This window comes from Pseudophryne corroboree, chromosome 7 (assembly GCF_028390025.1).
Source record: "Pseudophryne corroboree isolate aPseCor3 chromosome 7, aPseCor3.hap2, whole genome shotgun sequence".
Taxonomy (NCBI): Eukaryota; Metazoa; Chordata; class Amphibia; order Anura; family Myobatrachidae; genus Pseudophryne; species Pseudophryne corroboree.
The window spans coordinates 45,754,922-45,812,663 of record NC_086450.1 but is presented as its reverse complement, the minus strand read 5'-3'; the positions used below and the strand labels follow the sequence as shown (position 1 = coordinate 45,812,663).

Genomic DNA, 57,742 nt, shown 5'->3' with positions numbered 1-57,742 from the left:
TTGTAGTAGCTTCATATAGTTAGAATTAGAGATGAGCGGGTTCAGTTTTACTCGGTGTTACTCGGATCTCAAAACGACATCTTACTGGCTCACGGATTATATATGGGGGGCGGGGGCACCAATATTTTTCTTGCCTCCGGGCAACTGGAATACACTTACGCCACTGGCAAGGACTGACTTGCCTGCACAGTCTATCTTTTCTTGCGATGCCGACCTGGCGGGACCGCGCATCGGGATCGAATCAGGATCGCAAGGTGACTTTCACCTTGCGATCTGCACTAACATTTTCTTGCGATTTTGACTATATAGTCAAAATCGCAAGAAAATATCTCACCGTGTGTACACACCCATAGTATAAGACATAAATGCAAAGACAATGTATTGCTTACCGTTATTTTCTCAGTCTCCTACCAGCGCTGGTTTCCTGTGGGGTGTGAGGCAGAGACAGGCACATACTGTTTGGTTAAGATGTGAGCAGGAAGTGATAATTAGCAGGATGCTTAACCCTTTCACTGCTGATGGGGTTGGTATTTCTATTCCCACCCCTATGCACAGGTTATTTTGGCTCTTTATAATATGTTTTGTGTGCAGGACCCTCACGCAATGCCGTTTTTCAAGAAGACTTTGCATTTTTTTATTTTTTACATTTGACATAACTAATAAGTGGGTTTGTTTGTATTAATATTGCAAGAACGCTAATTGTAAATGCACACGTTTTTCCCCTTCCTAACGCCACCAAGAAACACATTTTGACTATAAGTTTGAATGTATTCACCTCTCCCAAACAGCAAAGCCACGATTGTGTCAACAGATGCCGATATGCTGCTCATTGATTGGCTGTCTACTGTTCCACCATAGTCCAAATCTAACAGGGCTTACAGATGTTGTATCTGATAGGCATGCATTCAGTATATTGGGGTACATACAGTGGTGGATTTCCCACTAGGCACGTGAGACATGTGTCTAGGGGTGACAATACAGCAAGATACTTTGCATGAGAGGGCAAGATGAGGCCCGGTGATTCTTTTTTTGTTTTTATCATTATGACTTTTTTTTTGTAACTGGTGAGTGAGGAGGCCACAATAGTCAGTAAATTGTGGTGATCGGGGGTGGGGTGGAGGTTGTGGTGAGGTTGGTGCGGCTTTTGGCAGTTGGGAGGCCCCTGTTGGCAGAGTATTGCGGTGCCTGATGTAGTTATGTTAGTCCACACACTTAACAAGAGTTAACAGCAAGCAGGTTTATTTGAGGTACACACAGGTGACTTATGGGCCCTACACATTTAAAGATCCGCCGCGAGCTGCCCGGCGGCGGATACGGCCGACGGGCGACCCGGGAGTGACGGGGGCAGTGAAGTTACTTCACTCCCCCCGTCACACAGCTCCATAGAACTGCAAGCAAATATGGACGAGATCGTCCATATTGGCCTGCATGCACAGCCGATGGGGCACCAGCGATGATCGAGCACGGGGCCGCGCAACGTTCATCACTGGTGCCTCCACACTGCACGATATGAACGTTATCTCGTTCATTAATGAACGAGATCGTTCATATCTTGCAGTCAAATCGCCCAGTGTGTAGGGCCTATTAGATATGCTGTAAAGCCCAGTACCCACGGGCCGATGCAGGAGAGATGTGTGCTGAGCGAACCGCTCAGCACACATCTCTCCTGCCGCTCAGCACAGCGCGATCTGTGCTGAGCGTGCGGGGGGAGATGGGGGGGCGCTCATTTCACCCAGCGGGTAAAGTGAGTGACCCGCTAGATTGGCCTGCATTCAGGCCAATCTAGCAGCAGCAATAGCGATGTGCGGGGCCGCGCATCGCTATCGCTGAGGGGGCTACACACGGAGCGATCATGCTGATATTCCAAGCAATCTAGTCAGATTGCTTAGAATATCGCTCCGTGAGTACCTCCCTTAATAGTAGGTAATTGGTTCCTTATAGCAGACAGTGAAACACAGTGTATTAATGGTACTTATCAGTATAGCATATGTGGCTGCGGTATGACTGCGGGGTATGGCTCCGGTGGTAAGGGATGGAGGACTGCACGTCCGTGCAGTCTGACTCCCACTGTGAAGAAGGAATGCACCGCCCGGCTCTGTCTTTAGCTCCAGTAGCGCGGTACATGTAGCACACGGAGGAACGCTGTAGTCTCTCTCTCACACAGCTCTCAGCTCTCTAAGATGGAGGAGATCAGTGTTGGGCTCTGCCTCCCTGAGACACATATTGGTCACCTATGAACTAGTGATGTGCACCGGACATTTTTCGGGTTTTGTGTTTTGGTTTTGGATTCGGTTCCGCGGCCGTGTTTTGGATTCGGACGCGTTTTGGCAAAACCTCACCGAAATTTTTTTGTCGGATTCGGGTGTGTTTTGGATTTGGGTGTTTTTTTCAAAAAACCCTAAACAACAGCTTAAATCATAGAATTTGGGGGTCATTTTGATCCCATAGTATTATTAACCTCAATAACCATAATTTCCACTCATTTCCAGTCTATTCTGAACACCTCACACCTCACAATATTATTTTTAGTCCTAAAATTTGCACCGAAGTCGCTGGATGGCTAAGCTAAGCGACACAAGTGGCCGACACAAACACCTGGCCCATCTAGGAGTGGCACTGCAGTGTCAGGCAGGATGGCACTTCAAAAAATAGTCCCCAAACAGCACATGATGCAAAGAAAAAAAGAGGCGCACCAAGGTCGCTGTGTGACTAAGCTAAGCGACACAAGTGGCCGACACAAACACCTGGCCCATCTAGGAGTGGCACTGCAGTGTCAGACAGGATGGCACTTCAAAAAAATTGTCCCCAAACAGCACATGATGCAAAGAAAAAAAGAGGCGCACAAAGGGCGCTGTGTGACTAAGCTAAGCGACACAAGTGGCCGACACAAACACCTGGCCCATCTAGTAGTGGCACTGCAGTGTCAGACAGGATGGCACTTCAAAAAAATAGTCCCCAAACAGCACATGATGCAAAGAAAAAAAGAGGCGCACCAAGGTCGCTGTGTGACTAAGCTAAGCGGCCTTCCGTACCGTACTGCTATATATACTGGTGGTCACTGTGTCAGCAAACTGCAAAACTAAAATGCACCACAGGTATAGAATGTAGATGGATAGTATACTTAATGACGACACAGAGGTAGGTACAGCAGTGGCCTTCCGTACCGTACTGCTATATATACTGGTGGTCACTGTGTCAGCAAACTGCAAAACTAAAATGCACCACAGGTATAGAATGTAGATGGATAGTATACTTAATGACGACACAGAGGTAGGTACAGCAGTGGCCTTCCGTACCGTACTGCTATATATACTGGTGGTCACTGTGTCAGCAAACTGCAAAACTAAAATGCACCACAGGTATAGAATGTAGATGGATAGTATACTTAATGACGACACAGAGGTAGGTACAGCAGTGGCCTTCCGTACCGTACTGCTATATATACTGGTGGTCACTGTGTCAGCAAACTGCAAAACTAAAATGCACCACAGGTATAGAATGTAGATGGATAGTATACTTAATGACGACACAGAGGTAGGTACAGCAGTGGCCTTCCGTACCGTACTGCTATATATACTGGTGGTCACTGTGTCAGCAAACTGCAAAACTAAAATGCACCACAGGTATAGAATTAGAATGTAGATGGATAGTATACTTAATGACAACACAGAGGTAGGTACAGCAGTGGCCTTCCGTACCGTACTGCTATATATACTGGTGGTCACTGTGTCAGCAAAACTCAGCCACTGTACTCCTCCTATATAATATTATACTGGTAGTCCTGACTCCCCAGTCCCCACAATAAAGCAGCACACTGAGCACAGATATGGAGTGTTTTTCAGGCAGACAACGTATACTGGTGGTCACTGTCAGCAAAACTCTGCACTGTACTCCTGCTATATAATACAGCTGCTCCCCAGTCCCCACAATTAAGCAGTGTGAGCACAGATATATGCAGCACACGGAGCACAGTTATGGAGTGTTTTTTTCATGCAAAGAACGGATAAAACTGGTGGTCACTGATCAGCAAAACTCTGCACTGTACTCCTCCTATAAAAGCTGCTCCCCAGTCCCCACAATGATATAAGCAAGCACAAATATTTGCATCAACTCAACAATGAATAAACGGAGAGGACGCCAGCCACGTCCTCTCCCTAACATTTCCAATGCACGAGTGAAAATGGCGGCGACGCGCGGCTGCTTATATAGAATCCGAATCTCGCGAGAATCCGACAGCGGGATGATGACGTTCGGGCGCGCTCGGGTTAACCGAGCCATACGGGAGAATCCGAGTATGGCTCGGACCCGTGTAAAAAGGGTGAAGTTCGGGGGGGTTCGGTTTCCGAGAAACCGAACCCGCTCATCACTACTATGAACTGCGCTAAAAATCCGGCAGCCCTGCAGTACAGAGTATCCAATGGGTGGGTCTCCTAATACCACCATTCATTCTGCCTTGAAAAAGACCTTAGTAAGGGTTGAAACGTGTTTGCTGCATAAGGGGACTCCAACACAACTGCTGAAGGAGCAAGACTGCTGAACACTTACCTGAAAGAATTCCCAGAGTGTTTTTCCGGGGAGACGTCTGGTGATTATAACAAAAACAAGCTTGTTTGAGAACTGTTAAACATTAGTTCTCATTCTCTTTTGGTCATTACACTGCACTTTAACCACAGCAGGGATTGGAGGGGATTCCCTACTTTTAATCTTTATAAATTTAAATTTTTGTTGTTGTTGTATCATACTGTATGTGTTTTACTGATTACATGTACTGTACTACACATGCCACTTTCATATATTTTTTTCTTATATGCTGAGGGGTGCTGACATTCCGGCATATTGAAGAGGACGATTTCCACAAACATTTACCCAAGGGATGTATTATTCATTTTTTATAATTGGCTTTTAAATCCATTTTCTCTTACGTCCTAGAGGATGCTGGGGACTCCGTAAGGACCATGGGGTATAGACGGGCTCCGCAGGAGACATGGGCACTATAAAGAACTTTTAGTATGGGTGTGCACTGGCTCCTCCCTCTATGCCCCTCCTCCAGACCTCAGTTAGATCTTGTGCCCAGAGGAGACTGGGTGCATTACAGGGAGCTCTCCTGAGTTTTCTATGTAAAAGAATTTTGTTAGGTTTTTTATTTTCAGGGAGCACTGCTAGCAACAGGCTCCCTGCATCGTGGGACTGAGGGGAGAGAAGCAGACCTACTTCTTAAGAGTTCAAGGGCTCTGCTTCTTAGGCTACTGGACACCATTAGTTCCAGAAGGAGTCGGAACACAGGTCTCACCCTGGGGTTCGTCCCGGAGCCGCGCCGCCGTCCTCCTCACAGAGCCGGAAAAAAGAAGCCGGGTGAGTATGAGAAGAAAAGAAGACTTCAAGGCGGCAGAAGACTTCAGATCTTCCTGAGGTAAGCGCGCAGCAGTAACGCTGCGCGCCATTGCTCCCACTCAACACACACACATGGCACAGATGGGTGCAGGGCGCAGGGGGGGGGCGCCCTGGGCAGCAATAAACCGCATTACTGGCAATAAATATGTTTATTAGGCTGCGGAGACAGCAAATAAATGAGCCCCCGCCATTTTTTGATTATTGAAGCGGGACCGAAGCCTGCCGCTGGAGGGGGCGGAGCTTGATCCCTCAGCACTAACCAGCGCCATTTTCTCCACAGAAGCTGCAGAGAACACTGGCTCCCCGGACTCTCCCCTGCTGAACGAGCTCAGAGGGCTGCAAAAAAGAGGAGGGAGGCACATTACAGGCGCAGTGAGTGGAAATCAGTGTAATTTCATATAAAAGCGCTGTCTGGGTTTATTCCAGTGTCAGTTTGGCACTGGGTGTGTGCTGGCATACTCTCTCTCTGTCTCTCCAAAGGGCCTGCTTTGGGGAATTGTCCCCTTATAGCTATATCCCGGTGTGTGTAGGGTGTCGGTACGTGTGTGTTGGCATATCTGAAGCGGAAGGCTTATCCAAAGAGGAGGTGGAGCAGATGAATGGTGTGTCCCAGTCGGTGGTGCCGACTCAGGATTGGATGGATATGTGGCATATGTTAAACGCAAGTGTAGCATCATTACATAAGAGACTGGACAAAGCAGAGTCCAGGGTGTCGACAGGGGGGTTAATCTACGGATTACACCGACTCACAGGGCCCGTCAGGGTCTCAGAAACGTCCCTTGTCACAAATAGTGGATACAGATACCGACACGGACTCTGATTCCAGTGTCGACTATGATGAAGCGAGATTGCACCCTAGGGTGACAAAAAGTATTCAGTGCATGATTATTGCAATAAAAGATGTTTTGCATATTACTGATGAACCCTCAGTGCCCGACACGAGGGTGTGCATGTCTAAGGAGAAGAAACAGGTAGTAAACTTTCCTCCATCTCATGAACTTAACGAGTTATGTGAAAAAGCTTGGGAAACTCCAGATAAAAAGAAACTGCAGATTCCCAAAAAGATTCTTATGGCATACCCTTTCCCTACACAGGACAGGGTACATTGGGAATCCTCTCCCACAGTGGGCAAGGCTTTAACTCACCTGTCCAAGAAGGTGGCGCTGCCGTCCCCTGACACAGCGGCCCACAAGGACCCTGCGGACCGCAGGCAGGAGACTACATTAAATTCTATTTATACACATACTGGTACTTTACTTAGACCGGCAATTGCATCGGCATGGGTATGTAGTGCAGTAGCAGCTTGGACAGATACCCTGTCAGCTGACCTTGATACCCTTGATAGTGTTAGGATCTCCTGCTCTGTGCTGCCACGTCGCCATGGCAACCGGGAGGCAAGTGTTAGCGAAGTAACCTGAGCGCAGCTGATACTCCGGTCTGGGTTTTTACTGTGTAGTGGTTACAGGCTCTGTGCACGGCAGGGAATCCGGCGCTGGTTTTGTGCTCACAGTCTGTGAGGTCTGAGTGGGGCGTGGACAGCACCTGCTATATAAACCATCCTCTCAGGCTAGGCAAATGCTGCTGATTCTTTGTTTGTTAGTCAGTTCCAGAGAGTTAGCTAGTACTGTGTGACTTTGTATTTACTTGTTGCTTACTGCGAATAGGCCTTGGGATTCGGTACTTCATTCTGCCAATCCGGACCTAGCAGTAAGACTGTAGTCAGTTGTTTGACCTGCTGGGGTTCTTTTGCTATTCTGTGAACCCAGCAGGTTTGCGGCTGTACTCTCAGACCTGCTTGCTTAATCCTCCCTCACTGTGCAGGGCGTCCAGGTGTCAGTTTAGTGGCAGTAAGCTGAACCTGTGCCCTGCAAGTGGGGGTTAGGATTGTGGATACTCTCCTTGTGTCTATATTTCTATCTCTGACCAAGGAGTTTATTCCCACACCCGTTGGTAACCCTTTGGGGTTTTTTCTGTTGCTCTTAGCAACATCATTTCAGGTGCTCCACATGTTAAATCACTACACATCGCTTCATTGTCCGCTCTATTCCATCTGAGCATTCCTGACACTAGGGAGACACCCAATTCCTGAGCCTTTGGGCTTCTCCGTTCACTTTGTGTTTATTAGTTATTCCATCACCTCCTGTGTATGTTATGTTATACTGTCTGTGAGTTCGTTTGCTTCGCTTCCCTCTCTGTTCATACACCGGTATACTCCTGTTAGCACTGGTGTGCGTAACATATTCAGCAGCCTTACTCCTGTTGAAATTTTGTGGGAATATGGAGCATACCCCTCAAAATACTTTGCAACAGGTGGTCGATCAGGTGCAGGTCCTGACTCGACAATTTAATGAGATGTCCATTAAAATGAACACCCCGCAGGCCGCTAGCGGAGCTCCCGCAGCAGCAGCGGCAAGTTCAGGGGTTAAGGAGCCAAAAGTAAATCTCCCGGATCGTTTTTCTGGAGATCGCTCGCAGTTCTTTTGTTTCAAGGAGAGCTGTAAGCTATATTTCAGGCTTAGGCCCCAGTCTTCTGGGTCGGAGATTCAGCGGGTGGGCATGGTGATTTCCTTGCTACAAGGAGACCCACAGGTCTGGGCATATGGGTTACAGCCTGACTGTCCGTCGCTTAAAAGTGTTGATGCTTTTTTTACGGCACTGGGCATTTTGTATGATGACCCTGACAAGATGGCTTCAGCCGAGGCTCAGATTACGGTTCTTAAGCAAGGGCGACGGCCAGCTGAGGTTTATAGTACGGAGTTTCGGAGGTTGGCTCATGATACCCAGTAGAATGACCCAGCCCTGAGAAACCAGTACCGAAGGGGCCTTTCTGACCAGATAAAGGACCAACTGGTACAATATCCCTCGCCTGATAGCTTAGATCAGCTCATGCAGTTATCCATCCGGGTGGATAGACGGCTGAGAGAGCGTAGGCTTGAAAGGGAGACCGCAGTTTCCTTTTTTCCCAAGGGAACCTCAGACTCTGAGGAATATTCCGAGGAGCCTATGCAGATTGGGGCTACCCGCCTCTCCTCGCGTGAGAAGACGCAGAGGAGACAGCAGGGTTTGTGTTTGTACTGTGGGAATAAAGGTCATGTTGTAGTATCATGCCCAGAAAAAACGGAAAACTTCAGGGCCTGAGGGTGATGGGAAATATCCTGTCAGGCCAGAAGTCAGAATTTCCCAAAAAGACTTTTCTCATTCCGGTGACTTTGGAGATCCTCGGTCAAACTGTCAAGACTGAGGCCTTTGTTGACAGTGGGGCCGATGGGGTTTTCATGGACCGTCAATTCGCCCTGGAACACTCTGTTCCCTCAGTACCTTTGGCATCAGAGATTGAGATCTGTGGGTTAAACGGGGAACCATTGTCCCAGGGTAAAATTACCTCCTGCACCAGCCAAATTCCTTTGTTTATTGGAGCCACACACTCTGAAAAATTGTCTTTTTATGTGACTGTCTGTTCTTTTGCCCCATTGGTTTTGGGGTTACCCTGGTTAAGGGCCCATAACCCTCCATTTGACTGGGCCTCTGGGGAGATTCTTAGTTGGGGTAGTGATTGTTTCAGGAGTTGCTTGAGCCTTCCAGTCAGGCTCTCGCAGCTAAGTTTGCCAGGATGTTATGCAGGTTTTGCGGATGTGTTCTCCAAAAAAGTTGCGGAGGTACTACCTCCCCATCGCCCCTATGACTGTGCCATTGATTTGTTGCCGGATGCTAAGCTTCCCAAGAGCAGGTTGTACTCCCTGTCACGTCCTGAGACTCAGGCTATGGCAGAGTACATTCAGGAGAACTTGGCTAAGGGATTTATCAGACCCTCACAGTCCCCAGTTGGGTCGGGGTTCTTTTTCGTGGGTAAAAAGGACGGTTCGTTGCGACCCTGCATCGACTTCAGGGAATTGAACCGTATCACGATTAAAAACTCGTACCCACTGCCTCTCATTTCAGTTTCGTTTGACCAGCTTCGTACTGCCACCATTTTTTCTAAGATTGACCTACGCGGTGCTTACAATCTAATCCGAATAAGAGAGGGGGATGAATGGAAGACTGCCTTTAATACCCACTCAGGGCATTATGAATATTTGGTGATGCCTTTTGGGCTCTCTAATGCCCCGGCAGTCTTCCAGGAATTCATGAACGATGTGCTCAGGGAATATTTGGATAGATTCTTAGTTGTTTATCTAGATGACATCCTAATCTTGATACACAGGAAAATGGAAAGTGATAGGCGCAAAACACATATAAAAGAGTCCTTACATCTGATATAGATGAATGTAAGAAAGTCCCCTTGTAATCCCTTTATAGAGTGTTTGTAGGTGTCCTCTGTAACGTCCTCCAAAAAGTAGTCTCTTATCTCAAGACAAAGAAGCAAATCATAGGGCAGACCAATTTGGAAAGGGACGGGACAACAAAATTTATTTCACAGAACACTCACAATAGGTAAAAGAATACAAGGCATATAACCACACACGTAGGTGGGTAAACAGGGTGCTGGCAGCTGGAAAACGAATTACCCTCCCAAGAGGAAACACTGAAGAGTCCGGACTTCTACAGCGGATCAGAAGGGAAGAAGGTCATCCAAAGAAGACAGCTCCACTGCTCCACACCTGGTACCACTAGCTTGACGCGTTTCGGACGCCAACGTCCTTCATCAGAAGCATAGTGGTAGTCTCTTAGAGGGGCATATTTATACCCCTAAATATCATGTACAATTAGCCACACAAATGTCTTATTTTGCCCGCCAAAGAACGCAGCGTTTCCAGCCGCGACCGGAAGTCGTCACCCCCGGAAGCGCAAGTGCGTGTGCGTTCCAGCGGTGAAGACAGGAAGTAGTTTTTGCGTTCCATCTCCGGGAAATTAGGCGGAACTTGATGTAATCAAACAGAAGCTCTGTTATCTTGTCCTCCAATCATATCAAAGCAAAAAACGTCCATATGTTCATCATAAAAGAAAATAAAAACAAAACAAAAAAAGGATCAGGAGAATGTAGTTCCGAATAAAAACAATAGAACAATAGCAGCATGAGACTTCATATTTTACAGCAATGGTGGATTATAAACACATTTTAAAAAAATATTCCGAATAAAAACAGTAGAACAATAGCAGCATGAGACTTCAGTTCATATTTTACAGCAATGGTGGATTATGAACACATTAGGTTGCTCAACATTCGTAACACATCTCCTGTGTCCTTCAAAAAAAGCTCTCGTCTCTTTTACTAAGGGTTGGAGATATGAATCAATTAAGTCCTTCTGGGGAATACAAGCTATTCTGCCATCTTGGAAAAACAAAGATGATGATATAAGATTGGCAAAGGCAGAAATGAAGTGGATCCACACTTTAAAAACATTGACTCCAGGAGGACTCAATGGTGAATTTGAGTTGAAGTGGTTTTTATAATGTTTTTTATTAATTTTTATAAATGTGTTTTTTATAAATATTTTTTAAAAATGTGTTTATAATCCACCATTGCTGTAAAATATGAAGTCTCATGCTGCTATTGTTCTATTGACACCTACAAACACTCTATAAAGGGATTACAAGGGGACTTTCTTACATTCATCTATATCAGATGTAAGGACTCTTTTATATGTGTTTTGCGCCTATCACTTTCCATTTTCCTGTGTATCAATTATTTGTGGAATTTTTTGTGAAAGGTTCCAGTGTTAGTGGTTGGCTGCACACACAATATTGGCAGCGCATGGTGTTTAATTTATTTCCGACATCCTAATCTTCTCTCATTCCCTGGAGGAACATCGGAAGCATGTACGCTTAGTCCTCCAGAAACTCAGAGACCACCAGCTTGGGGCGAAGCTGGAGAAGTGCGAGTTTGAAGTCCAGCAAATCGCATTTCTAGGGTATATTATCTCCTCAGAAGGTTTCCAAATGGAGGGTTCTAAGGTACAGGCAGTCCTGGATTGGGTGCAGCCCACTAGTTTGAAGGCGCTTCAGCGTTTTCTGGGTTTTGCGAATTTTTATAGACGGTTTATCGCTGGATTTTCGTCTATAGTGGCCCCCTTGGTGGCACTCACTAAGAAAGGGGCGGATGTTGCTCACTGGTCTTGTGAGGCCAAAGCGGCCTTTGCCCGTCTCAAAAGGGCATTTGTCTCGGCCAAGGTGCTGCGTCACCCAGATCCAGAGCGTCCTTTTGTGGTAGAAGTGGATGCCTCTGAGATAGGTATTGGGGCAGTGCTCTCTCAGATGGGGGTGTCTGATAATCGCCTTCATCCCTGTGCTTACTTTTCCCGTAAATTTTCGTCTGCCGAGATGAATTATGATGTGGGTAACCGGGAATTGTTGGCTATAAAGGATGCACTCGGGGAGTGGAGACACTGGCTTGAGGGGGCTAAGTTTGTGGTCTCAATTCTCACCGACCATAAGAATCTGGCATATTTAGAGTCAGCGAAGCGGCTCAATGCCAGGCAGGCACGATGGGCTTTGTTTTTTGCTCGCTTTAATTTTTTTATAACATATCGCCCTGGGTCAAAAAAACATCAAGGCTGATGCGCTCTCGCGGAGTTTTGCTCCAGTTCAAGAGACCACCGAGGAGCCATTGCCCATTGTGTCCCCATCATGTATTAAAGTGGGCATTACCCAGGACCTCTTATCAGTCATTATTAGTCCTTAGAGCACAGGAGCAGGCTCCTCCAGACCTTCCGGTAGGTCTCTTGTTTGTGCCTCCTAGGTTAAGACAGCGAGTGTTCCTGGAATTCCATGCCAAGAGGTCGGCAGGGCATCCGGGTATTGCCAGAACTCGGGAGTTGCTGTCTAGGGCGGTGTGGTGGCCCTCGGTGGCTAGGGATGTGGATCAGTGGGTTCGGGCATGTGACGTTTGTGCCCGAAATAAAACTCCTAGAGGGGTTCCTGTCGGCCCATTACATCCACTCTCTATTCCGTCTAAGCCATGGACCCACATTTCCATGGATTTTGTGGTGGACTTGCCCAAATCCTCGGGGATGACAGCCATTTGGGTTGTCGTTGACAGGTTTTCGAAGATGGCGCATTTCGTTCCACTGGTTGGGTTGCCATCGGCCAGACGCCTGTCTGAGTTATTTATGCAGCATGTTGTGCGCCTCCACGGGTTGCCACTTGATGTGGTCTCTGACCGTGGATCCCAGTTTGTGGCCAAATTCTGGAGGGCATTTTGTTCTGATCTCCAGATTTCTGTGAGCTTGTCGTCAGGCTACCATCCACAGTCTAATGGGCAGACTGAGAGGGTGAACCAGTCCTTGGAGCAGTTCCTCAGGTGTTATGTCTCCAAGTGTCATACTGACTGGGTTGCTCATCTGTCCATGGCGGAGTTTGCCTATAACAACGCGGCTCACTCTGCTACAGGGATCTCTCCCTTCCTTTGTGTGTATGGGCATCATCCTAAGGCCAATTCTTTTGACCCCCTGGATTCCACGTCTAGTGGTTCCTCTGTTGTTTCGGTCCTTAGGGGTATTTGGAGGAAAGTGAAGAAAGCCCTTGTGTCTGTGTCATTAGTGACCAAAAGGGTTTTTGATAAGCGGAGAAGACCCTGCAGCTTCAAATTAGGAGACTTCGTCTGGTTGTCCACCAAGAATTTGAAGTTTAGACAGCCATCTCATAAGTTTGGCCCCCGGTTCATCGGCCCTTATAAGATCACCAGGGTTATCAATCCGGTGGCATTTCAGTTAGATCTGCCCCGTTCATTGGGTATCAATAAAACATTTAATTGTTCCCTTTTAAAACTGGCTGTTAGTAATCCTTCTTCCAGTGGAAGACCTTCTCCTCTTCTGATACGGGGTCAGAGGGAGTTTGTGGTTGAAAGGGTTCTTGACTCCCTAGATGGTTCGGGGTCGGCTGTCATTTTTGGTGCACTGGAAGGGGTATGGCCCGGAGGAGCGGTCGTAGGTGCGCAGTTGTGATCTTCATGCCCCCAGACTGATACGCTCTTTCTTCTCGCAGTTCCCCGATAAACCCGTGGTAGGGGTTCTTTGACCCCTCGTCAGAGGGGGGGTACTGTTAGGATCTCCTGCTCTGTGCTGCCACGTCGCCATGGCAACCGGGAGGCAAGTGTTAGCGAAGTAACCTGAGCGCAGCTGATACTCCGGTCCGGGTTTTTACTGTGTAGTGGTTACAGGCTCTGTGCACGGCAGGGAATCCGGCGCTGGTTTTGTGCTCACAGTCTGTGAGGTCTGAGTGGGGTGTGGACAGCACCTGCTATATAAACCATCCTCTCAGGCTAGGCAAATGCTGCTGAATCTTTGTTTGTTAGTCAGTTCCAGAGAGTTAGCTAGTACTGTGTGACTTTGTATTTACTTGTTGCTTACTGCGAATAGGCCTTGGGATTCGGTACTTCATTCTGCCAATCCGGACCTAGCAGTAAGACTGGAGTCAGTTGTTTGACCTGCTGGGGTTCTTTTGCTATTCTGTGAACCCAGCAGGTTTGCGGCTGTACTCTCAGACCTGCTTGCTTAATCCTCCCTCACTGTGCAGGGCGTCCAGGTGTCAGTTTAGTGGCAGTAAGCTGAACCTGTGCCCTGCAAGTGGGGGATAGGATTGTGGATACTCTCCTTGTGTCTATATTTCTATCTCTGACCAAGGAGTTTATTCCCACACCCGTTGGTAACCCTTTGGGGTTTTTTCTGTTGCTCTTAGCAACATCATTTCAGGTGCTCCACATGTTAAATCACTACACATCGCTTCATTGTCCACTCTATTCCATCTGAGCATTCCTGACACTAGGGAGACACCCAATTCCTGAGCCTTTGGGCTTCTCCGTTCACTTTGTGTTTATTAGTTATTCCATCACCTCCTGTGTATGTTATGTTATACTGTCTGTGAGTTCGTTTGCTTTGCTTCCTTCTCTGTTCATACACCGGTATACTCCTGTTAGCACTGGTGCGCGTAACAGATAGGGATACCATTTTGTTAACATTAGCTCATATTAAGGACGCAGTCTTATATATGAGGGACGCTCAAAGAGACATTGGATTACTGGGTTCAAAAGCCAATGCCATGGCTATTTCGGTGAGAAGATCCTTATGGATCCGCCAATGGACGGGTGATGCGGACTCAAAAAAGCATATGGAGGTCTTACCTTACAAGGGTGATGTATTGTTTGGGGACGGTCTCGCGGACCTGGTTTCCACAGCTACCGCGGGTAAATCTACCTTTTTACCTTTTGTTCCCCAACAGCAAAAGAAACCTCCACAGTATCAGATGCAGTACTTTCGGTCGCATAAGTCCAGAAGAGGTCGGGGCTCCTCTTTTTTACTCGCCAGAGGTAAGGGTAGAGGCAAGAGAACACCTGCTTTGGCTAGTTCCTAAGAGCAGAAGTCCTCCCCGGCTTCCGATAAGTCCACCGCATGAGGCTCGGGCTCCCCTACGGGAGTCCGCACCAGTGGCGGCACGCCTTCGACTCTTCAGCCAAGTCTGGGTTCAGTCAGACGTGGACCCTTGGGCGAGGGAAATTGTTTCCCAGGGCTACAAGCTGGAATTTGAGGAGGTGCCCCCACGTCGGTTTTTCAAGTCGGCCTTACCAGCTTCCTCCCCAGAGAGGGAGGTAGTATTAGCTGCAATTCAAACGCTGTGTCAACAGCAAGTGATTGTCAGGGTTCCCCTGCACCACCAGGGAAAAGGATATTATTCGACCCTGTTTGTGGTCCCGAAGCCGGATGGTTCGGTAAGACCCATTTTAAATTTAAAATCCCTAGACCTGTACTTGAAACGGTTCAAATTCAAGATGGAATCGCTCAGAGCTGTAATTTCCAGCCTGGAAGGAGGGGATTTTATGGTGTCGCTAGACTTAAAGGATGCTTACCTTCATGTCCCCATATATTCCACTCATCAGCAGTGCCTGAGATTCGCTGTACAGGATTGTCATTACCAGTTTCAGACGTTGCGGTTTGGGCTTTCCACGGCCCCGAGGATTTTCACCAAAGTAATGGCGGAAATGATGGTGATCCTGCGAAGGCAGGGTGTCACAATTATCCCATACTTGGGCGATCTCATGATAAAAGCGAGTTCAAGAGATCAATTGCTGAAGAACGTGTCGCTCTCCCTGAGGGTGCTCCAACAACACGGGTGGATTCTCAATCTGCTAAAGTCGCAATTGGTTCCAACGACTCGACTATCGTTCCTAGGAATGATACTGGACACGGAACGAAAGAAGGTTTTTCTACCGTCGGAAAAAGCCCAGGATCTCCAGAACATGGTCAGAGACCTGCTAAAGCCAAAAAGAGTGTCATTCATCAATGCACTCGAGTACTGGGAAAAATGGTGGCCTCATACGAGACCATTCCTTTCGGCAAGTTTCATGCAAGGCCTTTTCAGTAGGACCTTCTGGGCCAGTGGTCCGGGTCCCATCTACAGATACATCAGGAAATAATACTGTCCCCCAGGGCCAGGGTGTCTCTCCTATGGTGGCTGCAAAGTGCTCACCTTCTAGAGGGTCGCAGATTCGGCATTCAAGACTGGGTTCTGGTGACCACGGACGCGAGCCTCCGAGGATGTGGAGCAGTTACCCAAGGAAGAAATTTTCAGGGATTATGGTCAAACCAGGAGTCCTGTCTGCACATAAACGTGCTGGAATTAAGGGCCATATACAACGGCCTTCGACAAGCGGAGGGTCTTCTTCGCAACCTACCGGTTCTGATTCAATCAGACAATGTCACAGCAGTGGCACATTTGAACCGCCAAGGCGGGACAAGGAGCAGAGTCGCAATGGCGAAAGCCACCAGGATTCTTCGCTGGGCGGAAAATCACATAAGCGCTCTGTCAGCTGTCTTCATTCCAGGAGTAGACAACTGGGAAGCGGACTTCCTCAGCAGACACGATCTCCATCCAGGAGAGTGGGGACTTCATCAAGAAGTCTTTGCAGAGATAACAAGTCTCTGGGGAATTCCTCAAATAGACATGATGGCGTCACGCCTCAACAAAAAGCTTCCAAGGTACTGTGTCAGGTCTCGGGACCCTCAGGCAGTAGCAGTAGACGCCCTGGTGACACCATGGGTGTTTCAGTCGGTCTATGTGTTTCCTCCTCTTCCTCTCATCTCAAAGATTTTGAGGATTATAAGACAGAAAGAGTACCGTCGATACTCATTGTTCCAGACTGGCCTCGAAGGGCCTGGTACTTAGATCTTCAGGAAATGCTCACAGAAGATCCTTGGCCCCTTCCTCTCAGGGAGGACCTGTTGCAGCAGGGGCCCTGCTTATTCCAAGACTTACCGCGGTTGCGTTTGACGGCATGGCGGTTGAACGCCGAATCCTAGCTGAAAAAGGTATTCCGGAGGAGGTCATACCTACTCTGATAAAGGCTAGGAAGGAGGTGACGGCGAAACATTATCACTGTATCTGGCGGAAATATGTCTCTTGGTGTGAAACCAAGAATGCTCCTACGGAAGATTTCCATCTGGGCAGGAGTGGATATGGGCCTAAAGTTAGGCTCTGTTAAGGTACAGATTTCGGCCCTATCTATATTCTTTCAGAAGGAATTGGCTTTTTTACCAGAAGTCCAGACTTTTGTGAAAGGAGTGCTGCACATCCAGCCTCCTTTTGTGCCCCCAGTGGCACCCTGGGACCTTAATGTGGTGTTGCGGTTCCTTAAATCTCACTGGTTTGAGCCCCTTCAAACGGTTGAATTAAAATTTCTCACCTGGAAGGTGGTCATGTTGTTGGCCTTGGCATCTGCAAGGCGTGTATCAGAATTGGCGGCCTTGTCTCACAAGAGCCCCTATTTGATTTTTCATGTGGTGTCTAAGGTGGTGTCTTCATTTCATATGAACCAACCTATCGTGGTGCCGGTGGCTACGAGTGACTTGGAGGACTCCAAGTCCTTGGATGTAGTCAGGGCCTTGAAGATTTATGTAGCCAGAACGGCTAGGGTTAGGAAAACAGAGGCTCTGTTTGTCCTGTATGCAGCCAACAAGATTGGCGCACCTGCTTCGAAGCAGACTATTGCTCGCTGGATCTGTAACACGATTCAGCAGGCTTATTCTACGGCTGGATTGCCATTACCAAAATCGGTAAAGGCCCATTCCACTAGGAAGGTGGGCTCTTCTTGGGCGGCTGCCCGAGGGGTCTCGGCATTACAACTTTGCCGAGCAGCTACTTGGTCGGGTTCAAACACTTTTGCAAAATTCAACAAGTTTGATACCCTGGCTGACGAGGACCTCGCATTTGCTCAGTCGGTGCTACAGAGTCATCTGCACTATCCCGCCCGATCTGGAGCTTTGGTATAAACCCCATGGTCCTTACGGAGTCCCCAGCATCCTCTAGGATGTAAGAGAAAATAAGATTTTAAACCTACTGGTAAATCTTTTTCTCGTAGTCCGTAGAGGATGCTGGGCGCCCGTCCCAGTGCGGACTAGATCTGCAAGACTTGTATATAGTTATTGCTTACATAAGGGTTATGTTACAGTTGGAATCGGTCTTTGACTGATACTGTTATTTGTTCATACTGTTAACTGGTTATGTGTATTCCAGGTTACATGGTATGATTGGTGTGGGCTGGTATGAATCTTGCCCTTAGATTAACAAAATCCTTTCCTCGTATTGTCCATCTCCTCTGGGCACAGTTCTCTAACGGAGGTCTGGAGGAGGGGCATAGAGGGAGGAGCCAGTGCAAACCCATACTAAAAGTTCTTTAGAGTGCCCATGTCTCCTGCGGAGCCCGTCTATACCCCATGGTCCTTACGGAGTCCCCAGCATCCTCTACGGACTACGAGAAAAAGATTTACCGGTAGGTTTAAAATCTTATTTTATGATTGATTTTTTGTAAATGTGTCTACCTAACTTGTGGTGCCTGGCAGGAAACGTATCCGCCATTTGTTTTCTAAAGTACTAGAGGGACAAACACTAGAGGATGCGCCCATGAGATCCTATGCATGAAGAGACAGGCATAGAGTGCACCATTATCTAACAGCCCCAACATGAAGGGGACAGGACATGACGGGGAGGGGGGGGGCAATATAGGTATGCTGAGGGGTGGCCTCACCCCTAAATTTGCCATGGGTACATAGACCTTGTAAGCCAACCTTTACACATGTTATAATTTCAGGAAAATGAAGTTTTTTTGAACATTTTCTGAACGCAGATTATACAGTACATTCTTAAAAATTATTTTAAGCAGTTACAACATGTAGTAAACTGTAATAAAAAAAATTAATAAGCTCAATTATGCATTAAAAACATCAACATGGAGGACATCCCTTTATTATTTAAAACATTTTCTTTTTCAGACACATAGATTAAAAAACAAGGGAGTAGATTACAAACGGCATATTAAAAGGTAGTGGGAGGTATCAAGAAGCCCTACCTAGTGAGGTTACCTGGAGTCATTTTACCCTCATTAGCAGCACTGTGACAGGGCTTTACTGCGCCATGTGCTGGCCACGCCCACTAAGTGCATGTTATACTGAGGGGGCGGGGCCGCCAGGAATAATAGCACTGTGGATGCTACAGGGGGCTGTATATGCTGCAGTGCATCTCTGCAGCATACAAAAGACATTCCAGGAGGCACTGCAGTAATAATAGTGGCATTCTGATAGCCAGATGCAGGGACAGTGCCACCGCCAGAGACCTGATCCTTGCAGATCCCTCCATCCTTACCGGCAGCTGCATCCCTCATAGGTTTCTATGGGGGAAGCGATGCAGCCAAATTTACCAATATTGGGAACCCCCCCCCCCCCCAGAAGTGGCCGTTGATCGCATGCGGCAGCCGTTGCAGCACATCGCAGTCCAATATCTCCTAACCATGAATGATGACATTGGGATACTTGAAAATCACATTGGCGCAGAGCAAATTATTCTCTACACATGGGCCTATGTGTTCACTAGGTGTACACAAGGGTACACACCCTTCTGCGTTTCCACATTCATCAGTGCATTATCTGCTTACGTCATTTCACGTATGTTGGGCGATATGTAAGCGGACATGAAGAGCCCCACCTCTAAAAGTTATGGCTCAATTACATTGGCTTTTGCGATTCCGGTGCGAAAGACGAACTTGTGGAGTAAAAGACATCCCCATCCCATGTATGGTTCCAAAAGGCGCCCAATTAGAAAAGTAAATGTTTGCATTTGACTTAAAACAATGGGTTATAATCAATCGCTATGGAACGCATACAGTTTGTATCTCAGGATGCTTTGCTGCTGTAAGGCTTAACTACAAAATTCAAAATGTTATGCATTTGCTCTGTCACCATTGGAAGGGAGGCCGGTATCAGTGTATCTGTATCTGACTGGTTGACACTGAATAACGGGGGTACAGCTAGACCCGTCCTGTCTTTATTGATGAATAGTGGTCCTATAAAAAATAAACACTGTCCAAACGGAGTGTTCACCTTCCAATAGGAGCAGTGAGAATCCCAGACCACATAGTATTTTTCGTTGTTAGATGGGAATACCCACATTTGGAGGCCGTAGTCCCCTTTTTGAAGTCCCCAGTCCTTAGGAGGAGTATCTGAACTGTATGCATGGTTAATGCGTTCCCATATTATCTTCAGAGGCCAACATGCTTCCTGGTACTCCGGCATCGTTATTATATCCATGTTTCTATGGACAATTACACATTGGTTCTTCTTTCCATGGGGTCTCTGGAAGTGTAGGCTCAAATGCTGTACTGTCCTCAGCCAGATAAATCTGCAACAGAAGATAAGTATGGATGAATGATATTACATTGAACATCAGGCCTGATTACATGCTGCTTACAATGGCTATGTTTTTTTTACAACTGCGTATGTGTAAATGGGCAGCGACTGGGAGGTGGCTAGTATTGCAGACAATTATGGTCAGTACAGTGGATGTGTCAATGCAAGAGGCTACATTTCCAATCCACAGCTGCAGGCATAGGAGGCCACTGTTAGAGAAACTGCACTTGTCATAGGAAACGGAGGCCATTGCCTCCCCCAAATGGCTGCAAACTGTCAATGACCTGCAGTCTGCAGCCGCTCTGCATACATCGACGCAGTAACCCATACTGCACATGCGGAGTAAGAGAACGGAGGACATTTCATATGGCTGTAGTGACATAAAATTCTGAGTAGAAGGCTGAATGAAGCAGCAAGGACAGGTGGAGGGGTCCATGGCAACTGCTGGGCCAGTGGGGATTGAAAGTTTGGGCATCCCAGGCAAAAATTCATTTTAATGTGCAAAAAGAAGCCAAGGAAAGATGGAAAAATCTCCAAAAGGCATCAAATTACAGATTAGACATTCTTATAACATGTCAAAAAAAGTTTGATTTTATTTCCATCATTTACACTTTCAAAAGAACAGAAAACAAAAAATGACGTCTGCAAAAGTTTGGGCACCCTGCAGAGTTAATACCTTGTACTGCCCCCTTTGGCAAGTATCACAGCTTGTAAACGCTTTTTGTAGCCAGCCAAGCGTCTTTCAATTCTTGTTGGAGGTATCTTCGCCCATTCTTCCTTACAAAAGTCTTCCAGTTCTTTGAGATTCCTGGGCTGTCTGTGACGCACTGCTCTTTTAAGGTCTATCCATAGATTTTCAATTATGTTGAGGTCAGGAGATTGTGAAGGCCATGGCAAAACCTTCAGTTTACGCCTCTTGATGTAATCCACCGTGGATTTTGAGGTGTGTTTAGGATCATTATCCATTTGTAGAAGCCAGCCTCTCTTTAACTTCAGCTTTTTCACAGATGGCATCAAGTTAGCATCCAAAATTTGCTGGAATCTTATTGAATCCATTTTTCTTTCTACTCGTGAATTGTTCCCTGTGCCACTGGCTGCAATAAACCCCAAAGCATGATTGATCCACCCCCATGCTTAACAGTTGGACAGAGGTTCTTTTCATTAAATTCTGTGCCTTTCCTTCTCCAAACGTACCTTTGCTCATTCCGGCCAAAAAGTTCGATTTTAACCTCATCGGTCCACAGAACTTTATTCCAAAATGCATCAGGCTTGTCTATATGTTCATTTGCAAACTTCAAATGCTGATTTTTGTGGTGAGGAAGTAGAAGAGGTTTTCTTCTGATGCCTCTTCCATGAAGACCATATTTGTACAAGTATCTCTTTATAGTGGAATAGTGTACCACAACTCCAGTGTCTGCCAGATCTTCCTGGAGGGATCGTGCAGTCAAACGTGGATTTTGACTTGCTTTTCTCACAATCCTGCAAGCTGTTCTGTCTGATATTTTTCTTGGTCTTCCAGATCTTGCTTTAACTTCCACTGTTCCTGATGACTGCCATTTCTTAATTACATTCCGAACAGAGGATATGGGCATCTGATAACGCGTTGCTATCTTCTTATAGCCTTCTCCTGCTTTGTAAGCGTCAACTATTCTCAGTTTCAGTGTTCTACACAACTGCTTAGAGGAACCCATGGTGCCGATTGTTGGAGCAAGGTCAGATGAGTCTGGGCTTTTAAAACCTTTGAGATTGACATCACCTTGTCTTTCCAGACGATGATTGAGAACAATCCATGACACTGCCAGGCCTCAGCTGTCCAAAAGGGGCAGTACAAGGTATTAACTCTGCAGGGTGCCCAAACTTTTGCAGACGCCATTTTTTGTTTTCTGTTCTTTTGAAAGTGTAAATGATGGAAATAAAATCAAACTTTTTTTGACATGTTATAAGAATGTCTAATCTGTAATTTATATACAGAATCCGGCGCTATTGTTGTAGTGAACACGCCTGCTGCTATGTCCAAAAGGCTGGGTTCACAGTCTGAACAACAACATACAAGGACAGCGCTGGCACATTCACATTAAAATAATGCTTTTAATAACCCATATAAAACATTCAGGTATTCAATATTTCTATTAGATATAATTAAAATATACAATTCATACCATATTGCTATCTTGTGTTGCCAGAGAATATTACACACTCCCAACTATATATAATAGCATGCAGCTAAACACTTAACCTGAGCAATCTCATACAACCCTATTGTCACAATTGTAACCTTTTTTGTCAGCCTGTTACAATAGTAGCTGATGTTTATAATCTGGTGCCTGTGTAGCTGTTTAACAAGCCTCCATTTATATTTCAAGTGGCAGTTCTTTGAGTGCACAATTTATAAAGCGGTCTCTACACGGAGTTTCCCCGTATACTTAGGCTGGTATTAGATGTTATTTCCAGCTTTATAGTTATTCAAAGTCCCCGCTCATCAGAGCCATAGGAATGTTCATCTACGTGTTAATTTGCAGCTTTACACGTGCTTAAATACCTCTCCCGGCTGTCGCCTCCAAAACTAGCCTTATCCGGAGTCCACCGTATGATGGATAACAGGTAAGATGTCCAATCCTTTGCATGTAAGGTAGCTGCCTCTGGCCGGCCGGCACTTACTTGGTATATCCAACTCTCCTTGCAGTAATTATGACAAACGCGTTTCTCCGCTTAAAGTTCCGTCAGCGGCTTCATCAGTGTCTATAGTTATACTGCAGATACTCAGGGCTTTTTTATATCTTGCGCTGCTCGATTCGCGCATGCGTGTATACTGTTGCGGTTCATGACTCACTTTGATTACATTCCCGCATTCTCATTTACGGGATTCTATGCGTTCCATACCAGTGTAGCTCAACTAATTTATACAGCTATTCGAGCTGCATCCTCCCACTACAACATATATATTCTCTGGCTTCAATGACCGTTATTTATGAATAAAACAGATCTATATAAAAATATACATGTATAAACAAATATACTTATATATAAAACATAAGAAAAAGATATATATATCACTAAAAAATAAGTAATAAAAATAAAAATAGAATAAGCTGCTTCACACGTACTACTACTCTAGAACATAGTAAGAGTAAGTACACATAAATAAAAATAATAATAAGAATAAAAATAAAGATAAAAATAAGAATAAAAATAAAAACAAAAACACAAATAGATCTATATTCGCTAAGTCGCAATCCATCATTAGTTGGTTAGTTAGTTCACTCTCCTCTTACATATAGACTATATATATATATATATATATATATATATACATATATAGTATAATGTCAATGGACATCTAGTCTTAACCACACTATACTATATCTAGTTTTTGAATTTATCAGTTCCTAACTTTCTCTCACCACTATATCACAAAAGTTATATGAATTTATTTTATCCATACACACATCCATGTATATAGATCAGATCAGAGGAACACACCATTACCATCTATTAAGCTAGCTATATCATGTCATCCCTACTAACTACCTATTAGATTACAAAAGCATAATTCTACCCTTTATAAATCATTATACACCATTAAGCTCCACAGTATCATTTAATCCACCCGGCATCAGGGTATCCATCCTAAAGATCCAGTATGCTTCCCATCTACACAGCACACTGTATCTATCACCTCCTCGTTTAGTAGTTTTAATTTGTTCAACAGCCAACATTTTGATATTCTTAAAATCTGTACCCTGACAGTTTACCACATGACTCGACAATGGGTGTTTTGCTTTCCTTATAACATTTCTAACCTTCCATCCATGTCGACCTAGTGACTGTCGACCTCTAGTAGTCGACCTAAACATTGTCGACCTAGACACTGTCGATCTTCAGACCGGATCCCCATCCGGGTGTGGTTCGTTTTATCGACAGTGTCTAGGTCGACAATGTTTAGGTCGACCACTATAGGTCGACAGTCACTAGGTCGACATGGATGGAAGGTCGACAGGGTTTCTAGGTCGACATGTGCTAGGTCGACAGGTCTAAAGGTCGACATGAGGATTTTTTTATTTATTTTTTGTGTCGTTTTCTTCGTAAAGTGACCGGGATCCCAAATTAGTGCACCGCTTCGCTCGCCATGCTTCAGGCATGGTGCCTTCGCTTCGCTCGGCACACTTTACCGTTCCAATCGTAGTCCACGTGGATCGTTAAGTATGAAAAAATAAACAAATAAAAAATGTGAAAAACTCATGTCGACCTTTAGACCTGTCGACCTAGCACATGTCGACCTAGAAACCCTGTCGACCTTCCATCCATGTCGACCTAGTGACTGTCGACCTATAGTGGTCGACCTAAACATTGTCGACCTAGACACTGTCGATCTTCAGACCGGATCCCCATCCAACATCTGTCATGTGATAATGAATAGATACTCTCAGATATGTAAGACCTATACCACGTGATGAGTTAACATCCTGCACTGATGAGATCTAATTAATGTACATCAGATTTTTCAGGGAGTTTTCCCTTATGCAGTCTTTTATCGCATATGTAAACTCTACATGAACGCCATCTTTCCATCCCCCTAACATAGTAACATAGTATCTGAGGTTGAAAAAAGACAATTGTCCATCGAGTTCAACCTATTTGTGGTGTCCTATGCATGATGATTTGACTAAAATTTCTGACTGGTGCTGCTGTCAGCCATTGCATTGTATCCCTATTTATAGTAACTATAATGCATGACTATGCACCATACCCCTGGATATCCTTATCCAATAGGAATTTATCTAACCCATTCTTAAAGGTGTTGACAGATTCCGCCATTACAACTCCCTCGGGCAGGGAATTCAAAACACGTATTGTCCTTACCGTGAAAAAGCCTTTACGCCGTATTGTGCGGAATCTCCTCTCCTCTAACCTGAGCGAGTGTCCACGAGTCCTCTGTGTTGATCTAACCAAAAACAGGTCCCGCGCAAGCTCTGTGTATTGTCCCCTTATATATTTGTAGATGTTGATCATATCCCCTCTTAGTCTCCGCTTTTCCAATGTAAACATGCCTAGTCTTTCAAGCCTTTCCTTGTATTCCATCATCTCCATGCCCTTAATTAGTTTGGTCGCCCTCCTCTGTACCTTTTCAAGCTCCAGGATATCCTTTTTGTAGTACGGTGCCCAGAATTGTACACAGTATTCAAGGTGTGGCCTCACTAGTGATTTATATAACGGGAGTATAATACTCTCGTCCCTAGCATCAATACCCCGTTTTATGCATGCTAATATTTTATTAGCCTTCTTTGCTGCAGTCCTACTTTGGGTACTACTGCTTAGCTTGCTATCTATGAGGACACCTAAGTCCTTTTCCAGTACAGAATCCCCTAATTTTACCCCATTTAGTAGGTAGGTGTAATTTTTGTTCTTGTTACCACAGTGCATTACCTTACACTTGTCTGTGTTGAAGCGCATTCTCCATTCTCCAAACAGGAGTCTCAAATGTGGGTTGGAGATGTGTTCCTGCAAGTATGCTCCTTACTCATTGGCGTTTCTATAATGAGTGCAGGGGGGCCCACACCGCACCCATGTTTTACAACTTACCATTCTGGAAACCCTCGTCAGGCGCTGCAGGCAGGGCAAAAATCACAGCCAAAATGGCTGCCACGCATGCGCAGTAGTGAAACCAGTCTCTGGAACATGGCAGGTGCCATATTTCCGGAGACCTGCACATGTGCAGTAGACTCTGCACCGTGGAGAGGACAGGGCCCACCCGGAATCTGCACATGGCCCCCTCCTCTGTTAAAACACCCCTGTACTTACTGCAGAACGTAATTTTCCTATGTCATTGGCATGCTTTTTTATTCTTTTTATAAGTTTTCCTCTAGCTATACATCTGTTGGTTATTATACGCAGGTTACATACCCTCCAACATTTACAAGTAAAAAACGGTACAGGGTGCATGGCCATGGGTAGAGGGGCATAGCCACGCAGGATTTCTAGAGGGGGGCTTTCCAAATGCTATCCACAATCTCCCTCTCTGCGGAACATGGAATACAGTATTACTAAATTTAACACTATAGATGGCAGGGCCGTCTTAACAGCAGTGTAGGCCCCTGGGCACAACAATGCACTGGGGCCCCTACCTATCCTCCAGCGGTAGGGGTTGAGGGTGCTATCAGCGGCAGCTTTGATGTCCCGTGGGCGATAGGGGCTGTTCTATCTTCAGCTCAGCATGTAGGACCTGGAGCAGTAATTCCTGCTAATTAATCCCTTACTGCACAGATGCGGCGGAGTGAACACTAAACTGTATAATGGGGCATTGGGCTGAATGAAGGGGCCCTGGTACATGACTTCCAGGGTGGTAAGGGGTTTTTAATACGCAGGGGAGGGGTGGATAGTGGAGTGGGCTTAATATTCACCATTTTCCGGTGGGAGGGCAGCTTGCTTGACTGCAGTTCCTGGAAATAGACTCTTAGCTTTGAATGGGAAAAAACACTAAAGAGTCTCACCTTTCAGGAGGTACTGGGGACTTGGGGATCAGAGTTCAGGAGCCAGAGCAATCCACCAACGAAAATCTAAAACTGCATATTAGCATAGTTGCCTACCCTCCCTCATTCTGCAGGAGACTCCCTGAAATAGTAGCAATCTCCCTGACTCCTTGAATAGTCCCTCAATCTCCCTGAAAAAAAGAGAAATCAGAGATACATACATTCAAATGGGATCATCAGTGCCATTTCCTTGTATTGGTTATAAGGCACAATGATCCCTATGGCTGCATGCATTCTTGTGGCCACTTACAGTATATGGAAGCTCTTGTAAAACACAATACATAAAAAAAATCCTGCAAAATATAAGTGTCTTTTCTTCAACAAGTAGATCTTACTTACTTTGGGGCTCATTTACATTTGGATGTAAGTTATTTTCATAACAGACCTCTCCGATGTAGCAGTACACGTCCGCGCTGATAGGTGATACTTTCACAATCTCCCTGAAATGCTTTTTCAAAAGTAGGCAAGTATGCAATGCATATTAGGCATGTGGAGCTGGAGCAGGGACCAGTTGCTGGAAGGCTGATATCTCTGGTTCTGGGCACAGTAGAGACAAGCTGCCAGGGATCACCAAAAGTGGAGAGTCCCAGCTTTTGGATTTTACCTTCAGAAAAACTATAAATCAAACAAAATCCGAGATATCTGGCTGGGAATAGCAATTAGCAGGCTTGGATGGGGACCACTGGTTTGAAGTCGGATATCTCCGGTTCCCTTGGCCCGATTTTCAAAAATCTGGTACCCCTGGAAAGAGGGGACTCTCAGCTATCAGTCTAGGGCCCTTATACTCCTGGGGCCCTTGGGCAAGTGCCCATTGAGCCCATACGAAAAGACGGCCCTGATAGATGGTCTATAGCAGAGGTTCTCAAACTCGGTCCTCGGGGGCACACACAGTGCATGTTTTGCAGGTAACCCAGCAGGTGCACACAGGTGTATTAATTACTCACTGACACATTTTAAAAGGTCCACAGGTGGAGCTAATTATTTCACTTGCGATTCTGTGAGGAGACCTGCAAAACATGCACTGTGTGTGCCCCCGAGGACCGAGTTTGAGAACCTCTGGTCTATAGAATAGGCTGTATTAAACATATTTAAATAATACAGCAGCAGGTACGGCACTCCCTCTAAATGGCAAATCAAAGCATCGGTGCCTCCGTGAACAAAATGATCCACAGCATACAGACGTGGCACTCACGGTGATATAAATGAAGCTTCACCATTCACAGGTTGTTAGACAGCAACGTTTCAGTGGTCTGTGCCACTGTCGTCAAGCTTTATTAACAAAGGAGGCAAACAAAACACACCCCACCCCTGATATCAAGTGGGACCTGGTCAATCATTCTATAGCGAATGCTATTAAGGGGATGTCTACATGTCACAAAATGCCTAGCAACAGGCTGTTCACTCGTCCCTGTCTCCAACGCACTCCGGATGGCTGAACGATGCGCAGTCATGCGCTCTTTGAATTTTCTTTCCGTCTTCCCAATGTAGCAAAGACCACACGGGCAGAGGATACGATAACCTACATGGGTGGAGTTACAAGTTAATAAAAATGTGATCATAATTTTTTTGCCCATATGAGGGTGGTGAAACGAATCTCCTGCCAGTAAAAACTGGCATGTTACACAGTCAGTAGCGGATCTTGCCACGGGCACGCAGGACTTTTGCCCGGGGCGCCGCCATCCGGAGGGCGCCGCACCATGCCAGGATCTGCTGCTGCTGTGCCCCCCGCTGACCGCTCTGTCCCGCTGCCGCTGCCCCCGGCTGTGAAGGGAACTAGACGCTACGCGTCTAGTTTCCCTTCGTGGAGAGGACCTTTACTGTGCGGTGCGCGATGACGTCATCGCGCACCGCACATTTCAGTGGCGCTACTACTGTACAGGGGGCGTAAGTGACCACGCCCCCTGTATGAAGCCACGCCCCCTATTGCCTGCACGGGGCGCTTAAAGCCCTCGAACCAGCCCTGTACACAGGCACACCTGATACAGCCAACTCTTTTGTGTGAACTAAGGAAATTAGTTTCTGAAGTCAGATTTACTCCAGATCTAATTTTAGAAATGTCAGTTCTGATCAAATAATCCTTTAAGTTTCTACCACGTGAATAACAGGGCATCAATCTTAAACCTGACAGCTGCAATTGCTTGTCAGTTTCAATAATAGGCCAATGTTTTTTGGCTACCCTGGTGATTATGTCAGATTCTTTATTACATTTATTCACCCAAGGCAACCTGGTTTGATGTTCTACTACAGGAGGTTTTACGCAGCAGATCCTCCCTGTTCAACAACATCACTTTAGCTTGAGCTGCCCGAAGTAATTCTTTTGAATAACCCAGAGCCAACAATTTCGTAATCAGACTGTCAATTTGTGTGCCAGCAGTTACTGCATCACTATTCACCCTGCGTATCTGTGCGTAAGGCAAGCCCCGTTTCAAAGAGGCCGGATGACCGCTACGAGCGTGGAGTAGCTGGTTCCGGTCAGTGGGTTTAGTGAAAATAGACGTAACTAATTTGCCCTCATTGTAATCAATTTTGACATCTAAAAAACTGATTTCAGTTTGGCTTATAGTGAAGGTAAAATTTATAAGCCGCTCATAACTTTATTGTGATTACATAAACCTTTTACTTAAGCTAGCTTATCACTAAATAAAACCACACCACACACTGAAATAAAGACACGGACACAGTAGCTGGAGTTAAAGGTCAGACGATGTTTATTAATCGCTGACCAACTCTTTAAACTAATAATTGAGGCTGAATTAGAATTGAATTGAATATATATTAACTTTAGTTTGGAGGATGGCAAACAGAAAACCGCTGCCAAACACCAGCACCCGTCACCTAGATGACAAACCACCAAACCAAGGAGGGGAGTACACATACCCCGCCTCCTTCCCGCATAACCCGCATTGTGCTGGCCTTACCCCTCTTTCTCTGGCAAACGTTCGGTTCCCGCAGGGGAACGTCTAAATGTCCAACCGCAAGAAAAGGACACACCTGCCGTCCATTTAAAGAGGGAGCCCCACAATGACCACTTATGCCTGTGTGACAGCTGGTTGGCAGCGATTTCCCGCCAATCTGGCTTTCAATAGCCCACAGCAAGAACAAAAAACGTAGACGCATTCTGGGAGGGCGGGCGGGCATAAACTGAAAGGCAAGAGGGAGTCTAGCAAGATGGCCACCCCCTATATACTAACCTAAGACCCTCCTCTTCATCCTGATGCACAACCCCTTAAACCAATAGGAAAAAACCAACCGGGAAAACTGATCTGCCTAGCAACTGCTTAGTCATTTAACAACCAATCACAAAAAGTTGATCGCTTATATGGCCTCAGGCTTATGCAGCCTTCAGCTTATCTAAGCCGCTCATAACTTTATTGTGATTACATAAACCTTTTACTTAAGCTAGCTTATCACTAAATAAAACCACACCACACACTGAAATAAAGACACGGACACAGTAGCTGGAGTTAAAGGTCAGACGATGTTTATTAATCGCTGACCAACTCTTTAAACTAATAATTGAGGCTGAATTAGAATTGAATTGAATATATATTAACTTTAGTTTGGAGGATGGCAAACAGAAAACCGCTGCCAAACACCAGCACCCATCACCTAGATGACAAACCACCAAACCAAGGAGGGGAGTACACATACCCCGCCTCCTTCCCGCATAACCCGCATTGTGCTGGCCTTACCCCTCTTTCTCTGGCAAACGTTCGGTTCCCGCAGGGGAACGTCTAAATGTCCAACCGCAAGAAAAGGACACACCTGCCGTCCATTTAAAGAGGGAGCCCCACAATGACCACTTATGCCTGTGTGACAGCTGGTTGGCAGCGATTTCCCGCCACCAAGGTTTTCCAAACCGCCACCGCCATCCGCAAACAGAACCTTAACCAACCGAAACTAACTAGCTCTAACGAAAAAGACCGAAAATATCTTCCAGAAAAAACTGCACTCCTTCCGGAGAAAGGTGAACCCCATCGTCTCTATAGAACTGCCTGTTCCGCAGCACCAGCAGAGGATGCTTAATTGCCACTCCGCCTATGGCCTTGACAAACAGAGACACCGTCGAGTTCACCTTTTTGCGTGCTTTCTCCAGCGCCGAGAAACGCACCGCACCACGCCAATGGAAACGGGGCACCATTTCCGACCAGACAATGCATACCCCAGGCCAGTGACAACGTATCGCCACCACATCCGCCTTTATAGACAAAATCAAGTCTATGCCTTTAACTCGGCCCAGATCATTACCACCCAGATGAATGATAATACAACTGGGGCGACCCCAGCGGCGCTCCCTAGAAAAAAGGACGCGCAACAAATCACCCCATAACATGCCCCTAACACCTAACCATCTAAATTGCCGGGACCCAAAAATCTCAGTCGCCCTAGATGCCATGGGATGTTTCTCCGCCCAAAAAACATATGAATGACCAACCATCCATATGTGGTCTCCAAAATTGCTGACAGCTGTAAAAGAAAATATCCTAATGTCAGATTATGCACATAATCTGTAACTTAAACACAACGTAACCAATAAAACCCAAGTGAAGGAGAAAACTCAAAAAACCTCCCGTGGACCTTGGTAGAACAGCCAATTGAAATTAGGCCCCCTCGGAGGAAAAATTTTAAAAATTCGCTTCACACCCTCGATTCCTGAACGGTAAGCGTTCAAAAACCGACGAGTAAACACGTTTTTGGGTTAGCGCAACAGGCGCACTTATAACTTATCTATACGGACATAGGACTTATAGGAGGCCGACTTCCAGCGACCCAACTCCCGAATAGCCGCTGGTGATGAACCAGCGGCCGCCGCATGGGTAGCCGCCCCAATCCGAAAGGAATGAGTACCGAAGTCCGCCTCCTGCAAGCCCAACGCCGTCAAACATTTCTTGAACACCGATGAGAACTGAAACTTTGTCAGAGGGTCCAACTGCGCGTGCACCAGCAACTGGTTGCCCCCCGGAGGTCTTAACCGCACATACTCTTGCGTCAACCGCAGCGGGCAAACGCCCATACCTCCCTGAGCCTCCAAGGACAACCAGCGACCCCGACCTGTTTGATCTGTCTTGGACCGCACAATCCTACAGAGCAACAGGCCCTCCTGCAAGCGCACATTCTCGTAGAGCAGACCCGATTCCCGGGACGCCTTGCTGCTCGCCACTAGCTCGCTCACCCGAAAAGCCCCGAAAAAGGCCAGGGCATACGCGCTACTAAACAATGCCACCTCAAATTCCGAGGACGCAATCCGAGGTAGCACACGCAGCAATTCCGCTAGCAGCTGCAACGTTATAGGCCTACGTGAATCCGCAGGCGCCGGGTGCAACCTAGCCCAACCTTTCAGCGCTCTGGAAAGGACAAACGACCCCGTGGGGTCCGTTGTCCCGTGGAGTCGCGAGTGAAAGGCGATGCCCGCAAGGGCAGTAGCCATGGCCGCTTTTGACCTACCGTTTTGGTAATGCTCCCAAACAAAGGTCAACAGGGCGTCGGCCGAGGACTCACCTGCTACCCCGTACCTACTCTGAAAGGCTGACCAATCCCGCCATGCAGCATCATACGCTCGTAGCGTAGAGGGAGCCAGTGCACACCTGGCCAACGCCGTTAAACCGCTTCGACCATCTGCCAGACAGAAGGTGGGCACTGTAACCCCTCTGCCTCCGCTCCCGGAACCAACGTCCTGAATTTGTCAAACTGGAACCGGGACAATGCATCCGCAATTCCATTGTCAACTCCAGGTACGTGGCGAGCCCTAAAATTAATATTGCGCTGCAAACAAACCAACACTAAATGCCTTAGCAATCGCAGCGCCTGCGGAGATGAGGAACGCTGGTTATTAATCGCATGCACTACCCCTAAGTTGTCGCAAAGAAACAAAATGTCCCTATTTGCGAACCGTCCGGCCCATAACTCAAGCGCCACTAAGATCGGGAACAATTCCAGCAGAAGCAGGTTCTTGGTAAACCCACGCGTTACCCAAGATGCCGGCCAGGCCGCAGCGCACCATGAGCCAGCGAAGAACGCGCCGAAACCTCGACTGCCTGAAGCATCCGTGAACAACTGCAGCTGCTTACTGGAACAACAAGGAGCGGGCCACAACACTTCCCTGTTGAAGGACACCAGGAACGAGACCCAAATCCGCAAATCATCCTTGATCTCGCGGGAAAGGTACACGGAGTGATTCTGTCGAACCGTCCCCGCGGTGGCCCGCTCAAGTTTGCGACAGAAAATCCTACCCATGGGGATAATCCGACACGCAAAATTGAGAGAACCAAGCAAGGACTGCACCTGTTTAAGCCGAACCCTGCGTTTTCCTAAACAGTCTGTAATCAAACCCAATAGTTTCCGCACCTTATCCTCGGGCAAGCGACAGCACCCCCCTACCGTGTCAATCTCGATACCTAAATAGCTAAGACAAGTGCAAGGACCCTCGCACTTATCCTGCGCAACCGGTACCCCTAAAGCGCAGAATAACGACCTGGCCACCGAGAGAATGTCCCCACAGACCGAACTGTCTCCGGGGCCAACAAAAAGAAAGTCATCCAGGTAGTGAGCCACCCCCATCTGCCCGGAGGCGGTCTGGACGCACCAGTGCAAAAACGTGCTAAAGCACTCAAAGTAGGCGCAGGAGACAGAGCAACCCATGGGGAGACACCGATCGACGTAGAATTCGCCCCCTATTTTGAAACCCAGAAACCGCAGGGAATCTGGGTGTAGCGGGAGTAGCCGAAAGGCCGACTCCACGTCCAATTTTGCCAACAGACTCCCCGGACCACAATCCCGCACTAATCGCAGCGCGTCGTCAAACGACTGATATCGAACTCTGCATTGGGCTTCCGGGATAGCGTCGTTGACCGACAGCCCCGGCGGGTGCGACAAGTGCTGTATCAAACGAAACTTACCTATGGCCTTCTTGGGCACTACCCCTACTGGGGAAATGCACAAGGAGGGCAACGGGGAAAGGGCGTAGGGCCCAGCCATGCGCCCCAGCCCAATCTCCCCGTCAACCTTCCGCCGGACTTCCTGCGGGAATTCCCGAGCCGATCTCAAATTCTGGCGTGCAACCACATACACCGAATCCGGGATTGGCAAACGAAAACCGTGCTGAAAGCCCTGCAAGAGAAACGATGCCGCCGACTCATCGGGGTGCAAGGTAAGCCAGCGCTGCAACTCGGGAACTATAATCGGGGAGAAGGCCTTACTTGCCAATTCCACCGGCCTCGGTGGAAGCGGCAGGCTTACCGCCTGTCGCCGCGGTGCATTCCTTGGCCGGGTGACTGGCTCCGCACAACCTGCATGAGTGGCGAAAACGACAGCCCGTTCCTTTGCCGCATTTGCCGTCGTTGTAGGAAAAGCACTTGCCTTTTCCCGTCAATCGAGAAGCCACCGCCCCGGCCGCCCCGGGCTTCTTGGCCGTGACGTCCGGGGTGGGTTTGACCTGCTGCGTGACCTCCAACCACACCTCAACATCCTTAAAACCCGCGGGCAGGATGGGGTTGCCATCCTGATTGCGACGAAACTTCTCGTCGTAATCCCGCCACGCGGAACCCTTGGATTTTAAGTACATATCGTGTACTAAAAACAAATATTTCACCAAGTTGGCATACTCCGCGGGACGCGATTCCGTGTAGCAAGCCATGAACACCAAAAACCCACGCAGCCACTGGTGAAAATTGCGAAACGCATTTTCCCCAATACCACCCGGTTTCTTGGCCGCGTCAAAACCCTGAGCTAATTTACGCGGGCGCCGCGGAGAGCCGGATGATACGCTGCTAGAAGACGAGGAACTACAAGTTGAAACGTGTAAAGGAATATTTAGCTCACCGGAGTTTGAAGGACCCGGAACCGCGTCGTCCGCTGCACCCGCCTCCGCTGCTGGCCGTACCTCCACGTTCGCAGTCGCGCTTGTCCGTGACCTTCGCCTCGTGACGGGCGTAGCCCCTGAATTAGACGGAACCTGCAAGGGAGAAAAAGAGGGGACAACCGGCACCGGGGGAACCAGAACATCATTAACACTTGTCCGCAAATGCGGAGGCGGAGAGCCCGTCCCCCCGTTCCGTGGCGGATGGCCGCCCGGCAGCTGCAGGGAGGGGGCCCCCGCCGAGGTGTACCCGATCGACTGCGTAAAGGCTGACCCGCTCACTGCACCGAAACTCGCGGGGTAAGACGGCCGCCACGCCGTATGCGGCGGGCAGCCGCCCGCCCCCGCCCATCCGTATGACGCCGGAAGGAACTGAGGGGGCGCCGCGAGAGGGGGCCAACTCTGTGCCACCTGATACCCACCGCCCGGTGCCTGCCCTGACTGCAGGCCCGCAAAGGCCGGCAAGGGCACCGCGACTCGGGGGCCACCGACCGACCACGTGGACTGCACGCCGGCGCCCGCGCTGGCCCCGTGCGGGGAAAACTGTGTGCCGGACACCGTCATGAAGCCCATGGAAGGCATGCTGGCGGCTAAGGGGAATGCTGGAGCCGGAGGCCACGCAAAACCCCCGGGGAAGGACTGGCTCCCCGCGAAGCCTTGCTGCGCTGCTACCGAAAGCGCCCCGCCGGGCGTCATATAAGCCGCCGAGACGGATGTCTGTGTGGACCCAAACTGAAAAAGACCGGGAAGGGCGTGGAGAGGGGTTTGAAAACCGACGAGCGGGGGCGCCGTTAATGGCGTCGGGGCGTCTGACACCCAGGAGGAGCCCGAGCAGGCCACCGAGGCCGGGGGAAAACCCTGCCATGTGACTGCCGCCGGGGCGGGTGTGGCGGCCGCCGCTGCCACGTCCCCCGCCCCGGCGACACTAGGCCCAAACGGCCCAATATTATTTAAATTGAGGTGCGGTGTGCTAAACCCCCCGCTGGAGGGGGGTAGTATGGGGCCCTGTATTGTCCCGGGGACAGCGGGAGCCGCTACCCGCTGCCCTGGGCTCATATCCCCCAGCTGCATATTGACCCCCCCCTCGCCCCCCGCAGCTCTGCCGCGGCCGTCCGGCACAGCTTGTGCCCCCAGGACGCCGCCGTGAGCCGACCGCGGGGATGGAGGAGGAGGGCCGGAGGCACTTATGGAAGGAGGGAGGGAAGTCGATTCGCCCGCGGGAGGCGCCGGGGAGCGCGGCCCAGCCGGACCGCGCGCACCCGCGCCACGTGCAGAGCGGCCGCCGGCCGCCGGAGGGGAAGTGCTGCAGACGCCCGAGGCAGGAGGGAGAGGAGAGGCCCGTCCCGCTGCGAGCGCCGGGACGCGCGGCCCGGCCGAGCCGCGCGCATCGGCACCACGTGACGAGCGGCCGCTGGCCGCCCGTCTCCGTGCGGCAGGGGAGCGGGCTGTAACTGCCCGTCCCCGCCGCCTGTCTGAAACAGGGGGAAGTCCTCTCTGTGGCGCAACGCTCGGGGAGCGGGAGCGGAAGGCGCTCCCCGCATCCACGAGGCGCCGGGGGGGGGGAGCTGCACGTTTTGGACGAGGCATGGCAGAGGGGGGAGAATCTGCAAAAGTAGACAATGACACGCAGAGAGGGGGCACAGCACTGTATAATGCCCTAGAGAAGGCAAATGAAATTCAAAAAAAAAAAAAAAACAATTTACAGGCAGTGAAAATAAGCAATAGTACTTATCCTTCCTGGGGCATAAACTGAAAGGCAAGAGGGAGTCTAGCAAGATGGCCACCCCCTATATACTAACCTAAGACCCTCCTCTTCATCCTGATGCACAACCCCTTAAACCAATAGGAAAAAACCAACCGGGAAAACTGATCTGCCTAGCAACTGCTTAGTCATTTAACAACCAATCACAAAAAGTTGATCGCTTATATGGCCTCAGGCTTATGCAGCCTTCAGCTTATCATAGGTCCTGAACCTGAATTGTACTGTTCAATGAGTGACGTGAGCTCATTCACATCCCTTCCAAAGAACAAATAGGTTGTCTATATAGTGATTGAACAATACATTCAGCCTGAATGTAGGATTACTATAAAATGCTTCCTCCTCTATGGCAAACATGACGATGTTAGCATATGTCGGTGCCACCGAAGAACCCATCGCACAACCTTGGGTTTGTAGGTAGAATTGCTTGCCATAAACATCCTAGTGACATTTGGTGGACCCCTTCATTTTAAGTAAAGCATTCGTTACCTCTAATACCAAGAAATAAAGACACGGAGACTTGAATTTGGCAGAAAAATTGCTAGCTATTTATTTGACCCTAACCATAGCAAACCTGTAAATGAAAACTTTGTTAAGATGCCGAATCAGCCGGCATATGGTGGCAGAAAAAAGAACGGCTCTATTAAACTGATGCTAACCTTAAAATGCTAAAATCAAAACCATCCTAATTTAATTACAAACTATCAAAACGGTAATAGGTGCTAGCTCAACCCCCACAGTGACTTCCCACCCTGATGGGTGCCCATTCCGCTGCCTCCCGGTCGGGTGGTCGAGCGGCCAATAAGTCGATGGAGGTGAGTGCACCTAAACCAAATCAAACTGTAAATCACTACAGCTTACCATACAACTACAAAACTGCCGTTCTTTTCCGCCAACAGCAAAAGACTCCTCCCCAGAGACTTCGCACCGCCACCATAACCTCACCCTAACTCCTGCAACACTAGGAACAGATCCTCCAGGAAAAACATCATCCCCTCATTGGATAGATGCACACCATCAGGCCGAAAAAGGTGACTGTCTCGGAACCGAATCCTAGGGTGGCGAACTACTTTGCCTCCGTGGGACAGCACCCACTTCGCCACCACCCCGTTCACCTTCTTTCTGGCCTCATCCATAACGCGACCGTCCTTCACACCTCGCCAAATCAACCTTGGCACCATCAGGGAAAATACCAATACACAATTGGTCCATGCTGCGGCCACCCTTGCCAGATCCTGTATCATGGCACACCGTAGCTCCAAAGAAGTCCCCTTCCCAAGGTCGTTGCCACCTAGATGGACAACCAGTACCTTGGGGACTCCATGCTTGCTGGCCTGACTGACTAGTCTATTCCTCAGATCTTTCCACATCATTCCTCGCCAACCAAGCCATCTAATTCCCTGAGCCCTAGGAAACCGCTGAGCCCCCTCCGAGGCCAAGAACTTTGCTGCCCAAAAGACATACGAGTGACCCACCACCCAAACGGGCAAGCCATCAGCAAACCAACCTGAAGAGGAGGAAAAAGGGGTAAAATTGGTTACTCTATATCTATGCCACTGTTTGTCATTGCGTTAACCTGAAGGATCTGCCAAAAAGAAAAATTTTTTGCTGCCGAATATTGCAGCAGTCACGGCCTAGCCGATCTGCACGAGCTTCTAGCCAATTTGAAGCACTTTGAACAAGAACACACAAATGGGAAAGATTAAAACAAAATTTAAGAAAATAAACAGGGGGGGGGGGGGGGGGGGTTTAAAAAATGGGGTAAAACATTTAAGAACTCAGCTGGAGGTGAAAGCGTAAAGACCTGCTGAGGGACTCTGATTAGAACAGATCAGCCGAATTGTGGATTAGAATTCAGTCCGTCAAGTCAGGCAAAAAATCGCAAAATAACTCCAGACCCCCGCTGCCGGCTCATGCCAGCAACGGCGAGTAGTTAATCCCTGAGTAGGATAAAAAGGGGGAAGACAAACACACGCACAACACCATAACGTACTGAACTGTACAACATGACTGGACAACTGTAATTAAACAACAAACTACGCGCGAGCCAACATCTCACGCAACGGGGCGAATATACCGTCTGTAACTCGACGACTTCCATCGCCCCACCGCCTGGATCTCAGCCATGGAAAATCCCGCCGCCGCAGCCGACGTCGCAGCCCCTATGCGGAAGGAATGCGTCCCGAACGCAGCGGGTGGAAGGCCCAAGCTCGCAAGACAGCGCCCGAGCATCCAACGAAACTGATATTTCGTCACCGGCAGCCCATCATAATGTAGCAGCTACGACCCCCGACCGTCGGGCCGTACTGCCTCATATTGCACAGCCAACCTAACTGGGCAAACGCTCTCCTCAATTGCCGGAACCAAGGTGACCCATCGACCTCTCCCCACCTGGTCCGTCTTAGAGCGACGCAATCTGCATAGCAAGGACCTCTCACCCACCACCACGTCCCCGACAAGCATGCGCGAATCTGCTCGCTTAGAAGGCGCTACCAATTCCGAAACCCTAAAGGCCCGTGGTAAGCCATTGAGAACGCCAAACTGAACAACAGCGACTCAAACATGGACGACGCGACACCTCCAACCGCCCTGATGACAGCCGGCAACAAGGCCGCATCAATGGGCCGCCTCCTGTCGGGCGGCGTCGGCGCGACTCGCGCCCATCCTTTCATCGCCTTCAGCAGAATCCCACTCTTAGTCACGTCGGGGACGCCCTTTATTTTGCTGAAAACGAAATCCCAGCCAAGTACCGTGATACCACCGCTCTGGACCTACCCGAAACATACAGCTGCCAAATAAAAGAAAGCATCATCCGATGCCCGCTCTTACCTTGCTGACTTCGTCCGTGAACAAACTCCTCCCACTCGCTCCAAGCTTGTCCGTAAGCCTTAAGCGTGGTTGGCGCGACTGACCGCAACGCTAGACCCTCCAGTCCGGCCCGATCACCTGCCAAACATAACCGGGACAATGAAAACCATGTTCGTCGGCCTCGGGTGCCAACAAACAAAACCTTTCCCATTGCCCGCACGACAGAGCGTCGGCAATTCCGTTCTCCAGCCCCGGCACGTGCTGCGCGCAGAACCACACTTTCCGACGTAGGCATGTCAACAGCAACTGTCCCAGCACCCGCAGAACGACCAGCGACTTCGCCCTCTGGTTATTTATCGCATGCACCACGCCCAGATTGTCACACCTAAACAAGATGCTGCGATGAGCCAGCCGATCACCCCAGACCTCCAGCGCCACCATAATGGGGAAAAGCTCAAGAAGCAAAAGGTCCTTAGTCAAACCTTCGCGATGCCACCCCGCCGGCCACGAAGCCGCGCACCAAGATCCCTCCAGATAGCATCCGAATCCAGAGGCACCCGCAGCGTCGGTGAACAGCTGCAACCTAGCGCTGTCGGCCGTTGGGGCCTGCCATATACACACCCAGTTGAAGTCCTCCAGGAACGTGGCCCATACGTCCAGATCCCTTTTAACTTCAGCGGACAAGCGTACGAAATGGTGTGGCCTGGCGCACCCCGCAGTCGCCCTTTCTAGCTTCCGGCAGAAAACCCTGCCCATCGGGATCACCCGACAAGCAAAGTTCAACATGCCCAGCAAGGATTGCGCCTGCCGCAGTTTCACCTTGCGCAACCCCTCGAACCGGCAAATAGCGTCGCGGAGCTTGACCACTTTGTCTCTAGGCAGACGGCACGATCCCGCCACCGTGTCAATCTCAATTCCCAAAAACGACAAACAGGAGACCGGCCCCTCTGTTTTATCTTCGGCCACGGGAACTCCGAAGTGACAAAACAGAGCTCGGACGCTGAAAAGCAAGTCGCCGCATCGCGGTGAGTTCGCTGGTCCCGCACATAGGAAGTCATCGAGGTAATGGGCGACCCCGTGACCTCCCGACGAAGACTCCACGCACCAATGTAAAAATGTGCTAAATCATTCGAAGTATGAACAGGAAACAGAACATCCCATCGGCAAGCATTTGCCGATGAAGTATTCCGTTCCAATCTGGAAACCCCTAAAGCGAAATGAGTCCGGATGTAGCGGCAGCAACCGAAAAGCGGACTCAACATCAATCTTAGCCATGAGGGCCCCAGCACCGTAGCTGCGGACCAGCTCCAACGCCTCGTCAAACGATTGATACACCACCGAGCCATGAGCTGGTGGTATCGCGTCGTTGACCGGCGCCCCCGACGGGTAAGAAAGATGCTGGATAAGCCTAAAAGCGCCTGGAGTCTTCTTGGGAACCACCCCCACTGGGGAGATGACTAAGCCCCCCACCGGGGGTGATGGAAACGGCCCCTCCATCCTGACCTCTTTGTCTACCTTCTCCCGCAGTACCAAAGGCAAGGCCCGAGCAGACTGGAGGTTCCTATGGGCCCTTGCCGTAACATCGCTCGCAACAGGCAAATGAAAACCAAAGCGAAAACCTGAAAACAAAAATAGCGCGTCGACCCTATTTGGATACCAATCCAACCACTTGCCCATTGTATCCAAATTAATTGGCGTTGGTGCTCTGCGGAGCGCTCCCGCTCGCGGCCGATCTTGGGTAAGTTTGTTTACCCCGGGTACCTTGGCGACTACCTTTGAAGCCAAAAACCAGCCAGCCAGTTATCGAAGGTACAGAAGGCCTAGGCCCCTTTGCCCTTCTTCGCTGCATCCGCCTTAAAGTCCTTCTTCGCGTCTTTTGTCAAGACGAACACATAGACAAAGTCCCCCCTGCGAATCTTTCTGCGGCAGCTGTCCCTGAGCCCCCGCATAACGGCAGTATACTCGCAGCAAACCACGCCGGGCAGGTCGCGCCGCTTCTTGGCCCTGCGAGCGTCCCCGCTAAGCCGCCTTCGCCTCTTCCGCTTTGCCTGCTGCCCCGCCGCCCTCTTGGCGAATTTCGTCGCGCGTTTCTTCGCCCTAGTCGTGCTACTGACTTCGGACGCTTGCGATGACAGGGAGGAAGAAGAGGAGGAAGAGGGAGAAGAAGAGGAGCTGCGGGAACTCGATCGCGTGCAAGAGCCCGACCCCAGCTGTTCCGTCTCACCTGATGCCGTCGACTGCTCAGATCCGGAATCCTCCGGCGCGACAGAACCGACATCCTCATCTCCTGACTCCGTCATCACCGCGTCCCCCCGCTCACCTGTAGGAGAAAAAGGGGGAGAGGACCCAGACAGCAGTCGCGGTGCGTGCCTCGCACCCCGGGGGGCGGGCGTTTCCTCCAAAAACTCCCATCCGCCCCGCCTGGGCTGCTAATGGAGTTGCGACGCGGCCACACCTAGCTCGCGGCAGGCGCGAGCAACCCGCTGGGCTGCAGACATTGTCCGCGAACTAGAACCGCCCGCCGTCGGCGGCGCACCGGACCCGCTTGCCACCTCCGGGGCCGCGGCCAGCAGCCCCAGCGCCGCCACAACTAGGGCCGACGCCAGCGTACTGGGAGGGTCAGCACCACCCCAGGACGTAGCGCCAACCCCCGCGGGCTCCCGGGCCGGCGGCGGCGTGCGCTGATCCACCCGGCTCCCAGGATTTGTCCCACGGTGCCCCGCTGCCCGGCGCCCAGATGGGGAACCGCCTGCGCCCCTGAGGCTCCGCGGCCCGGTCCCCCACCCGGAACCTCCGGCACCTGCAGCCTGGCCTGTGCCGTGCAGACCGTCCCCTTGGTAGTCCCTGGGGGCACCCACCCCCCGCCGGCTGGAGCTACCTCCGCTTGCCGGGTGGGCCCCGCGTCGGGAGATATCCCTTAAACTCCCCTCCCTGTGAACACCTGGTTGATCGCTGCCCCTCCTTCTCCCCCCTGACCCTCGCCGGGTTCCGGCTGAAAGGGAGAGGGATGGGGAGACGAGGAGGCCTGCGGCGCCACTGCGCGCACTTGTGGGCGAGCGACGCCGCCTGAGGCGAGCGTGGGCGTGCGCGCACGCCGTGCGCGCGTCCCACTGCTTCCCGCCCGCGAACCACCGGCAGGGACCTCCGGCACTTCCGCCGGGCGAGGCCCCGCGACAGGCCTCGCTCGGCTCAGCGACGCATCCCGCCCGGCTCCCCCCCCCCCCCGCCTGGCACTACCACTTGGCCTCGGCAAGGGGGGAGTAGTCGTAGCTGATAGCGGCTCCACAGACGGGCGCCCGGCGCGGCGCGCCTGCACGCGCCCGCGGGCACTGGCCACCAATGAGTCCTCTGCAGCGCTCGGAGGTGAGGGCTGCTGCCCTCTCACCCCCGGGCGACCTGGAGGAGCCCCCGGCCCACCCCGCCGCCCGCGCCCAGACGGCAACGACGCCCTGGCCTCACGCGGCGAGGCAGACCTGGCCCGCCGTCCTGCCTGCCTTCCCGCCCCTGTGGAGGCCCCAGGGGACGGGGCCCCATCCCCCTGGCCAGCCACCCCGTCTTCGGGCCCAGTCCCACCGCCAGACATGCGGTAGCGGGCTGATGTCCCAGCAGACCGCCGAGGACGGGAAGACATGTTATATGCTAATGTGAAATAAATGCAGTAAAAGAAACTTTGGGGAATATTCTGCACTCCAGCACTCACCCAGCACAAGGCAATTTCACTAGCAAGAGAGAGACAAAATGGCCTATCCTTCCCTATATATACTATCCCTCCCCTTTTCCAAAGGGCTGTACTTTCCTTCCAGCTAGGTCCACCCCTCACAAGATGTTTAACTCATTCCTTTCCAATGCTGTCAATTCTCTCTCCTAGAGGAAGAAGTTGTTGGTAAGTATAAGTTCAAGCAACATGACAATCGCTTCAATCTTGCCCATTTCAAATACATTCTTCCTAATCAGGAACCGTCTGACCGCAGCCAAACCCAATTCATGTGGAATGGACGTGTAAAGGCTTACTACATCTATAGTTGCCAACCAGCCATCCACAGGAATAGTGGTAACAGACCGTAACTTATTCAAAAAGGTAGTAGTGTCTAACAAAAAGCTCTTTTCATCCATTAATAACGGCTGCAAAAGTGAATCTAAGAATATAGCCAAGGGTTGTAGCAATGAGCCCCTAGCCGACACAATAGGTCAGCCCGGCGGTCATTCCAAACCTTTTGAATTTTAGGCAGTAAATAAAATAATGGCACCAACGGAAATTTAGGTACCAAAATCTCAATTAATTCCTTAGATATTAAACCCACTGTTACTGCACATTCTAGACAATCTAAGAGTTTCTTTTTGCACATGGCCATTGGGTTAGCCTGTAATTTAAATAATATAAATAAGTGGTCAGAAAAAGGTTAAACATCCCATAATAAATAAATACGCAAACATAATAAAACCAGCACTGCACTTTCTAAGCACACATTCTCCCACCTCATGGTAAGGCTCCAGTCTCTTCTTTATGGGAGCTACACTCTGGTCCAGTGCACTGATTGAGGATTCAGAACCACACACACAGCATACAGTACTTAGTAGAGGAAGCTGCCACCACTGGGCATGTTTAGCAGCTCTGCTCTGTCCCTTAAACTGCATGATGTGGTTGCAGCTCTATTAATCATATTATATACCATTGCTATTGTCATAGTTCGAGCCACTTGCTAAGAGGAGGGGGGTTTCGAGGCAACCGGAAACCCCCTGCGTCTGCCTGTGCCATGGGTACAGTGGGTGTGAGATTAGTCAGCGCTGACTCGTCTACGGTACTGGTGGCACAGTCAGAGAAGGACGGAGGTAGCCACCTGACACTGCAGCACCTGGTACAAGTGATACAGCCTCGTTTTAGCCGGTACAGACCATAAAAAAATGGTAATGTACCGGCTATAACAGCACAGTTAGAGGGTGTGACATTATCAGTATACTGTAGCTAAAAAACCTGTTCTTAAATCCAGAGAGACTTATCTCTGTGGTGGTGGCTGACATACATTTACCACAGCTGTAATCACCGATGAGGGAGACTCACAGGACTGCAGCAGAACAAGCAGTGAGAAGGCCTTGCTATGACATCTATTCCGGCAGCTGGTGGGTGCGTCCACAGGCAGGGGTCAGTTTATTCCTTCTGCCTCTGTGCTTGGTGCCCCCTGGTGTTATATTCCCCGCAGCTGCACTAGACAGAGGAGTCACAAGACAGTCATGTACACAGAATACAGATAACAGAATAGTGTAACAGCAATGCATTCCGTGTAATTTCATCTAGTGCTTGGGTTAAAAGAATATTGTAGAGCTCAGAGCCTAGTTGGCCATATATTGGAGACAGAACATTATTTAAATGAGTCAGGGAAGATGTACATCCATTGGTATCAATAGAAAATGCTGATAGACATAAGGCGACAGCAGTGGCTGCTGGAGGATAATTTGACGCTACTCTCCACTGGCTCCAGCTCTGTAATGCTGGTACTGTATGCCAAAACGTATCAGATGCCCCCATTGGCATAAAGGAGGAGACACCCTCCCCTTTAACCACCATCTGGTGGTCGCGTCACCGCAGTGTATACCCGGCTGCTGCAGAGATGAGCAGCCGCCCGGGAAAATGCAAAGCCGCAATGCTCCAATAATCTATAGACCGGTATATCAGTTACCGATGTTCTAAAAAAAAACTATCGATATTTTAAAAGTGTAAAAATTATTATTCATTTTTTGTATATAAAATTGTGCAGGATAAGTTTTAAATAGATGTTCTTAACCTAAGTCAATCATTAAATATTATCCAGTTAAGTGGTTAAGGTAAACCATATAGGCAAATGGTCTTTATATCAAAGCCATGGATCCCATTTCAGCCAGAGCCCTGTGTGGAGTTTCTATGTTCTTCCTTTGTTTGTGTGCATTTCCTCCATGTGCTTCAGAGTCCCCTCACACTCCAAAAATACACTGGTAGATTTGAGTTTAGGAGAGAATACAGATTGTAAGCTCTACTGGTGCAGGGACTGATGTGAATGACTAGATATTGTCTGTATGGTGCTGTGGAATATGTCTAATATCTGTAATAAACAGTTATGCTGGCCATACATCAGACCAATTCTCCTCCAACCATCCAACTGACCAACTAAAATGCTACCCCACACACCTAACCAACTCTTTCATCAGACCAGGCAACCAGCCACCTTCTCTCCAACGTGTGATGTCACGGTAGTAGGCGGACAGGTTCTGCTACTTCTGCATGTTTTGAATAAATATTTGTTTTTAAAGCAATAATGCTTGTCTATTTACACATGGCTCAATGTGGATTTGTGCACACGCATGGGCAAGTGCTGTGAAAGGAGCCTGTCCCTGCTACATGCTGTGCCGGCTGCCGGGGCTTCTGCGCATGCGTGGTCAGCTAAGACTGCACAAGCACAGAGGCCACTTCCGGAGAGGGTTCCAGGAGAACCCTATGCCAGCTACAAGTTTGGTGAGTAGCCCATAGGCTCAATGGGCTACCAGCATCTTCAGATGGCGGCAACTGCGCGGGCCAATATTGGGAATGCATCGCAGGACGATAGAGGTTCCTGCGCCGGTAGTTTTGCACAAATATAACCAGAAAGTGTATTATAAAACATTATAACACTATACAGAGAAGCAACGGTATCTGGACTCCAAGTCGGCACCCATTGGTCGACAGTGAATAGGTCGACATGAGTTTTTCACATTTTTCTTCTTCTTTTTTTTTACTTTGTCATACTTTATGATCCACGTGAACTACAATTGGGAACGGTAACCTGCCCGAAGCATGGCGAGCGAAGCAAGGGGACGTGGTGCATTAATTGGTGTTCCCGGTCACTTTACAAAGAAAACGGCACCAAAAAATGTGAAAAACTCATGTCAACCATTTTTCATGTTGACCTTGTTCATGTCGACCTAATGGCCGTATCAACCTATTGCTAGTGTCGACCAAGCCACTGTCGACCAATAGTGGTTGACCTAATGGGTGTTGACCTAGACACTGTCAACCCTGAGTCCCATACCCGAAGCAACATCTCCCTTACCAGATACCTGCAGGATAGGTGAGATGTCCACCTCTATATAAATAAAGAGGTTACAAGAGACTGTATTGACTTTGAATTATTCAATGACTCTTTTTGGAGATAAAGGGGGTCATTTCGACCCGAACACTCGCTGCAGTTTATCGCAGCGCAGAGATCGTGTCGGAACTGCGCATGCGCCAGTGCGCCGGCGCATGCCGGACGGGCGAAGGTCGTCATTCCCTAGCGAACGCCTCTGCCTGTTTGACAGGCAGAGGCGGTCGCTGGGCGGGAGGGGGCGGCACGGCGGCATTTGGCTGCCATTTTGGGGGCGCGGTCTGGCCGGACCGTGCAGGGGTGGGCCGCAGCAGCTGCGTGATGTCACGCAGCCACTGCGACCAGGGGCATCGACTAGCAACTCCCGGCCAGCCGCATGAGCTGCACTGGCCGGGAGTTACTCAACAAGTACAAAAGCATCGCCGCTGTGTGATTCTTTTGTACTTGTGAGGGGGGGTGCTGAGTGTTCCTCTGCATGTCTGGGAACATGATCGTAGCTATGCTAAATTTAGCACAGCTACCATCAACTCGGAATGACCCCCATAGGGCAATGCATTTTCCGTATTGTTGCTAAAATGAACCTCTTTTAATGTTTTTTTGTTTTTTTTAAACAATACAGATTGAGTATCCCATATCCAAATGTTCCGAAATACGGAATAGTATATATGTAGTAGGAGCAAACGGTTGCAAGTATTATGTACATTTATTTATAATAATATCTAAAAAAAAAATAAAAAAAAAATTCTATATGTTTAGTATCACGAATTCACATATCGGACCTCTTGAGTAATAAGCGCATATACTCATCATTTCTATGTCTAGGTCTACACCAGTCTAAATGGCCCTACACATTGGCCGATCCGCCGCTGAGCTGCCCGACGGCGGATACGGCCGACGGGCGACCCGGCGGCGGAGGGGCAGTGAAGGGGGGAGTGAAGTTTCTTCACTCCCCCCGTCACCCGGCTGCATTGAAGTGCAGGACAATATGGACAAGATCGTCCATATTGGCCTGCATGTACAGCCGACGGGGGACCAGCGATGAACGAGTGCGGCGCCGCGCATCATTCATCGCTTGTGACTCCACACTCAAAGATATGAACGGTATCTCGTTCATTTATATCTTTGACTGATGTCGGCCAGTGTGTAGGGCCTATGAAACTGAGATATATACAATATGTGTATGTGTGTTCACAAACATATAGAGAATCTGCAGCTGAATTTTTGAGAAATAATTATTTAGGCTGAGGGGATTTCATTTAGAGAGATTTTAGCACCTGATTAGTAGTGATGAGCGCCTGAAATTTTTCGGGTTTTGTGTTTTGGTTTTGGGTTCGGTTCCGCGGCCGTGTTTTGGGTTCGACCGCGTTTTGGCAAAACCTCACCGAATTTTTTTTGTCGGATTCGGGTGTGTTTTGGATTCGGGTGTTTTTTTCAAAAAACCCTAAAAAACAGCTTAAATCATAGAATTTGGGGGTCATTTTGATCCCAAAGTATTATTAACCTCAAAAACCATAATTTCCACTCATTTTCAGTCTATTCTGAATACCTCACACCTCACAATATTATTTTTAGTCCTAAAATTTGCACTGAGGTCGCTGTGTGAGTAAGATAAGCGACCCTAGTGGCCGACACAAACACCGGGCCCATCTAGGAGTGGCACTGCAGTGTCACGCAGGATGTCCCTTCCAAAAAACCCTCCCCAAACAGCACATGACGCAAAGAAAAAAAGAGGCGCAATGAGGTAGCTGTGTGAGTAAGATTAGCGACCCTAGTGGCCGACACAAACACCGGGCCCATCTAGGAGTGGCACTGCAGTGTCACGCAGGATGTCCCTTCCAAAAAACCCTCCCCAAACAGCACATGACGCAAAGAAAAAAAGAGGCGCAATGAGGTAGCTGACTGTGTGAGTAAGATAAGCGACCCTAGTGGCCGACACAAACACCGGGCCCATCTAGGAGTGGCACTGCAGTGTCACGCAGGATGTCCCTTCCAAAAAACCCTCCCCAAACAGCACATGACGCAAAGAAAAAAAGAGGCGCAATGAGGTAGCTGACTGTGAGTAAGATAAGCGACCCTAGTGGCCGACACAAACACCGGGCCCATCTAGGAGTGGCACTGCAGTGTCACGCAGGATGGCCCTTCCAAAAAACCCTCCCCAAACAGCACATGACGCAAAGAAAAAAAGAGGCGCAATGAGGTAGCTGACTGTGTGAGTAAGATAAGCGACCCTAGTGGCCGACACAAACACCGGGCCCATCTAGGAGTGGCACTGCAGTGTCACGCAGGATGTCCCTTCCAAAAAACCCTCCCCAAACAGCACATGACGCAAAGAAAAAAAGAGGCGCAATGAGGTAGCTGACTGTGTGAGTAAGATAAGCGACCCTAGTGGCCGACACAAACACCGGGCCCATCTAGGAGTGGCACTGCAGTGTCACGCAGGATGTCCCTTCCAAAAAACCCTCCCCAAACAGCACATGACGCAAAGAAAAAAAGAGGCGCAATGAGGTAGCTGACTGTGTGAGTAAGATAAGCGACCATAGTGGCCGACACAAACACCGGGCCCATCTAGGAGTGGCACTGCAGTGTCACGCAGGATGTCCCTTCCAAAAAACCCTCCCCAAACAGCACATGACGCAAAGAAAAAAAGAGGCGCAATGAGGTAGCTGTGTGAGTAAGATTAGCGACCCTAGTGGCCGACACAAACACCGGGCCCATCTAGGAGTGGCACTGCAGTGTCACGCAGGATGTCCCTTCCAAAAAACCCTCCCCAAACAGCACATGACGCAAAGAAAAAAAGAGGCGCAATGAGGTAGCTGACTGTGTGAGTAAGATAAGCGACCCTAGTGGCCGACACAAACACCGGGCCCATCTAGGAGTGGCACTGCAGTGTCACGTAGGATGGCCCTTCCAAAAAACCCTCCCCAAACAGCACATGACGCAAAGAAAAATAAAAGAAAAAAGAGGTGCAAGATGGAATTGTCCTTGGGCCCTCCCACCCACCCTTATGTTGTATAAACAAAACAGGACATGCACACTTTAACCAACCCATCATTTCAGTGACAGGGTCTGCCACACGACTGTGACTGATATGACGGGTTGGTTTGGACCCCCCCCAAAAAAGAAGCAATTAATCTCTCCTTGCACAAACTGGCTCTACAGAGGCAAGATGTCCACCTCATCATCATCCTCCGATATATCACCGTGTACATCCCCCTCCTCACAGATTATCAATTCGTCCCCACTGGAATCCACCATCTCAGCTCCCTGTGTACTTTGTGGAGGCAATTGCTGCTGGTCAATGTCTCCGCGGAGGAATTGATTATAATTCATTTTAATGAACATCATCTTCTCCACATTTTCTGGATGTAACCTCGTACGCCGATTGCTGACAAGGTGAGCGGCGGCACTAAACACTCTTTCGGAGTACACACTTGTGGGAGGGCAACTTAGGTAGAATAAAGCCAGTTTGTGCAAGGGCCTCCAAATTGCCTCTTTTTCCTGCCAGTATAAGTACGGACTGTGTGACGTGCCTACTTGGATGCGGTCACTCATATAATCCTCCACCATTCTTTCAATGGGGAGAGAATCATATGCAGTGACAGTAGACGACATGTCCGTAATCGTTGTCAGGTCCTTCAGTCCGGACCAGATGTCAGCATCAGCAGTCGCTCCAGACTGCCCTGCATCACCGCCAGCGGGTGGGCTCGGAATTCTGAGCCTTTTCCTCGCACCCCCAGTTGCGGGAGAATGTGAAGGAGGAGATGTTGACAGGTCGCGTTCCGCTTGACTTGACAATTTTCTCACCAGCAGGTCTTTCAACCCCAGCAGACTTGTGTCTGCCGGAAAGAGAGATCCAAGGTAGGCTTTAAATCTAGGATCGAGCATGGTGGCCAAAATGTAGTGCTCTGATTTCAACAGATTGACCACCCGTGAATCCTTGTTAAGCGAATTAAGGGCTCCATCCACAAGTCCCACATGCCTAGCGGAATCGCTCCGTGTTAGCTCCTCCTTCAATGTCTCCAGCTTCTTCTGCAAAAGCCTGATGAGGGGAATGACCTGACTCAGGCTGGCAGTGTCTGAACTGACTTCACGTGTGGCAAGTTCAAAGGGCATCAGAACCTTGCACAACGTTGAAATCATTCTCCACTGCGCTTGAGACAGGTGCATTCCACCTCCTATATCGTGCTCAATTGTATAGGCTTGAATGGCCTTTTGCTGCTCCTCCAACCTCTGAAGCATATAGAGGGTTGAATTCCACCTCGTTACCACTTCTTGCTTCAGATGATGGCAGGGCAGGTTCAGTAGTTTTTGGTGGTGCTCCAGTCTTCTGTACGTGGTGCCTGTACGCCGAAAGTGTCCCGCAATTCTTCTGGCCACCGACAGCATCTCTTGCACGCCCCTGTCGTTTTTTAAATAATTCTGCACCACCAAATTCAAGGTATGTGCAAAACATGGGACGTGCTGGAATTTGCCCATATTTAATGCACACACAATATTGCTGGCGTTGTCCGATGCCACAAATCCACAGGAGAGTCCAATTGGGGTAAGCCATTCCGCGATGATCTTCCTCAGTTGCCGTAAGAGGTTTTCAGCTGTGTGCGTATTCTGGAAACCGGTGATACAAAGCGTAGCCTGCCTAGGAAAGAGTTGGCGTTTGCGAGATGCTGCTACTGGTGCCGCCGCTGCTGTTCTTGCGGCGGGAGTCCATACATCTACCCAGTGGGCTGTCACAGTCATATAGTCCTGACCCTGCCCTGCTCCACTTGTCCACATGTCCGTGGTTAAGTGGACATTGGGTACAGCTGCATTTTTTAGGACACTGGTGACTCTTTTTCTGAGGTCTGTGTACATTTTCGGTATCGCCTGCCTAGAGAAATGGAACCTAGATGGTATTTGGTAACGGGGACACAGTACCTCCAACAAGTCTCTAGTTGGCTCTGCAGTAATGATGGATACCGGAACCACGTTTCTCACCACCCAGGATGCCAAGGCCTCAGTTATCCGCTTTGCAGTAGGATGACTGCTGTGATATTTCATCTTCCTCGCAAAGGACTGTTGGACAGTCAATTGCTTGGTGGAAGTAGTAAAAGTGGTCTTACGACTTCCCCTCTGGGATGACCATCGACTCCCAGCAGCAACAACAGCAGCGCCAGCAGCAGTAGGCGTTACACGCAAGGATGCATCAGAGGAATCCCAGGCAGGAGAGGAATCGTCAGAATTGCCAGTGACATGGCCTGCAGGACTATTGGCATTCCTGGGGAAGGAGGAAATTGACACTGAGGGAGTTGGTGGGGTGGTTTGCGTGAGCTTGGTTACAAGAGGAAGGGATTTACTGGTCAGTGGACTGCTTCCGCTGTCACCCAAAGTTTTTGAACTTGTCACTGACTTATTATGAATGCGCTGCAGGTGACGTATAAGGGAGGATGTTCCGAGGTGGTTAACGTCCTTACCCCTACTTATTACAGCTTGACAAAGGGAACACACGGCTTGACACCTGTTGTCCGCATTTCTGTTGAAATAGTTCCACACCGAAGAGCTGATTTTTTTGGTATTTTCACCAGGCATGTCAACGGCCATATTCCTCCCACGGACAACAGGTGTCTCCCCGGGTGCCTGACTTAAACAAACCACCTCACCATCAGAATCCTCCTGGTCAATTTCCTCCCCAGCGCCAGCAACACCCATATCCTCCTCATCCTGGTGTACTTCCACACTGACATCTTCAATCTGACTATCAGGAACTGGACTGCGGGTGCTCCTTCCAGCACTTGCAGGGGGCGTGCAAATGGTGGAAGGCGCATGCTCTTCACGTCCAGTGTTGGGAAGGTCAGGCATTGCAACCGACACAATTGGACTCTCCTTGTGGATTTGGGATTTCGAAGAACGCACAGTTCTTTGCGGTGCTACTGCTTTTGCCAGCTTGAGTCTTTTCATTTTTCTAGCGAGAGGCTGAGTGCCTCCATCCTCATGTGAAGCTGAACCACTAGCCATGAACATAGGCCAGGGCCTCAGCCGTTCCTTGCCACTCCGTGTGGTAAATGGCATATTGGCAAGTTTACGCTTCTCCTCCGACAATTTTATTTTAGGTTTTGGAGTCCTTTTTTTACTGATATTTGGTGTTTTGGATTTGACATGCTCTGTACTATGACATTGGGCATCGGCCTTGGCAGACGACGTTGCTGGCATTTCATCGTCTCGGCCATGACTAGTGGCAGCAGCTTCAGCACGAGGTGGAAGTGGATCTTGATCTTTCCCTAATTTTGGAACCTCAACATTTTTGTTCTCCATATTTTAATAGGCACAACTAAAAGGCACCTCAGGTAAACAATGGAGATGGATGGATACTAGTATACAATTATGGACGGACTGCCGAGTGCCGACACAGAGGTAGCTACAGCCGTGGACTACCGTACTGTGTCTGCTGCTAATATAGACTGGTTGATAAAGAGATGTAGTATGTATGTATAAAGAAGAAAGAAAAAAAAACCACGGGTAGGTGGTATACAATTATGGACGGACTGCCGAGTGCCGACACAGAGGTAGCTACAGCCGTGGACTACCGTACTGTACTGTGTCTGCTGCTAATATAGACTGGTTGATAAAGAGATGTAGTATGTATGTATAAAGAAGAAAGAAAAAAAAACCACGGGTAGGTGGTATACAATTATGGACGGACTGCCGAGTGCCGACACAGAGGTAGCTACAGCCGTGGACTACCGTACTGTACTGTGTCTGCTGCTAATATAGACTGGTTGATAAAGAGATGTAGTATGTATGTATAAAGAAGAAAGAAAAAAAAACCACGGGTAGGTGGTATACAATTATGGATGGACTGCCGAGTGCCGACACAGAGGTAGCTACAGCCGTGGACTACTGTACTGTGTCTGCTGCTAATATAGACTGGTTGATAAAGAGATGTAGTATGTATGTATAAAGAAGAAAGAAAAAAAAACCACGGGTAGGTGGTATACAATTATGGACGGACTGCCGAGTGCCGACACAGAGGTAGCTACAGCCGTGGACTACCGTACTGTACTGTGTCTGCTGCTAATATAGACTGGATGATAATGAGATGTAGTATGTATAAAGAAGAAAGAAAAAAAAACCACGGGTAGGTGGTATACAATTATGGATGGACTGCCGAGTGCCGACACAGAGGTAGCTACAGCCGTGGACTACCGTACTGTACTGTGTCTGCTGCTAATATAGACTGGATGATAATGAGATGTAGTATGTATAAAGAAGAAAGAAAAAAAAACCACGGGTAGGTGGTATACAATTATGGATGGACTGCCGAGTGCCGACACAGAGGTAGCTACAGCCGTGGACTACCGTACTGTACTGTGTCTGCTGCTAATATAGACTGGTTGATAATGAGATGTAGTATGTATGTATAAAGAAGAAAGAAAAAAAAACCACGGGTAGGTGGTATACAATTATGGACGGACTGCCGAGTGCCGACACAGAGGTAGCTACAGCCGTGGACTACCGTACTGTACTGTGTCTGCTGCTAATATAGACTGGTTGATAATGAGATGTAGTATGTATGTATAAAGAAGAAAGAAAAAAAAACCACGGGTAGGTGGTATACAATTATGGACGGACTGCCGAGTGCCGACACAGAGGTAGCTACAGCCGTGGACTACCGTACTGTGTCTGCTGCTAATATAGACTGGATGATAATGAGATGTAGTATGTATAAAGAAGAAAGAAAAAAAAACCACGGGTAGGTGGTATACAATTATGGATGGACTGCCGAGTGCCGACACAGAGGTAGCTACAGCCGTGAACTACCGTACTGTGTCTGCTGCGACTGGATGATAAATAATGATATAAAAAATATATATATATCACTACTGCAGTCGGACAGGTATATATTATATAATGACGGACCTGCTGGACACTGTCTGTCAGCAGAATGAGTTTTTTATAGAATAAAAAAAAAAACACCACACAAGTCACACGACGAGTGTTTAACTTTTTCAGGCAATCACAATATAGTATACTACTAACTATACTGGTGGTCAGTGTGGTCAGGTCACTGGTCAGTCACACTGGCAGTGGCACTCCTGCAGCAAAAGTGTGCACTGTTTAATTTTAATAATATGTACTCCTGGCTCCTGCTATAACCTATAACTGGCACTGCTCCCCAGTCTCCCCCACAATTATAAGCTGTGTGAGCACAGTCAGATATATACATAGATGATGCAGCACACTGGGCTGAGCAGTGCACACAGATATGGTATGTGACTGAGTCACTGTGTATCGTTTTTTTAAGGCAGAGAACGGATTATATTAAATAAAACTGCACTGTCTGGTGGTCACTGTGGTCAGTCACTAGTAAACTCTGCACTCTCTACAGTACTCCTAAGCTCCAGTAAATCAAGTGTCTCTGTCTCAAATCAATCTCACTCTCTCTCTTCTAATCTAAATGGAGAGGACGCCAGCCACGTCCTCTCCCTATCAATCTCAATGCACGTGTGAAAATGGCGGCGACGCGCGGCTCCTTATATAGAATCCGAGTCTCGCGATAGAATCCGAGCCTCGCGAGAATCCGACAGCGTCATGATGACGTTCGGGCACGCTCGGGTTAACCGAGCAAGGCGGGAAGATCCGAGTCGCTCGGACCCGTGAGAAAAAACATGAAGATCGGGCGGGTTCGGATTCAGAGGAACCGAACCCGCTCATCTCTACTGATTAGTTTGATCAACATAAAGAACCTGAAAGCCCTATATAACGGAGAGCAGACACAATACAAGAGGCTTCCGTTTGTCCAGACGAAATTGAATCCCCCAAATTCAGATAAATACACAAAGTGTCACATAACTACTGAATTGTGTTAACTACAGAAGGTAGAATTTTTTCCAATTGATTTGTAAGCTTGCGAGCAGGGCCCTCCTACCTCGATGACTGTTTGTTTTTACCCAGTTTTGTCTTCTAATTGTGTCCAGTTGTAAAGCGAAATGGAATTTGCTGCGCTATATAAGAAACTGTTAATAAATAAATAATTGATTTGTTTTCCCACTATAACACGGGCAGGTCCCCATTGTTCTGTGGTGGCGCCCCTGTCCCGATCCTCGGCTTCCAAATGCTGGGAGGGTTGCAGTAAGTAAAGGGGGGTACACACGGAGCATCTGACTAGATTGCTTAGAAATTAAGAACACATCGCTCCGTGTGTCGGGGTGCCAGCAACAGTGATGCACGGCCCTGCGCATCGCTATTGCCAGCTCTTGATTTGGCATGCACACGTGCTCCCAAAAGGGGGTGTAGTCTATAGAGGAGGGTGTGTGGCTTCATAGGAGTGCCGCGATCGTGAGCCACTCCCCCATTTTCGGCACTGAGGGGGCATTACCAGCGCTCTGTGAGCTGCTGGCAGGCCCACAGTTCTTCTCTGTCCCATGAATAGACTCTGTGCGCACAGCGTCTATTCATTCGAGTGACAGTGAGCCTCCCAACTGCCCCCCCACCATAGGACACTGTGACCCGCGGCTGGGACAGTCCCCAAAAAGTGGACTGTCCCGCGAAAATCGGGACAGTTGGGAGATATGCAAATATTCTCTTTAAAATGCTGCAGAATATGTGTGTGCTATATGAATAACTGTTGATAAATAAATACAATTTTCAGGTCCTGGAGGTAACAAAAAAGGAAAAAAGGTGCGCTATCATATTTCTGTGTTTCCTGACCTTTGTCCTCAAGGCACATGTCCTGGTTTTAAGTAAATCAATGCTTACGCACAGGTGACTAGTTCAAGTTCAGAATATGAAGCTCCCTGAGGTCAGCATAACTAAACTGCTTCAAAACATCACTAAACTTATTCTGAATACTAAGTAAATTGTTACATGAGAAGTTTAACGATCGTGGGGATCTAGCCTCATCCGTCGCAGCGCAGTAACACCTGCATTATTGCAACTGCGAATAGTGCAAGCTGAAGAGGAGGGAGAGGGATTCACTAGGACGGGGCTTTATCGCAAGACCAGTCCCTGCGTGCAGATTTTAAGACATGCATGCGATAGTTAGAATTATCGCATTGCGATTAAATGCGTTATTTTCGCTGCATAAACTCAATACAATTTTAGATTTTCATAAATTGGGCCCTAAGTATTGAATTAATTTATTTCATGTTCAGAACATGTTACTGATGTTTTGAAGCAGTTTAACCTCAGGAGGCCAGTGTTCTGAACTTGAACCCAGGTGACTTAATTAGTACCCGTTACTTTTATTTAACCATCTGTGCTCAAGCATGAAGATTATTCAAACTGTTGGGTAATACTGTCACATTTAAACAAAATGTGCAGATTTGCGGCCATTTTAAGACACGTATGAACCAGCAGCCTGGACAGGAAGCTGTAACATCCTCATCGTCTCTGTGCAGGGATATGGCTGGTGGATTAGGAACTGTGAGTGCATTATAATAACAGCCCATTGCTGGACTTCCCTAATTTACTAATAAATGTAACCGTCCTATACCTCTCTTCAGTCCTGTGTCCAGTATAACAGACCCTCGCCCCAAGCTGACATCCCGACACTACAATAGCACAATTGTTTTCTCTATCAGAGACACAAGCCTGCAGTCACACGTTTCAGTCTTATATGCAACAAGATACAAACATGGCTATGGTTCTACATGTGCTTATATCCTTCCCTGCGTCCATTAGGAACAGGCAGAGACAACGCTGATACAATAAATTGCTTACAGTTCTTTTTCGTAGATTCTCACCAATGCTGCTCTGTCTCCTGTGGTGCAGGCAGGGTATAGCTGCAGACACATAGGAGGGGCTGAGAGAAAGAAATTAAACTTAGGAGTTGTGTTTAACCCTCTCACTGCTGATGGTGTTGCTATTTCTTTCATTCACATCCTTGTTCAGAGACAATTTTGCCTATTTTTAGGCGGAAAACATTCCAACGTCAATGTTCGTCTTGCTTGATTTGTGTAACCTCGCACCGTGACTTGTTTTTCAAGAAAGTTTTCCAAAATAATTTTTTGTATTGTTTTTTATTTTACACTTGACATAAGTAAGAAGTGTTTTTTTGGTTTTTTTTTTAATAATGCAAGATCCTTAATTGTAAAAACATGGGTTTTTTTCTTCATCAAGTAACGCTTTCTGGCTACAAGTATCTATCCACCTTTCCCGAACAGTAAAGCCAGGATTGTGCCTACAGGTTGTCCTAATGATATCAGCCCTTGAAAAGTCCTTATTTAGCAGTAACTTGCATGTCATGCATCATACAATATGTATGAATGATATAGGCAGAAGATAGTACTCCTCCTGGTATATAGTCAAAATGTCAACATTCAGATTGTCGACACCAGAATATTGACATGATCTGAACATCAACAGTCAAATGTTAGCATTGATATAATGTCAAAGGTGTGGGAGACATACCCCCTTTACAGTGGTGCCGAGAGAGACGGGAGAGGGTACAAATTACCCGGGCCCAGGTCTGATGGAGGGGCCCAGTGAGGATCCAGTAGGGGCCCAGGCCCCCACCCCCTTACCTGGCAGCTGCAGCTCTTCTCCTCAGCCCAGCACACACTGCTGTGTACTGGGCTGCAGTGTGGCCATGGTGGTCATAAATGACTATTTTTTTCAGTATTTTTTTTGTAAGGGTACATGAGTACACCTCCTGTGATTAGGCCACGCCCCTTGAAAAGTAGCTTTGCCCAGCCCGACTCTCGACTGCTCTGCCCCTTTACACCGAGTTT

General features: G+C 48.6%; 1 long non-coding RNA gene across 1 annotated transcript; it reads right to left on the bottom strand.

The window, feature by feature from the left end:
* Positions 1-18,545: 18,545 nt before the first annotated feature.
* LOC134944508 (uncharacterized) lies at positions 18,546-56,823 on the bottom strand. The gene is made up of 2 exons (XR_010181882.1): positions 56,733-56,823; positions 18,546-19,989 (listed from the first exon to the last, which is right to left on the bottom strand). It is a non-coding gene; the product is annotated as an uncharacterized LOC134944508 (long non-coding RNA).
* Positions 56,824-57,742: the final 919 nt, after the last annotated feature.